Source organism: Aedes albopictus, chromosome 3, assembly GCF_035046485.1.
Source record: "Aedes albopictus strain Foshan chromosome 3, AalbF5, whole genome shotgun sequence".
Taxonomy (NCBI): domain Eukaryota; kingdom Metazoa; phylum Arthropoda; class Insecta; order Diptera; family Culicidae; genus Aedes; species Aedes albopictus.
Genome location: NC_085138.1, coordinates 358,114,385 through 358,186,473, shown reverse-complemented (window position 1 = coordinate 358,186,473; position 72,089 = coordinate 358,114,385). Strand labels below are relative to the sequence as shown.

General features: G+C 38.4%; 1 protein-coding gene across 2 annotated transcripts; it reads right to left on the bottom strand.

The window, feature by feature from the left end:
• Positions 1–32,401: 32,401 nt before the first annotated feature.
• On the bottom strand, positions 32,402–52,061 carry LOC109414922 (histidine-rich glycoprotein). Of its 2 annotated transcripts, none has more exons than XM_062859850.1 (4): positions 51,426–52,061; positions 50,962–51,273; positions 50,766–50,900; positions 32,402–33,365 (listed from the first exon to the last, which is right to left on the bottom strand). In XM_062859850.1, exons 1-4 carry the CDS (start codon positions 51,459–51,461, stop codon positions 32,847–32,849), a joined length of 1,002 nt encoding a protein of 333 aa, XP_062715834.1. In that variant the 5' UTR covers positions 51,462–52,061; the 3' UTR covers positions 32,402–32,846. The 2 variants fall into 2 exon arrangements, with proteins under 2 accessions (XP_062715834.1, XP_029731765.2); XM_029875905.2 differs by having other exon boundaries at positions 50,962–51,270; positions 51,426–52,059.
• Between the last annotated feature and the right edge of the window lie 20,028 nt (positions 52,062–72,089).

Genomic DNA, 72,089 nt, shown 5'->3' with positions numbered 1-72,089 from the left:
ATTCTAGGCATCTATTTCGAATTGCAATGCGGTAGTAAATAGCTGCATATAAGCAAATTGTCGATTTACTGACCACTTTATCATGTCTTCAAAATTGTCTACTGTCAATTATACCTTTTGTTCTATTTGACCTTTTGTCCATTCGACCTTTTGTCCATTCGACCTTATGTCCATTCGACCTTTTGTCCATTCGACCTTTTGTCCATTCGACCTTTTGTCCTTCGACCTTTTGTCCTTCGACCTTATGTCTTTCGACCTTTTGTCATAGATTCGTCAATAGCTCCTTAATCGTCTCTATGCTAACGAGGTTCATATCTCACGCTGCTACTTAGTCTTACTTGACAGGACTGTTGGGCGCCCCGTGGTGCACTGGTAGCTCATCGTACTTTATGATTCGATCAATCGTCAAGTTTACCGAACTACAATGGGCAGATTTGCAAAATAGGGGGTTCAGGTATTGCTTGATATAGTTAGTTGAGGAAAATTATATTTCTCAATCCTATAAGTTAAAATACACATTAATAAAAACAAAAAAAAATATATATATTTCTCAATCAATTATATACGACTTAAAATGATGTTTACAGTATTTTTCAACATGAATGCGAAGGAGTCTAAGCACTGCAGTTCTCTGTTAATGTCGATGGTTGATCGACCCTGTTAACCAGCTGATGTTTCGTGGCATTCTACGGAATTCAACTAAGCGAATTTTATTGTTTGGAATTTTATTCCGTTGCTAATATAAAAAATGATTTCATAGGAAAAATGTGAAACTTCATCTGGATAAACTGCTGCAAGGTATTAAATCTCAGGTACTCGACTGAAAATCTTATTTGTTGTGGACATAATTCACTTACTTTTCGACTAAAATATTAACTCGCACTGAAACGGCAAAACTAGCAATAGTCAATATCTCACAGAAAAAAATATTTATTTATTTATTTTTTTGATTAATTCAACTATCAATATAGTGTCTTATTGAATGTATCCTAAACTAAAATTACAATAAGAATACACTGCTCATTAACCGTAGTGTGGCCAGCAAAACAAACACCCGTAGAAGGCCGGCAGGGTACCCGGGTACCCACGCAATGGAAATGATCATATCTCAGCGATTTTTCCACCGATTTCAAAAGTTTTTGCCTCATTCAACTCAGAAACTCATTATCTATCGAGATCGTATTTGGTTAGACCGGTCGATCACCATAGGTACCGGAAAATCCGGATTTCCGGATCCGTGTTTTTATACAATAGAATATACGGGATTTTCGGTAGGTTAGTAGCAATTTCGGTACCAAGCATCGTAAAATTGCTTTGGCATATTGTATCTGACCGGCAGGGAATCATAAAACGTGTTGACTTTGAAACTGTGATTTCGGAACACGCTTCCCGTGAGGCCATGGTTGACCATAAACACTTTAAGGTATCCTAGCCTTAACAATGTGGGTTTCAATATGGTATAAGGACATGCTCCCAAAAATATGGATTTTCCGAAAACCACGGTGATTAGATCGGTTTAACCAAATATTTTCCCGATAGATGATGAGTTTCTGAATTGAATGAGCTAAAAATTTCCAAAATCGATGAAAAATTGACGGAGATATGATCATTTCAATTTCGTGGGTACCCGGGTACCCTGCCGGCCTTCCACGTAATAAAAAAATGCAGGAGCCCCTCCCCCTGCCCCTCCTCACTTTAAAATTTGGTCAACCCCAGTAATAGATGTATATTCACGAGTTCTAAGATCTAACAGAGTTCCAACATCCTAGTCTCAATAACCATTAAAATATCGAGATTTGAAATTGAAAAAGGTACCCGGGTACCCTGCCGGCCACATAAGTGTTAATACACATAGTACAGAAGAACTCCGGATTACAAAGACCCTTTTAAATGTATACTAAACTTTAATCACAATAACAATACACTGCCCAATAATACGCATATTACAGAACAACTACGGATTACATAGATTAGGGCTCCCAGTAGTAGGACTCATGACGAATAAATTCACGGAACAATAATCCAGATGGCCAAGTAGATTCCTTAAGCGCCATTTCCTTGATGCTGCAGTCAACACCGACTTTAAACGAGGCATAGTGGTAATCACGTTCAAATGTATGCGTGCCTTTTTTGTAGATGTAGTTGTGAAACTGCGAGGAAAACATTTGCACTCCTACCGCGGATGTTAGTTTTAGCATTGTTTACCCGTTTTACCCAATTTGATTGGGTAATATTTGCATATGCAATCTGAATAGCCTTTGAATTAGCGTGCATTTTTGTGTGAGGAAAAACTCACGCTAGTGTTCGTGTGTTGAAATGTCACTTATCTCTATAGCGAAGTTCATCGTAGGTGCTCCAGCGTGGCATGATTTTCACAACATCAGGCGGCTCATTCAAATGCAAAGAATTTGACACCATTTCTTTCATTGCATCAACGGACACATGTTTGGCCACTCTGGTAAAGAATATCCAAAATTTTCGTTTATCTTTAACGGATGTGGGTTGAATGCTGGAACCCTTAGGCAACGGTGACATATCGTTTTGGTTCAATGAAACTGTTCTTCTCGAACCACCGGCTTCTTGTGGAGTTGACGAATGTTGCATAATATCATACATTTAGCTGCTGTTTATGAGCCATTTTACGAGACGTTTCGGATCAGCTGATCGCTCATTTCATGAATGAAAATTTGACAGGAGGTTGCGCCCTAGCCCGTGAGTGTTAATATCAATATCAACACTGTTGTCGTTTCGTAAAATAGACTATTGAATGTTTTAAATCAGATAGAGACTGCTTAATTTCTGCAACTTCTAGCTGTAGAGAATGCATCGAAGATTCCATAACTTCTTTATTGTCGATCTCATCATCCTTCTCATTCCTTCTCACATCATCGCTTTGTTTGTTAGTTTCATCACACTTCGGGGCCGAAAATTGCTTGCGAGAAGAATACAAGCGATGGTCACACATCCACAGAAGATTATCATTATCTGTACAGCGGTGTAGGTCGTACACGTTTAACACGTTTGCGGCATCCATCACATCGGATACGTTCTTCCATGCCCCCGATGGGCAATGTACATCTACCACAAACACAACGACTCATAGCGCCAATAGGTAGCAGCAAAAGCAATTTGCAATCGTTTAAGGTGAAGGTTGCTGGAAATCATAACAATACTTTTGTCTCCCGTTCAAATTCTCTCCCAACCACCCACTTGACCAAAACAAACCAGCAGTACACAGTGCGCAACGTACCTTGGTTAATGAAACGAAAAAAAAAACTTCTGTTGAACTAAACCATTGAACGTGAACAGTATATTTTCTTTTAATTTTCACTTTCATTTTATTGATTCAGTCGGTTCATCGTCACAAAATGCTCAAAATCATTCTGAAATCTTTTTCCCAAACAATATTTGCTTAGTATCGCCAACATTTACCACACTGTGCAAAGTTTTATTTACGTTTGTTGACACTTCTCTCCTCTCTTCTCTTGCACCTCTCTCACCGGAGGGTACTACCGTAATGTGGGGTGACATCAAATATACTAATAATAACACATAACTTACAAAAGCATGTTCTTGTCTATCTTAACATTGTTTGGCATGTACTTTTAAAGATGTTTTCATAATATGAAAAAATGTTAGCAAATATATAGTTGTCCTGCGTGATTAACAGTAACAGCGATTGATTCAAATCTATTTTGCACTGAACAAAAACACGCAGTTTTACGGTGCGCGTTTCAGTTTAGCAGACCGCGACTGAAATTGAATCAGTTTTCCGACCAAAAAAGTGGGAAATAAATAAGTTTTCGAGGGCAAACGCCCAACCAAAGGAAAATAGGACCATTTCTCTGTATCGCATCAAATTTTCACAGTGCTGGTATATGTGGAAGTGCCCAAAAAAGTGTTTTGAAAAAGGTGCGAGGCGTGCTCGTCATCGAAGAAAGATGCGGTGTGTGCTATATTTTGGCACGAAATTATGAAACTATCAAAAATATTCAAAAGGAGTTCTTCGCAACTAGTGTGAAATTTTGTTATTCATCACGAGTAGTAATCGCAGTGCAGTTTGAGCAGGTAAGCTAGCCTTATTTAAGATTTTTTTTTACTCATCCTCTGTGCTCGTCGATCATTATGGTGAGGAGAAGGAAGGGTAAAGGTGTGAGCGACTGCCATGCTGGCTGCCATTTTTGGACGCTTGCAACTATGTCCTTAACACTAGAACTGAATGTTTGTTTCGCACTATTTTCACGATCCGGCGTTATAAATGAAATTTGAGTGGAATGTTTCAATTTGTCCCAGCACTATTGAGCGACTAATAAACGAAAAGTTAATTTTACGAAGTTTTTATCAACTTAATTTCACGGAAAACGAAACTGGCGAATGACGGGCTTGGTGGTCTAGTGGCTACCGCTTCTGATTTATATGCAGAAGGTCCTGGGTTCAATCCCTGGCCCGTCCCTTTCCTCTTACTTTGTATCTTTCTATATACTTTCTCTCTGCTCTCTACATATACAACTCATGTATATAAACATGTTCATAGCCGTCGCTAGAACAGAAACGGGTTGAAAAAGCCGTTTCCCTTCCTTCCAAACTTTCACAGCACAGTGTCACAATCCTATTAGAAAACGCCTACAAGTTATGCAATCAAGCGAACTGTGCCGCACATCTTCAAAATAATAAAAAAAAAACACACAATTCTTATCACCTTCCTCTGGTATCCGCATACCAATGTGTGAACCTTCTGCCAACCAATTCCCACCAACACTCCAACATCCGCATGAATTTGTGCTGGCGCAGAGGTATATTCGGCCAGATGTGGATACAAACGATTGCAATCATCACTTCCTTACCCCTTCCCCACATTGACCTGCAACCTGACGTGGCAGGCGCCATTGTCGCCTAAAAATAGAAGATCAGCAACGCTCACACACTGAAGATGCCTGCTAGTCCCCGGCAGTTATCTCATTGGTCCTTGTGTGAGTGTAGCTGGTCTGGCGATACTGGAGTAGCATCCACGGGCGGTCAATCAAGCTCAAGCTCAAGCTGAATTTCACGGAAAACGAAACTGGCGAAATCAACGTGCACGCACGGTCATAAGCGCTCACACCTGCCAATATTTAAAAATATTCAAAGTCTTGAACAACAGAGAGATGTTCCTTCTTTTTAGCAACTGCACAAAAAACTATTGAAAAATATCCATAGAGTTTCCAGTTGTTCAACAAAAACCTGAATTTCTATTGCTTCACCCATACAAAATGTTAGGCGTTTTTGATCGAATTTATTGCTAATTTCTTATTTTTAATTGAGCGATAATATAGCTGCCGTTACTTTTCTCTGAAGCTTTTTTTAGTAGGTATACGACTTTCACTGATGATGCGTCTTCGTATTTCACGGCCCATGTTGTTGTCAGCGCATACTAAAGATCCGGGATATGCGAATTCCTCCACCAGCTTAATGGTATCCCCGTATACCGTAACACTACTGCGTTCTGGCATTCTGAACGGCTGAATATGAAATCCTGTATCGCGTCAGCTATACTTAAGAAGGCAGCCCCTTCAGCGCGATATAGGCAGTGCGGCTCCGGTAAGGTAGCCTGCTGAAAACCTTCGTACACCAAGAAAAGCAATAGTAGAGTAAACGGATTGATTCAACGGCAACAGACCCTGCAACGAATTAAGGACAATGATTGGATAGTCAGATCTTGGAATATGAAAACTTTGAAGAATTGCCCACCAGTTGGTTGGATGGTTTTATATGCTCAATATTCAAGAAAGAGAATATGACACATTCTACGGGCCCCGTATCATCAATACCAATTTTTCAAAGTTGAGTTATGGCATATTTGACATTTTTATCACATTCTACATTACGTTTGTCTTCCAAAAATGTATTCGACATGATATTAGTGTGACAATAAATATAAATTGAACGACGATTAAGATTAACATTAAAATCGCGATTTTAAATCTTTTAGGCACACTTTTCATCCAAACTATCGTATTTTAAACACTAACACACTGATTTTTCAAAAGTCTTCCATCATTTGTAGATAAATGTATGTAGATTTTTTAGCATAAAAAGATTTTTAATCGGAAGACTTTACAACTCTGAAATATGGCTGATCATAGTATGGGTTTTTATTGCGTTGTAACGTCACGAAAAATCAACATTTTTAAAATTTATTCAAATACGAAAAACGTTACAAATATGAAATTTTGTATGCTCTTTGTACTCGAAAAGATCTTTCAAATGAGACTAAAAAAAATAAAATCGGTTCACGGAAGCCTGAGTTTCACCTGGTTGAAGTTTGCGTTGTAACGTCACGAAAAAAAGTTCTGTGGAAAAGACCAAATCTTTCTGGATTGGACGGCTTCTGAATTGGACAAACGTAGTTCTATATTCAAAACAGTTTCATTCTCGTTGTGTATGAGCTCTTTTTTGAGATATCGTTTATAAATTGCGTACCATTGCCGGTTAAATAACTAAGTAGATTACGTACGGGGAAGATGGTGTTTGGCCAAAATCTACGATGTAATTGTACTGCGATATTGTAAAATTTTTTAATCGTAATCTAATACCACTCAAACCGAAAATTTCTGTGATATGAGTGGCCAACGGACGAAACACTGACGAAATTACAAAGTTATTAAGTTGGTCAAAGACTTACAGTTGATGGATAGTTTGATTTAAAGTTCCACCAACAGGCGGCGCTAGAGAACTTACAAATTTTAAATTTCATACATCTCAGGATCCCTTTTACATAGAAATACGATTTCTTCGGCAAAGTTGTTTGGTTACTAAAGGACTTGCAGTTGATTTACCAATAGATGCAAGATTTTGCCACTAGAAGACGTTAATTTCCATTTTGCAAAAGCAGGCAAGGGATTAGAATTTCTTGAAAAGTATTCTACAAGCTGGAACTTTTTTCACTTTGGACATATTGTATTCAAATCAAATTGTAATCAAAGATCAATATATAATTCTTAACTCTCAAAATTTAATTCAATTTTATTCACTTATTCCTTAGATATAAGGGTTAATAGAACACAGTCAAAAATATGATTCTGCTTAAAGCGCTCCATCTTTGTGTAGAGCTAACCAATCAAGTCCAAAATTGTAGAAATTACAGATAACAAGATGAGGAACTATCAGTCAAAATTATTTAAAAAAGTCACGGCTTGTTGAATGTGTTTTGGGTAATTAATAAAATTGGCATGCTTTTTAAAATTTGCAACTACCACCATTGTGTGACAGAAATTAATACCATACGGCTATTAAACTGAAAGTCTAATGATCGACCAAACAACTTTAATAAAGCAACCATCTTTCCAATTAATCACGAACCTGAGATAAGTAAAACCAAAAATGTGTATGCCCTCTAGCGCCTCCTAGTGGAAGGATTTGAAATCATACGGCCCATCAATTGAAAGCTCTTGACCAGCCAAACAATTTTGTCGAGGACACCAACTGTCTAAATAGTTAGGATCTAGAAATATATGGAATGGATATTACGTCAGTGTTACATCTATTTTTGATATAACAAGAATCACCGACAAACAGACGTAACACCTACGAAATTGAAACTCATATATCTCGGGACTCTAATTACTTAGACTTTAGACTTTTAGAATGTTGATGTCTTTGGAAAAGTTGTTTATCTTGTCAAGAATTTTCAGTTCAAAAACCGTTTGGTTCAAGTTTCTAACTGACTAGTGGTAGTTGATATTTTGAAAAATAATGCACTTTATATTTATTCAAAAAATAGTCAACATGTTGTAACTTCTTATAAAGTACCCAAAGATTTTGCCAAGAAATAGTTTCTCAACTAATCAAAATTTGTTGAAATTTTTTGAGAAATTCTAAACTATTGTAAACTTTTAATAAGCGTCACCCGGTGTGTCTGAATCTCACATCTAATAGTAAATCAACTTTGCCAAAGACACTAATTCTCTAAGTAATTATGACTCTGACATATATAGGATGGACTTTTTTGTCAAAATTAGGTCTATTTTTCTCTGGAATCACAGATATTGATGCCCCTAAGTGGTATGCAGATCCTCAGGTATGTCTTTGGTTCAATAACTGCTCGCACATCTTAAAGCATTTTCAATTGAATCAATGACATTGCATAAATTATTGAAAAAATGTTTAATTCGACGGCGTGATAAGTTTTATGCTGCAAAATCTAAATATCTGGCGGTGCGAAGTAATGAATATCCACGGTTTAGTCTTTGGGACAATATTAGATGAATATGGGTGGTACTAGGCCGAATATGGGTACCATTAACCTTCATGAAGGAGTTTTCATATTGCTGATAGCAATAACTTGGCCCTCCGAGCCATTTATTACAAAACGGATTTCCAATAGAATAAAGTTCCCCTTGAAGCAGTGAAGATAATGCAATGATATATTTACAAATTCGGGTAAATTTGGCTGGTTATTCTGATTCTAACATGATGTGCATTTTCGTGACGTTACAACGCGAGCAGAACCCTGTTTGAAACTGAACGGGCGTTGTAACGTCACGAAATGTAAAAGTCGATTATTCAAAAACAAATCCGAAATTTAAATGTTTTATTCCATTGAATTGAAGAACAAACCAATAAATTTCAATGGTGGAAAAAAAATTCAGAATATCATAAAAATCCGAGCAGATTTTTTAAGATGTTGATAGCGCGTTAGAGAGGGTCGGATTCTAGCGCGTTGTAACGTCACGCTACAAATACGCATTTTGAACACGTTTTTCTCATGAAAACTAAATGTTCTCTCTCTCTCTTCTTGGCGTAACGTCCTCACTGGGACAAAGCCTGCTTCTCAGCTTAGTGTTCTATGAGCACTTCCACAGTTATTAACTGAGAGCTTCCTCTGCCAATGACCATTTTGCATGTGTATATCGTGTGGCAGGCACGAAGATACTCTATGCCCAAGGAAGTCAAGGAAATTTCCTTTACGAAAAGATCCTGGACCGACCGGGGATCGAACCCGTCACCATCAGCATGGTCATGCTGAATACCCGTGCGTTTACCGCCTCGGCTATATGGGCCCTAAAACTAAATGTTCAGAAGGTCAAATATATCAGAAATTTTACAAGGAATCCGAATATGAAACAATATTTTGCGGTTTACGCTCGTTTTCATGAGTTAAAGAGGAAAATCTGACTATGAATGCGTTAAAACGTTGTAACGTCATGTGTCATATACTGAAGTGTGGCTATTGCAGAGGGACAAGCCCTTTACATTCGCCGTATAATATACTGTCGTGTGTCCTGTTCAACAGACTGAGACCTTTTGAGAAGTCCTTCGTCGGTGAATACCAAGGTGATTTTCGTAAGGGCCGATCAACGATGGATCAAATGTTTATTTTGCGGATGGTCCTAGATGAATTTTGGGAATAAAACTTGCAGACTCACCATCCGTTCATTGATTTTGAAGCAGTGTACGATTCAGCGAAAAGAAATGAGCTTTGGCAGATAATGTCAGAACATGGTTTTCCGGCAAAACTGATTAGGCTGATATGCGCAACGATGGATTAGTATTAAGAATTTTATCACGAGTTCAGGTACACCAGGGCAAGATGAAACGCGTAGTTTTGAAACAGATTTCAATACATTTTGGAAATTTTTCGTTCTCCATAAGATTGTTTAAATCAATAACTATGTGTTTTGGCATTCAAGCTGTTAACCATTATTGGATAACACCATGTTAACCCGCTGTTTCATCTTGTCCCGGTGTACCTTACTGAATGGCCTACACTCTTCTATCTGCTTGTGTTACACCTGACGAATGTTCCACCAAAGGAAGGTGGACCTATCGGTTGATTCCAGAGGATAGATCGTTGTATTAATAGGCGCTATGGGGAAGTAACATTCCACCTGACACTGGTCCTTTCAGGCCATGGTTGCTTCCGGTTGCTTTCCAAGTCTGCGGTAGGAAAGGGGTCTCCGGTATGGGCCGGAGCAGGTGGAGACCCTACTGTCAGCAACCTTCTGGTGCAGTTATGCCGGTAAGTCAGACTCAGCCAGGCGTTTCAGAAAGCTGGGAATGGTGGGCCTGAAAAGGCTGGCCCTCCTGGATGGAAGGGAACAGGGGGTTCCGATCTTTAGTTGTTATGCCCCTTTGAACGAAAGTTGAGCGGAAGAGGAAGAAGAAAACATCACTAGTTGAGGAGGTTAGGAGCGCCAAACCAAGATGGCGTAAGCGAGCAGTTGCCAAGCGCGAGAAAGGCGTCGCACTCGTCATCAAGACCGAACAGTACTCGGACGACTTGACGGCGATGCGGCGTGCGCAGTCTTATACGTACTCGTACGAGTGAAATGATCCTAGAGCTCAAGAGCGCAAGAGCGCCGCCTACAAAAGTCTGGTGGAAGAGCTCCTTGGCGAAGGGGTCGAGGTGAGGGCTTTTACAGCAGGGGCGACTCTGAAGGTGAAAAACCTAGACGAGATCACTGAAGCGGAAGAGCTCGCCACGGCACTGTGGCAATACAAAAGGGGCCTTCAGGGACACAGATACCTGTGGCGGACGTAGATAAGTCCGTTAAAGTAGGGAAGACAAGGTGGGCTGCTCAGAATGCTATCTGACCTTTCACGAGCCACTTCTTGAGGTTTGCTTCAAATATCTGGTACCAAGACACTAGTCATTGGAATGGAAATGCCTTGAATGGAAAGGCAAACTGTGCAGGAGATGCGGCGTCAAACGCCGTAAGGCACAAGCCTGCACGAGCCGACCCATTGATGAGATTCGGATTTAACGGCTACGCAGTCTTAATACATTAAAACGAGTTGTTATCTAACCCGACGTTAAAACCAACCAGTGTTACAAAAATCGAGTTAAGTTATGTACCAAAACTCCCACCACCCGACAGTTAAAGTTGGAAAAAACTACACAGAACAAAAAACGAAAAACATATCTTTCCCCTGAAGAAGACACCATCCAAAGTGTCGAAACGTCGGGTTAGATAACAACTCGTTTTGATGTATTAAGATTGCGTAGCCGTTCAATCCGATTCGACAAAATACAATCGATTCCCCCATCAATTGATGAGATTTGAACCGGGAAATCCGCGAACAAAAGGCACCCAATGGGTGCTCCAAGGTGCCCATCCTTCAAGAAAGCCACAGTGAATGAATCAGAGTGCAAGTAACGCAACTGAACCTGAACCACTGTGACGCAGCTCAGCAACTGCTTTGTCAGGCGGTTTCTGAGTGGGGGACGCATATCGCCATCATAACGGACCCATACCTAGATGGGTCCAGCCAGAGAAATGGCGGCGATTTGAACGGCGGGTATCGAGCAGTTCACGCAGATGGTGGACTGTATAACGCCTTTGCTACTAGGGCGAAGGCCGGTTGTAATAGCGGGTGACTTTAATGCCTGGGCCATGGAATGGGGAAGCCGTTTCATAAACCAGCGGGGTCAGATCCTGCTAGAGACACTGGTCAAACTAGATGGCGACCTGGTTCATGTTGGTACCAAGAGTACCTTTAGTCGAAACGAAGCGGAATCGATTATTGACGTTACTTTTTGTAGTCCTGGCCTAACAAGTAGTTTGAACTGGAGAGTAGATGATAGCTACACTCACAGTGATTACCTGGCGGTTAGCTACAGTATCGACTATAACAACAGCAGGCAGCGAGTAGAGGAAGAGACGGCTAGGCCAAGGCCTTGAGCGAAACTTACTTGGTTTAGACGGTGACGAGCTGGTAGCGGTGCTCTCACGTGCGTGCGGTGCCACCATGCCTAGGCGAGTCCACGATAGAAATGAAAGAAACGTGACGGCCAAGACGAGAGACGTAATGACTCCTACAGAGCAATCTGCAAAGATGTTGGAGGAGATCATTGAGGGGCGTTTTCCGTAAGGCCCTGCATCTGGGGATACCCGGGTACCTGTACAGGATTTTCGGGAGTTACTTCCAGAATCGAGTTCTACCCAGATACAATGTAACCAATAAGCCCGTTTAGAATAGCAATACGGACAACCCGTACTGAGGGATGAATGGTTGAGGGGGTTTTAAAGATGCTCGATCTTTAACCTTCGAGCAGTCGTGTCTTCGGCTACCTGCAACGCCACTGTGTATCATCAGTGTGCATTTTTCATGGTGCGTACGGTGAAAGATCTGCCATAGTTGATCCTTAGTCCTCACTGCTTCCAACTATTGAACAGCATATTTTAGTAATCAAAGGAAAAGCTTAGGCTCTTATTACATTGCACACCTTGTCAAAAAATATAGGTATTGGTTTGCTTGTGGCCGAAATGGATCTTGAAACAAGGAAAAATGAATTAGTATTTCAAATCTTTTATTCGATGTTCACTGATTTGAGGCAGTAAGAACTAGGGTTCCGATGCATGGTTAATATCGGTATCATTTCTCGATTCTTTGGTTAAGGGATACGATTTTGACTGGAAAAGGAGCGTGTTAAAAGCGGATCCTATCAATCTGAATCCTTTCTTGCGTTCAAGTTGAAAATGATTACTGTAACAAAACCGAATACTTTATAACTTTTCAATAGTGATAAAGTAAAACGACATGTACCATACAAAGGACACGGGATATATTACAATTGATCCAATATTGGTTGCAGAGGTTTTTTTTGTGCTTTTTCGTTTATTTGAAAGGCTCGGGCGCCACATGGGCATAACTGAGCCGAAATCGTTTGTTTTTACATTGATTTTTCATTTTACATTTTATTACTGCCTTAATACTATGTTAGTTTGGGAAGCCGAAGTACTCGCGACTGTTTCGAGGTTAAGGATTGAAAAAAATAAAATAAAATTGGGAAGGAGCTATTTATGGGTTTAAAACTAAATTATTTGCTAACATATACTAAAAACATTGATGGGACAAATTGTCCATATCTGTAACGGAACCAAAAAGAAAGGACTTAATCGGTAGACAACGACAAGAAGAGGACAAACGGAAGGGGGGCGACGACAGACAGGGGCGAACAACAAAACCAAAAGGGGACAACGAAAGCAAGGAACGTACTACATCAAACTCTGACATCAACACGTTTCAAAAACTGATAGATCAGGTTCATGTATTCCAAATCAAGTCCTGCCAACACTTCTCTAACGGGTTTCTGTTGTTTTCCTAGGACCCGGAGAATTTCATGCAGCTCAGATCTGATCTCACGATACGCATTGCATCCCCACACGACATGTTCGATATCCTGGTAAGCCACGCCACAAACACAGAGATTGCTTTCTGAGAGCCCGATACGGAAGGTATGAGCGTTCAACAAATAGTGGTTGGACATCAGCCGACACATCACACGAATGAAATTGCGGCCTAAACCCAACTCTTTGAACCATGGCTTCTTCGACACCTGTGGGATGATGGAGTGCAACCATCTACTCATCTCTCCATCTTTCCATTTGTGTTGCCAGCTGATCAAGGTCTCCTGACGGGCCAATGCAAAAAATTCGTCGAAGGCGATTTTACGCTCGTAAATATCGCCTTCGCTAGCGCCCACCTTAGCCAGTGAGTCCGCTTTCTCATTGCCCGGAATCGAGCAATGTGAAGGGACCCATGCTATGGTGATGGTGTATGAGCGTTTGGTCAACGCACTCAATACTTGGCGTATTCCATTCAGGAAGTACGCTGAGTGCTTCATCCGTTTCATTTACCGAACAGCCTCCAGAGAACTTAGACTGTCGGTAAAAATGAAGTAGTGCTCAGGTGGAAGAGTGTGAATGTACTCAGCTACGTATACAGAACAGGGCTCTTGAAGCATGAAGCATGCCCGAACTTACTTGCAAAAATCTGTGGAATACCTACGGAACGAAAAGATTCCGGAATACCGGTGATCTCATCCTTTATAGAGAGATCAAAATCCACTGAGGAGTTGTCGAAGTCTGAGAAGTTGTCGCGATTGGTGTTAACCGGAGATGCGCTTACCTCCAGCGTCATGTACCAGTAGTACACACTCATAAAACGAGTTTGAGGATTCTGTTCGAGCAGCTTTTCAAAATTTTCACTGACCAACGGATTCACAACCTCGCATCGGATGAGGAACCGGAAACAGCAGTGGTTTATGTCCCGAAAAAAAAAACATCATTGGAGGCTGGCAAATATTCATCTCTACTCTAGCACTTCAGCCCGTTGTGAAACCTTCAGCAGAAAGTCCGTAATTTGCGGACACGCTTGTATCCACCAGCAGCTTAGAGCAGCTCATCTTCCATCCAGTCCACGACCATCGCCACATGATTGGGCGCATAACTCCAATCACCGACTGACTGACTGGCGGGCTGCAGCAGGTGCTCTCGCATCATCGGATTGCTGTAGCTATTCAGCTCAGTCAGTGGGGCGTCTTTCGTTGATCAGCTCTGTCTGGTTGGATCCGCTCTCCACCTCGGCTGGTGCGGCAACTCACTGAAATTCATGCCGGCCGACACCTGATGGGCAGGGTCACTCACTTCGGCAGTCAGCCAGTCGTCGCGTCAGCTCGTCAATGAATGGTGCGCGATTTTTATCAATCAACTTGTCTTTCGGTAATTAGCACTGGCGAACGAACAGCAGCCAGCCAGCCAGCCAGAGCGCCGATCTTTGAAGCCGCGCGCCAGCTGAATGATGGGCATGAATTATTTTCCCACCGTTAATCATCCAGTTTGGTTTGATTGTGGCCGCGAAATTTGACAGGCCTATTTAAAGAGTACCATTGCGAAAAATTGCTGGACGATTGCGCGCCGATGGTGATGATGATGGGTGCTGATTTGGGGCGTAACGTTGACTGATTGTGGCAGCTGCCTGAGGTGTCTCTGACAATCTACACCCGCCTCCGATTTGTAAGTTATGAACTGTAAAGTGTTGGTTAGCAGTTCAGGTAAGAGTTTGCCAAAATTGTTTGCTTGTTGCGAAATATGTAGGTGCAAAACACTACTTCAAGAAAATTAGGCACATGAAAGTGAAATAGTTTCCTCGACTGGGGTATTTCAACATCATACGTCTGCCTCGTCGGCAGTATTCAACGATTTCAATTTTATGAACAAGAGGCAAGGGTGTAGCCAGCTTTTCGGTGCAAGCACCCTTAGCAAATTTGTACCTACTAACTTTTATAACTAAACGCAGCACAATGAAATTGAGTATATTAACATTGTATTCTTAAAGCATTATTTAATCCTTCTGCTCTCACGCTGTGGTATTTTGTTCAATACGTTAAAAAAGCTCGCCTGATGTACACAATTCAACGTGATGCTGGTAGCGGTGACCAATTTCTGGAAGATTAAGGATTTTTATTCACTCGTGCATTATTTTGCTCTGATTTTTATATTGTTAAAGTCTACAAACTATTCATAAGAAATTATAGCTGAAATCATTTAAAAATTACAAACTCTTTTGAAGACTTACCTAGAATTTCCTGGTCCCTCTATGCATCCCTTTTTAATAATCTTCCAATATTATTTGCTGGAGGAATTCCTGCACAAATTCTTGAAATAATTTAGAAAAAAAACATCACGTAATCCTGAAAAAGTCATTACATTCCTGAAAAGATGTTTGAAGGATTTCTGAAATTTTTGAAGGAACTCCTGAATGATTTTTTTGAAGAGAACATGATAGGAATTTCTAAAGAATTCACTTGAGGAATTCCCGGAGAAATCCCTGGAAGACTACCTGGATAAATCCTTGAAGAAAAACCTGGATTCAATTTCTTACAGGAATGCTTGGAGGAAGCCCTGTAGAATCCCTGGAGGAATTCCCGGCGAAATTCCCGTAGGAATCCCTGGAAGAATTTTTGAAAGTATACCTGAAGAAATTCCTATATAAATTATGGGAGGAATACCTAGAGAAATTTCTGAAGAGATCTCATAAGAAAATTCTAGAAGAAATCCTACATAAACTTCTGGAGAATTCCTTGGGGGAATTCTTGGAGAAATCCCAGAAGGGATTCCTGGAGGAATCCTTGTAGCAATTACTGGGAAAATCTTTAGCGAGAATACTAGAGGAACGCCTGAAGAAACTTCTGAACAAATTCCGGGCGTAATTCCTGAAGGAATACTTGGATAAGACCCAACCGGAATTCTTGGAGAAATTTCTTGGAGCAATCCCAGGAAGAATTCCTGAAGAAATTTCCAGAGGAATTTTGGGAGGAAATGCAGGAGAAATTTATAAAAAAAAATCCCTTGATAACTTCCAGGAGAATTTTCTGGAAGAACCCTTGGATGAATTTCTGGATGAATCCCTGGAGGAATCTCTGGGAATATTCCTGGAGATATACGTGGGGGAATCCCTGGAAGAATCTCTGAAGAAAACCCTGGAGAAATGTCTGGAGGAATCCCAGAAAAAAATCCTGAAAATATTCCTGAAGCATTTCCTAGAAGAATCTCCTAAGAAATCCCTAGAGGATTTCCTGGAGAAATTCCTGAAGGAATTGCTGATATAATATCTGAAGGATGTCCAGAAGCAATTCCTGGAGGAAATCCTGAAGAAATTCCTGGGGTATTCCCCGGAGGAATTCCTGGAGAAGTTCCTGGAGAAATTCCTGGAGAAATTCCTGGAGAAATTCCTGGAGAAATTCCTGGATGAAATCCTGGAGGAATTCCTAGAGGTATTCCTGTGGGAATTGCTTGAGGAATCTCTAGAGGAAATTTTGAAAGAAGTACTGGATTATTTTTTTTTAAAGAAATCTCCAGAAGGATTCTGGGAGGTTGCTATTCCTACTATTTTTCTATTTCTGAAAAAAAAATCCCTTGAGAAATCCCCGAAGAAATTCCTGAAAGAATCCCTGGGGGAATCCTTGAAGAAATTTGTGGAGAAATCCCTGGAGGAATCTCTAGAGAAATTTCTGGAGAAATCCCTGAAAAAAAATCCTGAAAGTATTCCTGGAGAATTTCCTTGAAGAATATCTGAAGGTATTCCTAGAGGATTTTCTAGAAGAATCCTTGGAAGAACTTCTGGGGGATTTCCTGGAGGAATCCCTAGAGTAATTGCTGACATAACTTCTGTAAGATGTCCAGGAGCAATTCCGGGAGAAATATTTGAAGGAATTCCCGAAAAAAATCTTGAGGCTATTCCTGGAGGAGTTTCTGAAGAAATTCCTTAATAAAATTCTGAAGGAATTCCTGTGGAAATTGCTGGAGGAATCCATGTGGTAATTCCTGGTGGAATATCTAGAGGAATTTTTGAAAGAACTGCTGGATGAATTTCTAGAGGAATCTCCAGGGGAATTTCCTAAAACAAATCCTGAAGGTATTTCTGGAGAAGTTCTTCAAACATTTTCTGAAGAAATCCCTAGAGGATTTCCTGGAGGAATCTCCGAAGGATTTCCTGGAGGAATGTCTGGAAAAATTCCTGGAAAAATTTGTGAAGAAACCCCTGTATGAATACCGGAAGCAATTAATGAAGGAATCTCAGGAGAAATACCTGGAGAAATGCCTGGAAGAATCCCTTAAAAAATCCTCAGGATATTCTTGTAGAATGTCCTGGAAGAATTTCTAAAAAAATCCAGAGTTTTTTTTTTGAAGAAAATTTTGGATTTGCTGTTTTATTTTCTGAAGGATGTCCAGGAGACGGAGGAGTTCATGGAGAAATTCCTGAATGAAATCTTGGAAATTGCTGGAGGAATCTTTGAAGGAATTCCTGGAGGAATTCTTACAAAAAACACTGAATAAATATCTGGAGGAATCTCTAGAGAACCCTCGGAGAAATTTCTGAAAAAAAATCCCCTGAGAAATTCCTGGCAGAATTTTTAGAGAAATTTTTGGAAGAATTCCAGGAGGAATCCTCAAAGGAATTTCTGAAGCAATCCCTGGGAAATCATTGGAGAAATTCGTAGAGAAATCCCTAAAGAAGTTCCTGGAGGAATTTTTAGCGGAATTCCTGGAGGAATCCTTGCAGCAATTCCTGGAGGAAGATCTGGAAGAGTTCTTGGAGGAATTCCTGGAAAAATTCCAAAAGGTATCCCTAGAAAAAATCTTGGAAGAATTTCTGAAGGATTCCTGGAAAAATTCCTGGATGAACTGACATAATTTATCAGGTAATTCTCTGATTAATTCCTGGAGGAATGCCCACGTGAATTTCTGGAGGAATCCCAAAAAGAATTCCTGAAGCAATCCCAAGAGTCCCTGAAGCAATTCCTGGAGGAATATCTGGTGGAATTCCTGGAGGAATCGCTGAAAAAATCGTTGAGAAATCTCTGCAAGAATCCAAGAAAGAATCCATGGAAGAATGCCTGGAAAATTTCTCGGAAGGAAGCCTAGAAGAATTCCTAATGGAATTCTTGGATGATTCTCTGAAGTCATTCCTGGGGCAATCCTTAGAGTTTTTTTGTACGAGTCTCTGGAAAAATCCTTAAAGAAATCCCTTAAAGAATTCCTGGATAAATTTCTGATGGAATTGGAGGATTTTTCACAGGAATCGCTGAAAAAATGTAGGAATTCTTGGAGGGATCCATGGAGGAATGCCTGTAGAAATTCCTGAAGGAGTCTCCAGAGGAACTCCTGGAGAAATCTCTAGATGAATTCCTGGAGGATTTTTTGAAGAAATCCCTGCAGGAATTCCCAAAGGAATCCCTGGAAAAACTCCGAAGGGAATTCCTAAAAAAATCGTGGATTATTTTCTTCTGAAGAAACTCCAGAAGGAACCAAGAAAACAATTTCAAGAGGAATTAGTAAGGGATCCCTAAACAGTTCCTAGCGGAAGTACTGAATCGACCCCATGGAGAAAATCCTTGTAGAATACAAAGAGGAATTCCTGAAGAAATCTTAAGGAAAGTTCTTGGCAAAATCTTTAGAGGAATTTTTAAAATAAGTTGTTCCAGAGAGAATCACAGAAGCAATTCCCGAGTTAAGCCCTTCAGAAATTCTTGGAGGCATCCCTGGAGGATATCCTAGAGGAATGCCTTTTTTTTTTTATCTGTATTAACGAGATTTTTAGCCCTAGACTAGTTCATCTCGGGACCCACGCTTTACTTCCCTTCCGAAGGAAGAACTCACATTTTGCGAGTTTGTCGGGAGTGGGATTCGATCCCAGGTCCTCGGCGTGATAGTCAAGTGTTCTAACCATCACACCAGGTCCGCTCCACAGAGGAATGCCTGTAGGGATTAACGAAGGAGTCTTTAGAAATACTCCTGGAGAAATATCTAGAAGAATTCCTGGAGGAATCTCTAGAGGCATTTCTGAATGAAATCCTGGATTTTTTTAGGGGAATCCCTGCAGCAATTCTCTTTAGAATCTCTGAAGAAATTCGTGGAAGAATCCCTTGAGAAATTCTTGGAGGAAGCCCAGAAAGAATTATTGAAGAAATTGTAGATGGAATTCTTGGAGAAATCCTGAAGGCATTCAAAGAACAGTTCGCGGAGGAACTCCTTGAGGAATTCCTGTAGCAGTTCCTGAGGGAAGCAGTTCCTGCAAGAGTTCCTGAATCCCGGAAGCAATCTCATGAGGAATTCCTTAGGACATCCCAGGAAAGCTTACTTAACAAATTCCTAAAAGAATTTCTGTGGGAAATAAAAATATGAAGGAATCCAGATCTGCAATAATTTTTGGACGAAATATTGTTGGAATCTTTGGATGGACTCCCAAAAAATGTTTAATACAATGTTTCAAGGAACTCCTTGATTATTTTTTGGCTAATCTCTGGAAAAATTTCCTGTAAGGGTTTCTGAAACATATTGTAACTGAAATACTTCGAATTATTCCAGATTGAATTATTAGAGCAATCTCTAGTCAGGGGTGCCCAACGTACGGCCCGAGGGCCGGATCCGGCCCACGACGACATTTTGTGCGGCCCGCGACACGAATGAAGAAAAATAATAGAATTTAGCTCAAAGAATAAAATTTTTTTATTTTTTTTGCCTTTCACCAGTGAAAAAATATTTCAACAAGAACTTTGAGTAACTTTTGAATTAAATTAAAAAAAAAAATCAATTATAATTCTACGATCATTCAGAAACTTGATTTCTGTCGTAAAATTTCAGCAGATGTCGTTAAGTACCAGAGCGGTACAACATAGAAACATTTTTAGGATTCAAGATGCAGCAAAATCGAAAAAAAAATTCCAATCGGTAATATGTTAATAAATAAATTGTCTTAGTCCTAGGGAGGATGCATACAAAACATCATATTTTACAAATCAGAGAATAAAAAAATAAAAAATAAATCGAAAAAATATTGTAAAAAATCAAAAAGTTTGAGAGTCAGAGAATCAGGTACAAAGAATCAGAGAATCAGAGAATCAGATAATCAGATAATCAGAGAATCAGAGAATTAGAGAATCAAAGAATCAAAGAATCAGAGAATCAGAGTATCAGAAAATCAGAGAATCTAAAAATCAAAAAAATAAAAATCATTGTTAAAAATCATAAAGTCAGAAGATCAGAGAATCAGAGAGATAATCAGTGTTGAAACAAAAGTTTCATTTTCATTTTTAAAATTCTAATTTTTCGGGTTGAAGCCATCATCTTGACTAGCACATTTCAGAAAAATGAAAAAAAAAGTTTATTATCGTTGTATTTTAATTTTTGGCCCATGGACTGATATGGAGTGTCACATGTGGCCCGCTGCCGTAAAAGGTTGGGCAGGCCTGCTCTAGTGAAATTCTTGAAGGAATATATGGAGTAATCGCTGAAGAAATCTCTGAAAGAATACTTGCAGAAATAACTAAAATAACTTCTGTTGACATTCCTTTGGGAATCCCTGGAGGAATTCCCGGAGAAATCCTCTATAAAACCACTGGAAAAATCACTAGAGGAACCTTTAAAGTTATCCCAAGAGAATTTCCTGGAGGAATGACTGGTGAAACCCATCCATAGAGGAATTCTTGAAAAATTCTCTGGAGCAATCCATGATGGAATCACTGAAGGAAACTATGAAAAAAAAAATCCTGGAGAAATTCGTCAATGCATTGTTGCAGAAGTATCTGTAAAAATTTCTGAAGGAATCGTGGGAGGAATTCTTGAAGCATTTCTTGGAACAAACACTAAAACAAGCACTATCGGAACCCTGCAAGATATTCTTGGATGAATTCACGAAAAAGAAACTTCTGGAGAAGTCCCTTGAGGAATTTCTGAAACAATCCCTGGAGAAGTTCTTGAATAAATGCCTAAAGGAATTTCTGAAGGTGTTCTTGAAAGAATTCTTAATGAAATCCCAGTTTCTTTTTGCTCTTGATATGATGTTTGTTTGATTTGAATACTTGTGAAGTTCGTGTAGCAGTAGCACATAACTGCACTCTATAGAGCATACAGCATAGCAGTATATGGTTCTACCAAGAGTTCTACAATGTCCATCTTTTCCCTACCGGAACTGATTCCGGCATATCTGGAACATTTGGCATGCTGTTCTTGTATTCCATGAATAAACATCACAAAATTTAGCCATTCAACCAAGCTTGTTATTTGTTAAAATTCTACGATAAGATTGAAGTGGTTTTCTTGGATAAATACTTGGCGAAATTTCCTATGGTTTTCGAGTAAAAACGGTTTGGAAAGTGTGGATAAAAACCTTAATTATTAGAATAGCTTATTTTTTTAGATATTTTTTAACTATTGATTATTGATTACATTTGAATAGGCTCAAATAAAACAAAATCTGGCGGCACGACCCCCCCCCCCCCCCCCCCCTCTGGCTACGACCATGATAAGGGGTATATCTACAGAGAAAAGAATCGGCTGTTTGCATGAATTACCAAGGGTATAGCTTCAGTTGGCCTAGTGGATAAGGTTTTGGATCACCAATATGGTAATAATTTTCATTTTCCTCCAATAGTTCTCTTCTGGATAAATTGCGCCTAATTTCAGTGTACCAGAACTTGATGTTGAATTACAAACAGTTTGCTTGCTCGGCCTTTTTCATTTCAGTTGACCAATCAACTATGAATAAGTTCGTAGAATATTTGCTCCTATAAACTGTGTTACTATAAATAAGTAGAAAAGGAGCAATTATATATTTGAAGAGGCTGTTGAATTCTCAATGAACACGCAGAGCTAAATACGGCAATATGGTGATGAAGCCCCCACAAAACTTATTTCAGAGTGACCCCTCTCAAAAACCACAAAATATAAATTCGTTCACAATGTAGAAAATTACTGCTTTGTACCAGCTTCTTCAACACACTCACCTGCAACAAACAAGCACTTCACTTACCCTGTGATTAACAATCTCACGCGCATCCGAAAGACACATGCGCGCACATCTGTTTTGCACTGCTGGTTGGAAGTCCAGCGTGACGGGGTTGAACTTGAAAGCTGGCTGGCTGCACGGTTGTCGTCGTCGTAGGTCAATCCGAATAATTATCTGCCGGTCGGTTGAACCTAGACAGAAAGGGCCACCGTCGTCGTCATCGTCGTCAGCTAACCGGATGACGGAGGTTACCCCGGCAGCAAACTAAAATTGAGACTGCACGCTCTCCGATTTCCATTCCAGTTGTATCTCGAATTGTTAGTGGATGTTTGTTGTTTTTGTTTTGTTGTAATTATTGTTACAAGTTGAGTGCCAAGATCAGATCGGATGGATGGGGGTTTATTTGACGGGCGGAGGCTGTGTGGGGGCACGACATGGATCATCAACGCAAAGACGGCTCATCCCATCAGGTGTCATCTCAATGAAGACCGTAAGATACTAATCTCGCGAAGGTTTGTCTCGCAGATCACTGTCACATTATCGGCTGATGGGGTTCGAGTCAGTTTGAGGTTCGTGTGGTTTTTATTGAGCCGAGCAGAACGGTACGTGGGTATTTCTACTGCCAACCGGGGTTCAGTGCCTAAAATCAACTACTTTTAGGTACGGTGATGCTCAATTAGATGGTTATTGAATGTGTACTAGAAATTAAATCAGGTCCGGTGTTAGAATTGGCTGTTCATTGCCTAGGACCCTCTTATCTAAGAGGTCTCCAAAGCATTATACCAGAAGCCCTGACTCTTCCAAGTAAACAAACAAAGTAGTAGGGTAATTTTCCAATTGTTACACGGCTACCCGGGTAGAGGTGAATGGCAAACCAAAAACAAAAGAATAACAAATTTTATTGTCATAACTTATTTTGTCATTCATGAGTTCTTCATGAAGAGCTTAAAACAACATGTGAATAGCATAATATGATATCATATCAAAATATTCCATTCGCTTGTCATTTTAAAATTTGGAAGAATAACTACTGAATGTCTTATTTTGCTATCATAACAAATTTTGCAATTGGTGAGATATTGTTGACCTTTTGCGAGTTTAATAAACTCGCAGTTTTGGCACTTATCAAGAACATCATAATGACAAAATTTGAATTTTGGTTATTGTAATGGTAAACTTTGATATTTGTTTGCAATTACTTTCCATCCAAAAAATTTATAAGTTTTCATTTTGTTATTGGAATAAACAACTTAATATACCCTTCTTTTGGATGACAAGGGAATAACTAATGTTGATATTGTTCTATTTTCAATAACTCAATAATGGTATATTTTGCAATTCTCTATCTTAATTTTTTTGTTCTTGGTTTGTCATTGTAATGTCAAAATTTGACATTCTTTAGTTATTTTATCGAACAATGTCAGTTATTATTTTTGGTCTTTTGTCACTTATTTCAAACAAACCAATGACAAATTTTACCATTCAGTATTTCTTTTTGAATGGTAAAACTTGCAATTGTTTTGTAATTCTTTTCTGCCCGGGTAAAAATTCGGAAATTGTTGCACACCTCATAAGAATAACATGGAGTGTGCAACAATAGGCGAGTTTTTAGCCGTGCAACAGTTGGAAAATTACCCTATGAAGGCAAATTTCGTGTGATCGGAATTCATTTTTTTTTGTGATAAATTCATTTTATTTATTTTTACCTATTTAATTTTTTCATAGTATTCCAAATTAGATAATTATTCTATCTTCCCTACTGAAAATGTGTTCTTTAAAAGGGACGTTAGAAACAATGAACTAGCTAGTTACATATTGTTAAGGGCAAATCTCTCCGTCTCCGATCAATGAAACACCTCTTTTTCAGCCACATTCAATGCAGCTTCAAAGCTAGAATTTTATTTTACGTTTAGTTTAAGTTGGGTATGATAAAGAAGATGAGCACTTACATTTTGGTGATCAAACGGAATCACAATCGGAATTATAGTGGTCTGTCTCAACGTGGTTAACTTGGGATCTTTAGTTGCTTAGTGCAAGCGAATTCAAATTTAGTTAGATTTTCAATAAATGCACCGCTACAACTATCAAATTTTAGTTTTAATTTCAACTTTTCTTCAAATGACTTCTGCTTTATCCAACTTCTAATTCATTTGTCTCCCCTCATATCTCCCTTTTACCCCTAATCCTGCTCCATATTTTTGACAGCTGATAATTCATTTATGCTCTCCTTTTTTCGTACGGGGCGTAACCGGAGCTCACTCTTCGGCCGGCGAAATCGTCGAGGGGTTCGCCAACATTCCCCTCCTCGTGTAGTTACGGTTCGCAAATACGTCCTTTTCCGGTTCTCCATTCGTATGCTGCACATCCAGTACTGCTAGCTTAACCACGGGTCGGCTGACCAATCCCTTATTAGTTTCAACTATGGCCTTGCGTACTTGACCGTCCTTGCCTGGCATCACTTCAACAATTCTGCCCCGCAGCCATTCATTCCGCTTTCCTTCGTCGACTACCACCACCAAATCACCCGGCTTCATAGGCTTAACTGGCCGGAACCATTTGGTACGTCTTGCTAAGGTAGGTAGGTATTCGCGCACGCAGCGTTGCCAGAATATATCCACCAAATATTGCGCTAACTTCCAGCTGTCCCTTAGTGTCGTGTACTCAGCCCCCATGTCTTGGCTAGGTTGGTTAATGCCCTGTTTCCCGTACAGCAGGAAATGGTTGGGCGTTAAAGCCTCCTGTTCTGCGTTGTCCAGTGGTATATATGTGAGTGGCCGGGAGTTCACGATTGACTCAGCTTCGATCGCTATAGTTTCGAGCACTTCATCGCTGGGGTGCCGTGGGTGATCCGCAATAGCTTCCATAGCTGTTTTCACCGACCTAACCATTCGCTCCCACGAACCTCCCATATGGGGCGCTAAGGGTGGGTTGAACAGCCATTTAGTACAAGAGTTTGTGAAGCTTAAAGAGCAGTTCTCGTTAATTGTTCGAAGCTGTTCCTTCAATACGTTGTTGGCACCAACAAAATTCGATCCGTTATCAGAACAAAACGTTGCAGGTGAGACTCTGCGTGCTACAAATCGTCGTATCGCCATGACATAGGATGGAGTGAACAAACTGTGTACTATCTCAAGGATGACTGCACTCAGTTGTATCTTAAAAAATCTGATGCTTTCAAAACTTTTCGTAGGCACGGTACCTCAGATCTTTATCAAGAGTACGCTAAGCTCGAAAGACAGCTGAAGAACCTGCTGAAAGTGAAGAAGAGTAGTTATTGGCAACACTTCATTGAGGTCTCTCAAGAGAAACTTCAATGACAACGCTTTGGAGAGTGGCTCGCAACATGCGAAACCGCTCTTCTTCTAATGAGAGTGACGAATACTCCAACCGTTGGATATTCAGCTTCGCGAAAAAAGTCTGCCCACTCAGTCCCAGCACAACCGATTTCTTGGGAAACCCGACTAGAAAATTATATCAAGATTATATCATATTGTGTTATGATGTTATAATATTTTTCAATAACTTATTGTGTTATAAACTAGATGCAGGATGATGTTAAAATAACTAAAATTGTAACTAAAACCACACTGGTCTTCTCAAGATAATAACCTATTTTGTTATAATCAGATCAAAATTATAACAATGTGATATGAATATTAGCTTCAGGATTATTAGTTTCTATCAAAATGTGATACAATTTTGTAATATTGTTGTCCCAATGTCGAAGAATCAAAACTAAATTATATTACAATGAATTGTCAATCAACATTTATAACATAATGTGTTGAGGGGGCCTCGTGGCCTCGAGGCTGCACGTTCGCTTCATACGCGGATGGTCATGGGTTCGATTCCCAGCCCCCTCAAAAACACCTCGTCCAGCCACCGGATGATACAACACGGAGCGCGATGCACAGGGGACATATCCATCCTCCATCAGTGACAGATGGTGACTGCGGCACTTGACCCTCTTCGAAGGCAATATGCCTCACACGACACCACAACAACACGGTAATGAACCAACGGCATACAACAATGGACTATGAATAACTGGAAATAGATTGGACCATGCGATGATGTATCCACACATCACAACCGAACAACAATAGACGACAGAAAAACATCTCTTCCTACACACTTGTATGCGATAGAGAGCGAGGTAGTAAAGAATAGGGCTAAATATAGATCTTGTAACAGTAAGCTACAGGTACACTATGAAATCGGCACAGTAGCGGTCATGAACACAGAGTGCCTATCAAATAAATGTAAGGAATAAAAAAAAAAACATAATGTGTTATAACTGAGTTATAGTATTTCAAAATCATCAAGTATGTTGAACATGATTATATCACAATGAGTTATAAATATCATGGTTTTTTAAAATTATGTTATATTTTTGTTAGAACTATCTAGTCGGGAACATCCTCAAGAAACGGTTCTCTGGACAGACCCTTCACTATGCAGGAATTTTCTATGGCTCTTTTTTCATCAAACAGTTCCGCTCCGGGACGCGATATGATCAAGTTCAATCTTCTTAAGAATCTCCCAGATATCGCAAAAAGACGATTACTAGACCTGTTCAACTCATTCATGGAGAACAACATTGTTCCGCCAGAATGGAGACAGGTCAAAGTAATAGCTATTCAAAAGCCTGCTAAACCAGCGTCTGATCATAATTCATACCGCCCAATTGCAATGTTATCATGTTTAAGGAAATTGTTAGAAAAAATGATCCTATCGCGACTCACCATTGGGTTGAATCGAATAACTTGCTTTCAAATACTCAGTTCGGGTTTCGCAAGGGTAAAGGAACAAACGATTGTCTAGCGTTGCTTTCATCAGATATTCAACTAGCCTTTGCGGAAAAGGAGCAATTGGCTTCAGTTTTCTTGTACATTAAGGGCGCTTTTGATTCAGTTTCCATAGAAATATTGTCGAAAAAACTGCACAATAGTGGACTACCAGGAACTTTAAGCAATTTCTTGTATAATTTGTTGTCAGAAAAACATATGAGCTTCAATCTCGGACAACTGACAACTTCCAGAATTAGCTACATGGGCCTGCTCATGTTTAAGTCCCTTGCTTTATAATTTTTATGTGAAAGACATTGACAGCTGTCTGGAAGGACAATGCACGCTAAGACAACTTGCAGATGATGCTATGGTTTCTCTAAAAGGCCCACATGCAGAAATGTTGCAGAGACCATTTCAAAGTTCCTTAAACAATCTGTCCATTTGGGCAAGAGATTTGGGGATCGAGTTTGCTCCGCAAAAAACTCAGTTGGTTGTGTTTTCCAGAAAGCGGAACCCAGCCCAACTGAAACTCAATCTTTAGGGAATAGAAATCGACCAATCTTTGACTTCGAAATACCTTGGGGTCTGGTTTGATTCAAAAGGCACATGGGGTACCCAAACTAAGTATTTGGTGCAAAAATGTCAGCAAAGGATCAATTTTCTACGCACAATTACCGGAACATGGTGGGGTGCTCACCCGGAAGACCCTTATAAAACTTTACAAAACTATTCTCTCTGTTCTCGAGTATGGCTCTTTCTGTTTCCACTCAGCAGCAAACTGCCACCTAATAAAATTGGAACGAATTCAATATCGTTGTCTGCGCATTGCCCTCGGCTGCATGCACTCAACGCATAATGCGAGCCTAGAGGTCCTGGCAGGGGTGAAATCTCTCCAGAACCGCTTCTGGGAACTCTCGCTAAGGTTACTTCTTACATGTGGAGTGAGCAACACACTTGTCATTGAAAACTTCGAAGACATGCTCAGACTGAACACTCAGTCAAAATTCATGAGAATCTATCTGTTCTACATGTCATCTGACATAAGCCTCCCAGGTTAAAATCCTCCTCGTGCACACTTCACCAATGACAGTTTCTCTGTTAAATACGATCTGTCCATGAGACAAGCAATTCATGCAATACCAGATCAACTTCGGTGTATATCCATTCCTCGCATTTTTAACGAAAAGTACCAAAATGTCAATTCCTGTAAGAGATTTTTTACTGATGGGTCTCGAATTAATGGATCCACTGGCTTCGGTGTCTTCAACGAAAATTCCAGCGCATTCCGCAAACTTCAGGAACCTTGTTCGGTTTATGTTGCTGAGCTGGCAGCAATCGACTTCGCTTTGGGGATGATTTCCAACATGCCTGCAGACCATTTCTTCATCTTCTCGGATAGCCTTAGTTCGATTGAGGCACTCCGGTCGATGAAACCTGTAAAGCATGCATCTTACTTTCTTACAAAAATAAGAGAGCAGATGTATGCACTGGTCGAAAGATCATACAAGATTACCTTTGTATGGGTCCCCTCACATTGCTCTATTTATTGCAATGAGTAGGCGGACTCTCTCGTAAAGGTGGGCGCACAGGAAGGTGAGATCTATGATAGAAGAATTTCACACGGTGAATTTTTCCATTTAGTTCGTCAGAGTTCTCTTCAAAGTTGGCAACATGATTGGCGAGATGGCCAACTGGGACGGTGGTTACATTCTATTATTCCTAATGTTTCTTTGCGAGCGTGGCATTACGGTTTGGATGAAGGTCGAGACTTCATACGTGTGATGTCAAGACTTACAGGGGATAGACAAAATGATCGGGACAGGCAAAATTTTCACTTTTCAAAAATTTTTCAAGTAACTGTAACTTTTCGAAAAGTGCATCAAATATTCTCAAATTTTTACTGTAAGTTGATCATTTAGTTGTATATTTGTGGTCCAATTTTGGAAAAGATCGGGCTATTCTGCACGGAGTTATAAAGATTCTAAGAAAAATGTATATTTATCCGATAGCCAACTTTGAGCTGTTATATCTCCGGAATCAATGAACCGAATGAAATGAAATTTTGACCAATTATGACTTACATAATGAGCTATGAAAAACTTTTGACTTAACTTAAAATTCTTAACACGAAAGAAAATTATAACGGTTAGATTAATTTTCTAATAAAACTCCAAATTATCTAAAGCTTCAGCATCGTTTCAAAATTCAAGATGCAAATTATAGTTCATTTAAATTCCCTCTAAATGACTTATATATAAATGTGTTTTGAAGGAAAGTAACAACATAGCCGACAATAAATGGAGAAAGTAATGGGTCGCATATTAAAAATAGATCAATTTACTAAAAAATCGTGAAATAAATGAAATCGCTATAACTTTTTCTCTTGTTGAAAATTTCAAGTTAAGTCAAACGTTTTTTAGAGTTCATTATATAAGTCATGAATGGTCAAAAACTCATTGAAATCAGTTCATTGAATACGGAGATATAACAGCTCAAAGTTGACTATCAGATAGTTTTATCTTTTTCAAGAATCTTTATAACTTCGTGGAAAATAGCCCGATCTTTTCCAAATTTGGACCACTGATACCTAACTAGTTGATGAACTTACAGTAAAAATTTGAGAATATTCGATGCACTTTTTGAAAAGTTACAGCTAGTTGAACATTTTTTGAAAAGTGAAAATTTTGCCTGTCCCGATCATTTTGTCTATCCCCTGTATGTCCAACCATTACTCGCTAGGCGCGCATTTGCATAGAATAAATCTTGCGCTCGACAATCTTTGCACTAAGTGCGGTTCCGGTTATGATGACATCGATCACGTAGTTTGGCAATGCCCGGATAATGACGCCTCCAGAGCGCTACTATTGGATACCCTTGAGGCCCGAGGTAGACAACCATTTGTTCCAGTAAGAGATGTATTGGGAACCCGCGATCTAATCTATATGCGGTCCATTTATGAGTTTCTTCGCATGTCTTGTATAAAGGTTTAATCTCCCTGTGTTTTTTCGCTTCAGTTTTTTTCTCTGTGTTTTGTCCTTTTGTGTTTTGTTCCTGGCCATCCGGCAGATGAGAATCCGTGACAAGCCATGCCTACACCAGAGGCGACGCCAAAAGCCATGATACCTCCCGGATGTGCTACATCAAACTCTGAAACCTTATCCTGACCATGCCTTTCCTTAAACATTATGTGACCCGCTAACCTCGAGCAGCCACGAGTACCCTGGCCTTCTCCCAGTACTAACCTTGATATAAGAAAGCAATATCGTTGTGTGTTATTGAATACAAAAAATGAATCTCGGCTCCGTAAAGCGTTGAACGCGATTGAGCCATAAATAAACGAACTAAAAAAACTCTACGATCGAATAAAGTTCGCCGTAACACGAAGTTAACAATCTACCAAATGCTGCGCTGATTAGACCGGTAGACCCCACGTGCAGAGGACAACGCCGCCCTTGCACAATGGTTTATTTTCCCATTTTCACGCTCTTAATTAATAGCTCGTAAGATTGAGGAAATAGAGCAATGGTGTCTTCGGCAACGTTGACGGGAATGACCAGCGCCATCTTTTGACAGTTAGAGTTTTCGGATCAATCCCCCTAAAAGTGAGATACAAAATTATTTTTTTTTTAATTTGTTGAGATAGAGGGTTGACGTCTTCGGCAAAGTTGTAGCATTTTGGATTCCAAACAACTTTCCTGAAGACGTCAATGTTGTATTTTTTACACCAATGGAGATAGAGGCCTGTGTTTGAAAACACAGTTTTTTAAGTAAAAACACACGTTTTTTAAGTAAAACATACATTTGTTGAATTTTTAGGCCCATACAATGTTCTGCAAAATTGTATGTATCAATAAAATTTACAACTTTGCCGAAGACATCGAAGATGTGGGAATTAAATGAGACGAGTTATAGATAAATTTATGATTTTTTTCATCTACTTTTAGGGATAAATATCTTTCTTAGGGGCAAAAAGGTGCACCTGAGGATACCCTTATCAGAAAGCACATCTAAAGAGCTTTCAAATAAGGGTTAGTTTGTCCGTCCACGATCGTCTACTGAGGAGATATGATATGTTCATACTACGATTTAATTGCAATCAAATCTATTTTGACAAAAAAATTCATGGCTACTATGATGAAATATAACTTAAACCCAATTTCGTCGTATCTTAATAAAAGTTCATTGTGTTGACTTTCTTCATATAAAATTTCAAATTGCTTTACAGAAGAACTCGTGAGTTGTTTTACTCTGTAAGAGCGTATGAAACCCCGATAAATCTTAATATTTTATTCAATGAATGAGATTTGTACTAAACAGTAGAAATCATATAAAAAGGCTGTGGAAAACATTTTTAAGAACAAACTTGGTGTTTAAAACAATCAGGACTGTTGCGAAAATTAGCTTAGAGAAGGCTACCTATTATTTGATCATAGTAGCCATGAAATATACTGTCAACGTAAATGCAAGGTAAATGTAATATGGACATTTTTTATTATGGTCATATCTCCTCAGTAGACGATCGTGGACGGGCAAACTAACCCTTATTTGAAAGCTCTTTAGATGTACTTTCTGATAAGGGTATCCTCAGCTGCACCTTTTTGCCCCTAAGAAAGATATTTATCCCTAAAAGTGGATGAAAAAAATCATAAATTTATCTATAACTCATCTCATTTAATTCCCACAGCTTCGATGTTTTCGACAAAGTTGCGTATTTTATTGATACATACAACTTTGCAGAACATTGTATGGGCCTAAAAATTCAATAAATGTATGATTTACTTAAAAAAACGTGTTTTTGGGGCTACTTTTCAAACACAGGCATCTATCTCCATTGGTGTAAAAAATACAACATTGACGTCTTCAGGAAAGTTGTTTGGAATCCAAAATGCTACAACTTTGCCGAAGACGTCAACCCTCTATCTCAACAAATTAAAAAAAAAATAATTTTATATCTCACTTTTAGGGGGATTGATCCGAAAACTCTAACTGTCAAAAGATGGCGCTGGTCATTCCCGTCAACTTTGCCGAAGACACCATTGCTCTATTTTCTCAATCTAACGAGCTATTAATTAAGAGCGTGAAAATGGGAAAATAAACCATTGTGCCTTGGAGTTTACGAACGGAAAGTGTGTTCTATCATCTACAGTGGAGTGCAAATGGAAGACGGGACTTGCAGAAGGCGGATGTACTACGAACTGCATCAGCTGCTAAGAGAACCAAGCATTGTCCACACCGCGAAAATCGGGAGGTTACGGTGGGCGGGTCACGTTATCAAGAGGTTGGCTAGCAACCCGAATAAAATGGTTCTCGAGAGCAATTCGACCGGTACAAGAAGAAGTGGTGCGCATCGAGCTAGGTGGGCCGATCAAGTGAAGGAATATTTGCGGATTCCTCGCAGAGTGCGGAACTGCAGACGCACAGCCATGGGCAGAGTCGAATGGAGACGACTCCTACGTACAGCAGAGGAAACTCAGACTTTAGTCTGACCGGTAAGGTAGGTTATTAAAAATATAATTATGGTCATCAAGAAACAAAAAAGAGATAGTAGATTTTGGTGTTGATATTTTTTCGATTCATCGAATCCTCCAACCGCGTTCGCAGGTTGAAGAGTTTTGCTTCTTCTTCGATGATCGTTTTGCTGAGATAACTTTATTGCGTATTGTGATAAACTTTAGCATTATCGTATCCTATCTACTCTCGATGGACAACAAATTGATGCCACTTATTTATGGTCACTAATTGTCTGTGAGAAGTTAATTGGTAATTGAACTGGCATTATAGCATATTAAATGCAGCGTTGAAAACAATTGTAAAGGAATAAATAATAATTAAACTAATTTGTACTTGGTACTATCATGATTAAATAAATGCTTTTTTCGCAGTATGCATTGTTGAGCCTCCTTTATCCGATACTTCTTCCAATATTGCGCCGTTCGTCGTTTCACTCTAGTTTGGGTCCATTGTACACCAAAAAACTACAAATACTGTTCAAAAATCCCCTAACTCCTAGTGATAACCATTGTTACGATGTCCCCCGTTGTTGCCATTGTGATGTCCGTTTCCGTTCGCACCACGACGATGATGCTTCCCATTGTGCCCATTGTTCCCATTGCCATTGTGTCCGCCATGCTGTCCATGTCCGTTTCCGTTCCCATTTCCGTTTCCGTGCCCGTGGCCGTGGCCGCCGCTATCATCCGAGTTGCGCCGATGATGGTGCCCGTGGTCGTGCCCATTGTGGCTGTGATACTCGTGAGCATTGCTATCGTAACCATGATGACCGCCATGACCATCGTGCACGTTGTGATCCGCTCGGCTGTGCCCGTTATCGTGCTCGTGTTCGTGCTCGAAGTCATGGTGAGACTCCTTCGGATAGCCCAGCTGGTTATGAGGCGACTCGTGCGGGTAGCCGGAGTGGCCGTCGTGGTGGTGCGGATGGGGGTGATCGTGATGGTGGGGATGTTCGTCTCCGCCTTCGTAGGTGATCTTCGGACGGTACCCTTTGTGGTCGGCTTCGTACTCGACTATCTGAGAGATGGGATGTGGGTAAAAACAAACAATATCATATGAGGCGATATCATTTTCATGGGAAAGCTCGCACCTCTCGAGATCCGAATACGGGCTAATGCTTTGAAAGATGCTGAATTGAGATAAATAATTAAAAGCAAAATCTAGATTTTCTTCTTTGGGAAAAAACGTAGCATACTGTGTGCGGATGGTAGCTTTTTTCAAACTGTCTTCTCGATTCGGCCGGTAAAAATTTCACTAAGGCAGCTTCCATTTATTACTCAACGCTAAAATCGACAATTTCCGAACCACCCCACTCCCTCCTCCGTAACGCTTTTTGGTATGAAAACCCGAAATTTTTTACTCGATCATACTCCCCCCTCCCCCTAGGGCATTACGTAATTTGTGGACGGCACCTAAATGGCTGATCCCATGTATAGTGAAAATGTTCAGAAAAGTGATGGTGATTTATTAACAATTGCGTAGTAATGGAAAAGGCAAGGGAAAGATATTTCCAGTATTGCGATTCCCGTAAAGTGCTATTAACCTTCCGTAACTCGCGCAGTTGGTCACCACCGCCAGCACCACTTTAATGCTGAGTATAAAATGCGAGATTTTTTCAACGTGTTGTACAAAATACAACGACGCGATCGCTCGAAGGTTGCAGCTTAAACAGTAATTCTCTTATGGACAGACTTGTTAGAATCCCAAAATGGCCGCCACAATGGCTGACTTTGGCACCTACTCACGATTTCGAGGGCACAAATCTCTTCGTAAGCAAAACCAGTGCACCTGAGCTTTTCATTTTAAGCTAATTACAAGTGAGCAAGAACAGAATAATCAAATACATTGTTGTTTAAAGCTTGCTTCTTGAGATTTGTGCGTCTGAAGTTTCGATGCAATGTTGAAGCGGGATTCTAATAAGTTTGTCCTTAAGCCTGGTTTGATTGAAGTAAGAGGGATGCCAGGGGCTATTCGCTTGGAACAGTGTGCCGGCAAAGATTTCACGCACTCGATGTATTTTTTCAAAACATGGCCTTCATGCCTAATTTCTCCTTCCATAAATTTTCACACTTGTTCGCAAACTAGCATATCCCTTTTGGGACGGACCAAGGGACGGACCATAAAAGACTGAACTTTTTTTTACTTCGGCAACTTTATTCACCTATGCACTTTTTGGGGTCAAATTAGGACCAACAAAATTGGGTATCGATTTTTTTTATACGAAAGAGCACCTTTTTCTGAGCCACTATGATTTTTTTCAGATTTTTAGAACTTTATTTTGGTACCTATAATCAATTTCAAAGAGATTTTTTGAAATCACCTTTTGACAGCTGGGTAACTGTTTGACAGCTTCAGCTCCTGCGACGAGGGGTGATTCGACAAATCGCTCCCATACAAACTTTAAATTGATTTTCAATCCCGGGCACCAACATTAATGAAAATTTGGATTTTGGCTCAGTTTCGCATGTAGATTCAGAATATGGAATTATCTCAACACCGCTAAAGAAGCCAATTGTGTTGTCGATATTTCATAGAAAATGCTGGAATTGCCTACTTTTAGGCGTTTTACAAGGATGGAAATCTAGTGATCATGATCAGATTTCGAATGTGTCGCGGTCGAACGGCATCGCGCGATCATAGCAACAACGATAACATTTTGTCGTCAAGCATTATAACAAACTTTGGTCCGAGAAGAATGATTCGCTCGGCATGTGCGGGCGCGATGCGATCGTTATCATGAAGTCGAAATGATAAATTAGTGATTTCATTCACTTTTTGAGCATTCTTGGTGATTTAACTTCCATATATGCTTATGAACGTGTCATTTCGAATCATGAATGCGGCTTACGGGTGCATAAGTGGCAAGCAATGTGATGAATAAAATTTATCATGACTTGTAACATGATCCGATAACGGGTCATCACGCGATAAAGCGTGCATCAGATGCTTTAATTGTTCTGTGATACGAGCACGGTGTGAGGCGTCGGCATCATGCTACTGCAAGAACAAGGCTATCTTGGATTATTCTCATCCTGTATCATTTATCGCTTGAAGTGATTTTCTGCCATCCTTGGCGTTTTATGATATAGAAGATTGATTGTAATTATTAAATAACTAAAAAAAATTTGTTTATAAAAAATTAGATGTACAATGTACATATTTGAATTCAAGAAACACAAGGTAACGTGTACGGGCATTTTAAATCATGTGAATAAGAAGAAGTGAATAAAATCAGTAAATTCCTGTTTCAATGTAATTCTTGATTATGATAAAATGGAGTAATATCAATCTCCCAAGTATTTAAAGTTTTTTGGAATACCCGTACAAGCTGATATCGTTTTCCTTAAGTTAAAATTATACGTCTAAATATTAATAAACTCACAATTTGTGGGTATTTAATAATTACAATCAGTATTTTATACCATAAAACGCCTAGCCACCTAGAAACCATATTTCTTTGCCATTCTCTAGAACTACATAGTCAAAGCACATGGTCAAAATAACTGTGTTCCATCTTTGGAATAGACGGACGCACGGGCCCATGAGTGACAGTCAATATCTTAGATACGTTACTTCAAACGTTCTGAATTATCAACACATTTGCATAAAACAAGTTAACATAAAGACTATTCGATGAAATTTTGACATAGATAATAATATATAACTTTTGTTAGCGATCACAAAAATGACTAATTTTTTATCACGAATAATATAAAGCCTGTATCCGCAATAATCGGGACACAGGAATATGGCTATAACTCTGCAATAGATACATTAAAATTGCTCAAACTTTGCCTGATAATATCTTAAGATGTGTTAATTTCACCTGCAAAATTTCATGTGAATCGGTGAATTTCCTTTTGTTGTAGCAATGAAACAGTAGAACGTGAGCAATTGAATTTTGTACAGCCCCTGGTTTAGCTTGTCAGCGCTGTAACTTTTGAATTTGATAAAGCAAATGACTGAAATTTTGAACACAAACCTCTCAATCTACTTTACTTACATAGGCAAAATTTCAAAAAAATCGATGCACTATCAACAATTTTATAGTCGAAACATATATGTATTGGGGCTGACCGTGATTCTAGCCCTTCAGACAACAATTAGTGAGCACCCCTTATTGTTTCGATTGTATTGTTGAAAGTGCTACACCAACAATCATCAAATTTTGCAGGCATAATATACACATAATCAACTACCTTCTGTGAAAATTTCATGAAAATTGACAGAGATATTCAAAAGTTATGAATGGGCAAACATCGCACATAAAAAACATGAAATATTTTCACTAACACTATCCCCTATCTACACCAGTAACTTTTAATCCAATTGATAAAAGTTGATGAAATTTTGCAAGAATGTGTCTCTATAAGTATCATAACTGCTCACGAAGTTTCATAATTATCCTCACAGAACTTTGAATTGTAGCGGAAAAGAACCATCTAGTATGCGAATGAAAATTGGTGATGATTGTACAAAATCTTAAAAACGTCGTCTGTTTGTTTCTCATCCACAGTTAAAAGTAATGCATCGATTTTTATGAAATTTTGCACAAATAATAAACATAGACCAAAGAGTTCTCAGTTAATTTTTGGCCAATTTTTATTGATTCAGTACAGAGTTACTGCCGTACTTTTGTATCCCGATTATTGCGGATACAGGCTTTATTATGCTTAGCTAATACCATACTTTTCATCAAAATCGGTTGAGTATTGGCGGAGATATCGTTGAAACAAGGAACTTGCCATTTGAGAATCTTGGGCAAACAAACATTTTGTAAAATATCACTTTCTTTCCGATTCAAGAAAATTTTTATGTACGTAGAAGTATTTTGTAGAAGTATTATGTGGCCGGGGTTCTGCTAAACCGAACTAAGCGCCAAAAATTTTATTCCGAGATAATTAAGTTTAAAGTTCAACAACTCACAAATCAACAGCAGCTAAGATAATTTGAAACTTTTCCGCACACATGTAACTTACAAGCCTTTATTAACCATCAGAGATGAAGAATACATGTAAATTATTTGAAATCACTGATATAATTACATTTAATTTCTCAGTACTTTGCACTCAGTTCACTCTGGCTGAACAAAAACATTGGAATATGGTATATAGTTCAGTTTGGCTGACTGTGTTTCTTTGTTTCAGAGAAAACCAGTCGGATTGTGACAAAAAATCTCGATTTGTTATCGTCTGAAGTTGAAGTCGATATCACTCACAATCCTTAACATGAATCAGAGAGGACGCGTATAGTAAAGTGGCACGGAGGTCTCAAAATAGTTTGAAATATGAACAGCGGAACCCCTCCCAGCTCAGCAATTGCCACCCAGGTTTTTTTTTCATAGACCATGCATTGTGCAGGCACTGAGCAAGAGTGATTATGTCAAATGATGTCCCTGCATGTCCTGAGGTCCCGAGATGTGAAAGTGGAGCAATTTGTGTACTTCAAATTCATGCTGGTCGAAGAAAACCATGGAAATGTTCTGCCAAAGTGAACCAAGACAAAACAAATTTCAAAAATACGCAAGAGATTCGAACTTGGATCATTTGAGTGATAACCAAGCGCGTTTCCTCTAGGTTATTTTACCTAGCTGAAGGTCAGTCGTTAAGTCAGAATCAAGTTCTAAACATTCTTCTCAAGGATGGTTTTCGTGAAAACACTATTTTTCGATCAGCCAAAGCGAACCAAGTGTTTGATTTGTTTCAATCTTTATTATTCTTATTATCCTTTGTTGTTCAATGACGGCTCCTGTGTTAAAGTATCAATATAAGGTGTATCGACATAACGCAGGTATTCAAAACCAGTTGATTTTTGAATTGTTGAGAATAAATTGATTCTAAAATGCAGTAGATTTGGTTCACTCTGGCTGAATGTGATTTGGAAAAACGGCAATCAGGTTCATCGACATATAATTGGATCCTCCAACACCCGTATTTCTAATTACGTGTTCAATTCTCTCTCAGGTTGTTACTATGAGTCGGTTAGAAGTAAGAAATCTGACGGCGATGAGGAAAACTTGAAATGTTCATCATCTAGATCAATACTAAAATATTTCGCTGATTCCATGAAATGGTTTACAGTTCACTCTGGCTGAGTTCAATTTCATTTTCTGTATGTTCTGCCAAACAGAAATTTTGAATTTACTCCACGAAGAACTGTAAGAATTACTGGATTTTTACACTGAAGGTAGATCATCATATTCTTCATCCAATGGTTAAGAAAACTCATTTTTTCAAAAAGTGGTCTTTGGTTCGGTTTAGCAGAACCCCGACCATGTAGAAGTATTTTGTCAAAATTTCATTCAATTTTCATATTATGTCATATTATGTCGCACTATGTCACAATAAGCAGATGTGGTTTTTGGTATAGTGAAATTTAAACTGCTCTGACTTCGAAAGTACTCAACGAAACTGGCTGCAATTTTCACGGAAAACAGTTTAACACAACACTGCCCAAGTTTCATAAACATCGGAACAGTGTTAACAGTTTTAGAGTCAAAATAGTGCACGAGGAACTAAAAATGGTTAAAAAGTACCTAAAATTTACATACAGTCTTTACATCAATTAGAAATCCGGTCGCATCAATTGCTTTTTGTGAATCCCAGATCATCCCTTTCCCGAAAACCCAACTCCTTGACCTTTTTATTTTACACTGACCTCCAATTAAATGACTATTCATTCCCAAATATTTTTCCATGAGTAATTGGACTGAGTGCTTTGAAGATTACAACACGATAGCTTTCAATATGCAATGTATAAAATATTCCCTTACCACGCTATGCAACATAACGAAAATCTAGATTTTCTTTATTAGTTATTATCGCAAAATTCATAGGAATAAATCTAGATTTAGCTTGATTAGGAAAACGATAATACTCTAATGCAACTACTGAAGGCATTTCCGTGAGAAATGGAAACAAAATTGTCAGAAGGATCTCAAAAATCCTGCTTAGCTGTACTCTAAAAATTCCAATAGTTATTTTAATGTTTTAAAAGTTTCAAATTAATTTCTCCAAAATTTCCCCCAACTTTGCTGAAGATTGTTGAACAATTCGCGATGGAAACTTCTTAACAATGTCTAACTTTATTTTCCCAGATGATCACTCAAGAACTTATTTCAAATTACGAACATTTTTCAAAAGATTTCTCCAGAAGTCAGTTCCTAAAAGACCAAACCTATTTGCTAATATTTCCCATAAGTATTTTTTAATCAAATAATCGTGAAGAAGTTTTTCCAGGAGCTCCATTGATTTTTTTTTTCTAAGACATATACACACGATTCTATAAGTTTTTTTTTCGAGATTGAAGCCAACACATTTTCTAGACTACCAAAACATATCCTCAAAGTACACTACTGTACACTGGAAGTTTTTTTTCTGTTATTATCTAAAAAAAATATTTTTTTACGTAATAACTGAAGTTCATAAGCAAAATTTATGTTGAAAAATTGACAAATTTAGTGGAAAAATTTCTTGAAAATTCAAATAGTTCTGCTGGGGTTTGAACCCACGTCTCCCTAATTTCGCTACACAGCGGATACTACCACACCCAAACCTTATTTTACGTCCACTATTGGCTTAGCGAAATAAAATTCTACTGCCAAAATTATAATCAAAATAGACATTTTTATATTTTTGTACACTTCTCCTAATCACGGAGATGTTTTAAAAAATATAAAAATATTGAGTTTGCTCTTTGTCATGGCGGTAATTTTTTTTTGTCGCTTAGCCAAGCATGGACGTAAAAAAAGGACGAGGTGTACTTCAGTACTTCAGGATTTTTTTTTCATTAAATTAGAACAGAGTTTTAAGATTTTTACATGAAACTCTTCTTGAGTTTTTTGGAATTTATTCTAATTTTGATTTCAGGGAGAACTTTCCAAAAATACTGTTCATGATATTCTTAAGGAAACTTTAAATGAAAATCTCAAAAAAATAATAATAATGCGGGGAAAATTCAATAGTACTATTTGAGAAGGAAATCCTGAATAGAAAGAAATAGCAAATACAAATGATAACAGAAGCTTGGCAAAATGGTTGTCATGTTAATTTGTGAAAATGCTGCAACAAAACTTCAGACACAGATTTCTTTAGATTTTTAACAAAGAATTCCTTCCAAAATTGTTTTATAAAATATCTCTGGCGTATCTGGAGATATTTTAACTCGCATCGGCCTGAGGGTCACTGTATTTCTTTATAAAAAGGGTTTGTGATTCGGTACAAAGCATTTTTTTAAATTTTATTTCGCAATTGAATTCATTCGTGTTTGCATTAAAATATACACCTCTACCATCGAACATTGTTTATAAATAGTTCTGGATCGTTTGGGAACCGTTGGATGTGGCAACCGGACATAATCTCCGGAGGAATTTGCTACATACTGTATACTGGGTAAGATACTGAGGTTCACATTCATAATCCATTTTTTTGCGATCTCAAATATTGATTTTACCCACATGGTGTCTTTGAAAAAGTTGTTCTAAATGTTTTACTTTTCATTTTGGAATTTTCACATTATTGAAAAATGTATTTTTGGAAAGTATAGCAAACAAACTATAACCTTATTAGATCAACTTTAAGAGTTATCCGGCATTTTTTGTGAAGGAGATAAAATAAGATGAATTTCACCACAAAGAAGAAACTCACGAAAATTTCCTTAAAACCGCTAGAAAAAAATATAACAGAACAACGATTTTAAGGGATATCGTTGTTCTGTTTTATTTTTTTCTAGCGGTTTTAGAAAATTTTCGTGCGTTTCTTTTTTTGTGATGAAATTTATCTAATTCTAGCTCTTTCATTCTTACTGGAATAATGCTCTAAATGGAACAGATCCCGTATCTCAACTTAAAATAAACTCCAAATAGATTTTCTGGTGGAGTCTGGTGAGTTACTGAAATTTCTTATAAAGTTATGGTTGAGATTCTTACAAAAAATCCGGCAGTGAATCTTCTAGATATTTCCTCCAAATTTCCTGACTGACTTCTATAAGTCCACTTGAGATTTCATCAGAATTTTTTGCATTAAAAGCTCCAGTGATGTTTGGGAATCATTAATGAATTTATGGTGGAATCCATCTGGGAATTGCTAGAAATTTTCCATGAATACTTGGAAGACTCCTAAGAACAATAAACTGAAGAAAACCGAGTTGAAATTGTGAGAGACATCCCAGCATGAATCTCTGAAGAAATCCTATTAGGAATATCTCAAGGAATCCCAGCATGCTTGTATTCCAAACAAAGTCTCAAGGTAATTCTTGATGAAATCACAAGACGAAATCCTATACGAATCTTTGGAGGAATTACTGGAAGATCGGCGCTGCTATCTTGGGAAATAAAACGACAGTGAAGAAGACTCGAAGAAGAATTGAAACGTCGGAACAAATCCAAGACAGTCGTTTTGATTTCCCAGGACTGCAGTGCTGATAAATACTTAAATTGCACGTATCAGTCGAGCTCTCTTAACTTAGTACCGTTACAGAAAGATTAGTACAGAATTTCTCGAAAAATCTCATCAGAAAGAATTCTCAGAAAATTTCTCCGACGATTTCGCAATGGATTCCTTTTGGAATTTCTTCGCAGATTTTTTTCAGGAGTTTCTTCAAGAATTTTCCATAAAATTATCTAGGAATGTTCACTGGGATATCGTAGTTCCTTCTGTGATTTATACAGGGGTCTTACAAAAGAATCCTCCACAAACATCTCTTGGAATTTTCCCAATAGAGCTTGCTTGGTAGGCCGCCCTTATTTTGAAAAATTGAAAATGATAAAAGTTCTACGTTGGGAAATGATTGTTTCAAAATTTAAAGTCTGTATCTCAAGGCTAAGTGGTCCCTCAAGGGGTTTAAACCTAAAAAAAAAAAAAAAATTAGGAGGGCTAAACATGGTTTTTTTCGACGAATAAATACCCAATGCTCATAACACCAGACATATCAAGTTTCAGACTATCGAAAATGTGCTAGAAATGGCGATACCTTTACTCGTTTTCGAGTTATTTTCAAACACTACCGAAAAATGAGCATATTGAACTTTTTTGATTATATGGAAAACCTACTCATTTTAACTATATAACTTACAAACAAGTAAGGGTTTCGCAATTCTGAGCATATTTTTGGTCCTTAGGAGTTCAAAAACCTTCGGTTTTATTAAAATGTTTTTTTTCGTAAAAACACAATTTCAGGTTTTTTAAGCTCCCTTACAATTTTCAGAAGCTTGGACCCCTCGAGGGCCTTAAGATATGGATTTCAAGCTTTGACACGATATTTTTCAGATAAAATTTTAAACTTTTCCAAGTTTGCTTGAGAGGTTTTCCTCCAGTAATTTTTCTTTGAATTAATCCAAGGATTCCTTCGGAATTGCCTTGCTGGGATTCCTCCAATTATTTTTTACGAGATTTATCCTTTTTCTTAATTTACCTGAAACTTTAAGAAAAAAAAACAAAACTAGATCCGATTTCCGTACAAAATGGCAGGTAAACATCTATTGCAAGTTAATACACAACAGAAGGCCTTCAAATTATTGTTAAAGTTTTCAAAACTGTGTTTTTATAAGGGCATGTCTTATGATGTATTTTTCAAAAATGGGTGACACTTGATCCCCCTTTGAGCACATGATTTATTTAAAGGGAAAATAATTCCAGAGTCTTCCTATTCATTTTATTTTCGAGTTTTCTTGTAAGTATTTTCGATGAATATGGAGTGTTTGAAATTGTAAGATTTCCTTAAATTTTTAAGGATATGCCGTATTTTCAAAATGGAGAGACTTGATCCCCCTTTTCTTGGTTTGTACTAAAGTTATAATTATCTGATACATTTTATCGTTGAATAGACTAGAATTTCAAGTAAATAGAGGCTTCCGAATAGAATTTTATTTTTCACATGTATAATGTGTGTGTAATCTTCGAGGGATCAAGTCTGTCCATGTCACTGCTATGTATACTAAGCTGAATTTATTAAAATATGTTAACAACAACCTTTTTTGGATAAAAGTTTGAAAGTATTTTATTTAAACTGTGCACTGTTGAATTTTGACACGATTTGGTTCAATTATCACAAAGTTATTGAGATTTTTTGAAATCGCCTAAAAGATTTCTGAAGGACTGACAACAAACCATCAGCCGTTAAAAAATAATGCAATGTACAATCGAAATCACTTGTAGCCAAAACATAGTCGTTTGTCCAGGAGTAGTTTTGGAAAAATTATGCTAGAAGAAAAATGTTTTTGATTCCGAGCAAATATGAGGGGAACAAGTCTCCCCAGGGATCAAGTCTCCTCAGTCTCCCTACTGGAATGTCCCTTCGTATTCTTAGTAGAAAGCCTCTTCAGATTTCTTTGAGAATTTTCATTGACATTGCTTTTAGAATACTGCTGGGATTTCTCCAGGAGCTCGTGGTGGGGATCCTCCAAGAAATCTTGCTAGGATTCCCCAAGCAATTTCTGCTGAAAATATTCCAGGAATTTTTGAAACACTCTTTTAAAATGCTTGTAAAATTTTTGGTCGGAGTTCGTGAAAAAATCCCGCCAAGAACTTCTGAAGGTATTCCGTAAGGAACTTCTAGATAAATCCTTGCAGAAATCCCTAAAGAAATCATCGAATCATTTTTTGAAGTAAACCATGGAAATATCCATGGAGGAATACCAGTAGAAATTTCCAGCAGAAACTAGTCACGTATTTCTGGAGGACTTCCAAGAAGATTTATCAAAAGATTTTTTTTCCAGAAATTCATCTTGGAGTTCCTCTTGGGATGCCTGTTGGGGCACATTGCTGAGAGTTTTCAAGCATTCCCAGGAATATCTCTAAGTTTTACTCTTGAGAGTTCTCCAAGAATTCCTGGTGTATACTCTGTAGATATTACTTGACGAACCCAGAAAATAATCCTGGATGGTAGAAATGTCCAGAAGAGCCGCAGTAGCAGTCCTGGAGGCATCCCAGGAGTAGCTCCTAAAATAATCTCGAAAGAATTACCAAATTTCTGAGAAAATCCATGAATACATTGCTGCGGGAATTGCTTCAGAAATCCAAACAAAAATCTAGTGATGATGTCAGGAGACTCTTGGATAAATTCTTGCAGAACATTCTTTGTAAAATTCCCATAATATTCTTAGATGATCGATGGAGAAATCCTTCGATCTGAAGGCATTTGCGGGAACTTCTGGATCCCTGGAGGAATTCATGAAGAAATTTTTGGACAAATCCCTAGGTAAATCACAGGCAGAGTTCATAGATAAATTTCATCAGGCATACCTGGTAGCATTCCAACACAAATTTTTAAAGATACCCTCTTGGAATTCCCCCATAAACTTCTGATGCGATCACTCTAAACATTCTTGTTGTGTTAACATATGCTACCTGTGTTTATTCCAAAGATTTATCCAGAGATTTTTCTAGGATACCTATAAAAATTCTCTTGCAGTTCCTCCGGATTTTTTTTTTCAAGGAGTTCTTTGGGAATTTTTTTTAGAGTATCAGCAGATTTCCTCCCTAGAATTTCTCCAGAAATTCTTGCTGGGAATTTACAAGCATTTTCAACTGAGGTTTCTCAAGTACTTACTCTTGGGAGTTCTCAAAGAATTCTAATCTAATCTAATCTAATCTAACAATAACGCAGTCAATACGAGAAAGCATCCTGGAAAATAATCGGGTTAGATTACGCCCAATTATTTTTCTTGTCAGTATTGATGATTGTGGCATATCATAGATATGACGCAAGCATCAAAGCGGCCAGGTCTACTACGTTGTGTTTACCGCAAAGATGATTCTTTGAAATGTTTCGACGTCATGCAAGATTTTTGCCTTTCTCGTACACCAAGTGTACTGGAAAGGCTATATGTTCACTCCAAAAATGACTTTTTGATAGAAGGCCCGGAGATTCGAGCCACATATACCAATCGACTCAGCTCGACGAATTGAGGTGATGTCTGTGTGTGTGTATGTGTGTGTGTGTGAGTATGTGTGTGTGTATGTGTGTGTACAAAAATAAACTCACGTCACTTTTGGCAGTAAACCTCAACCGATTTTAATGACCGACGGTTCATTCGACGCGGAATCTGGTCCCATTGTTTCCTATTGAAAATGATTCAGATCGGTCCAGCCGTTCCGGAGTTATGACCATTTAGGTGTTCCGGACCGGTACCCCTGGAAGGGGTCAAACATGAAAATGCAACAAACCCATGTATGCGACCCATCAAACCACGGCATTTTCGATTATCTGATGAACGGTAAGCAGGAAAATAGTCTCAGACCATATCTGAACCGGTAGTGTTCCGGAACCGGTTCTGGGTGTCCCGCCGGAAGAGGCCAAATATAAAATTGACCATAACCCATTCATGCGACACGTCAAACAGCGGCATTTTCGGGAACTTGATGAACGATTAGCAGGAAAATAGTATCAGACCACTGGTAGTGTTCCGGAACCGGTTCCGGATATACCGCCGGAATTGGCCAAGTATAAAAGAGAACCAAACCCATGCATGCGACACATCAAACAGCGGAATTTTCGATAACCTGATGAACGGTTAGCAGGAAAACAGTTTCAGACCATATCTGAACCGGTAGTGTTCCGGAACCGGTTCCGGGGGTCCGGACGGAAGTGGCCAAATATAAAAGTGAACCAAACCCATGCATATGACACATCAGAGCACCGCTTTTTTGATAACCTAATGAAAGGATGGCAAGAAATTAATCTCCGACCATATCTGAACCGGTAGGGATCCGGAACCGGTTCCGGATGTCTCGCCGGAAGTGTCCAAATATAATAATGAACCAAACCCATGCAAGCGACACATCAAACAGCGGCTTTTTTGATAACCTGATGAACGGTTAGCAAGAAAATAGTCTCAGACAATATCTGAACCAGCCATGTTCCGGAACCGTGTCGCACCGGAAATGGCCTTACATAAAAGAGAACCAATCCCATGCATGCGATACAATAAATAACGGCATTTCCGAGAACCTGATGATTGGTTATCCAGGAAGTAGGCTAAGACCACTTCATGAACTGCCGGTAGTGCCGGAGCCAGTTCCGAAAACGGCCAAATGTAATATTGAACCAAATCTATGCATGCGACACAGCAAAGCGTGACTTTTTTTAGTAATCGAACTTTACGTGTTTTTGATCTTGCTTGCCTCAAACTGACAAACTTGTCGCAGCTTTTTAACCCTCACTTGGAAGATTATAAAATTTCCTACCAAAAAAGATCTTTGAATTTATTGGTTTAGTTAAATAACTTAGTTTTCTAGAGCAAATAATTTTGAAAGGAGTGTTTTTTTTATTCGTTTTCTTTAAATTATCTTTGAAAAATGCGTAATAAATTTGAATTTTTTTTTAGCACTGTTTTGCACACTGGTGCCACTGGAGCTAGCGCACGTTGGTATCACGTTTTGCACCACGCACACAGTCTTTATCAACTGTACGTATGAAATAAAAGGACAACGCCGCCGATACGCGGTGCAAGAAAATAAAGGTTTTCACTCACGAACCTAACACCCTTATTATAAACTATGTGTAGTCTTCCGGAACCAGTTTCGGGTGTCCCGACAAAAGAGGCCAAACCTGAAAGTGAACCAAAATGCATGATACCTCAAATAACGGCATTTTAGGCAACATGATTAACAGTTGACAAGAAAAATAAGTCTCAGACCATATCAGTGTACTACGGAAGCGATTCCGTCTGTCCCGCCGGAAATATTCAAATGTAAAAGAGAATCAATACATGTGACATTTCAAATGATTTATTCAGTAACTTGATGAACGGTTAGCAAGACAATAGTCTCAGACCAAATTTGGGACAACAGGTCCTGTCCGGGAACCGATTTTGGGTGTCTCGTCATAAGTGGTAATATATAAAAGAGAACCTAACCTACGCATGCGACACACCAAATCGCGGCTTTTTCAATAACCTGATTAACAGTTTGTCAGCAAAAAGTCTTAGAGGCATATTTGGGAGAACCGGTAGTGTTGAAGAACAAGTAACGAGTGCCCCGCCAGAAATGGTAAAATATAGAAGCAAACCAAAATCATGCATGAGGCCATCCATTTAGTACGTCATGATCCTAGGGGAGGGGTTATTGAAGTGTGACAAGCAATGTATTAAGTGTAGGAAAAATCCATACACAGGGCTTTGAAAAGTCCCAATGAATGCTCTCCACTCCATGCAACACATCAATTCGCGGCTTTTTAGGTAGCCTGATAACCAGTTGACAAGAAAATAGCCACAGACAATATTTGGGACAACCAATAGGGTCATGGAATCGGTTCCAGATGACCGCCGAAAGTGGTCAAACGTAAAATTGAACCAAACCCATGCATGCGGCTCATCAAATAGTGGAATTATGAAAGTGAACAAAACCAATGTTTTTTTTTTATCTGTATTAACGAAATTTTTAGCCCTTGGCTAATTCATCTCGGGACCCACGCTTTGCTTCCCACCACCTCTGCTGCTGTTTGTGTCAGTGAGATCGGAGAAACGTCAGACTCCCGCCTGCTGATTGGCTGCGACGACCTTGGCGACGGTTTCATCCGCGACGGATTCAAATCGTCGCGTTCGATAAGGGGGGAAACCGTCAATATTCTTCGAGAAAGGCACTACCACCACTAGGTGGATTAATCTGTTTTTTTTTACATCGAATCACTTCTGGAATCTACAGGGGAGGAAGGATGCGTGGACATACCGTACTAAACGATCCGAGTTGTATGAGTTATATACTTATTAGTTATAGCAATGTGTTACCAAAATTTAATCAGAATGTAATGACCTATAAGACATGGAACATGCTCACCAAATTTTGTTTTGAAAATGGTACAGGTGGTCTCCTCTAGTTTAGCATATTTTTGGCTTCATCCTCACCATTCATTTAACAGCATTCAAAATATTAAATGAAAATTCACACTTGAGTGCATCCAACCACTTCGACGTAAAATCTTCTGGTTCCAGATCAGGATACATTTCAACAACTCATCACACGTTATAACTTAATACGCAATATTTACAATGCGAAGTCGTTGGCCTGGTGGCGTAATACGAAACGAATATTCGACGAAAACGCGAAAATAGCCACATTTCAGAAATTTTTCGAGAAAGAAATAGCTGCTTCGTATGATGTACACTTGTTAGGCACTTATTATAATGCGGACTACGATGTAGAACTCCCTGGGTTTTCCGTTTTAGAAAGTTTTCCATACGAGATCTGTTAGTCGGGTGGCATAACTCTAGCCATATCAACGGGCAACACACAACCAAATTCCGGAAGAAACACCTTCTTCCCGCACACAAACTCGAAACGACGACGCGATCTCGGCAGCTGCTGATATCGATTCCATCCTTTGAACTGAACTAACACGATTTGGAAATTTTTGGATGAAAAAACGAAAAAATGACGGGAGCAAAAAAATTGCACATCCGTCAGCAAGCGCGGCACACTACGATCCTCTTACTCTTGGGAGTTCTCAAAGAATTACTGAAAAATTCCCAGCAACTCAAGAAAATTTCCTGCTGGATTCTACCAGAAATTTCAAAATAAATTCCAGTTGAGATACAGGCTCTGTGTACTACATGAAGCGTGGAAAAAGCATAAATAGGTGTATTTCATCATAAAGAAGAACTGAGTAAAACACATGAAAATTCAAAAAATCGCAAGAAAGACATATTGTGAAATGCCACGGAATCAGTCACAAAAAATGAAGCAAAACCAAAGCAAAACTCTTAAAATTTATCAAATAAAATGGAGCTTTAAAAAACTAAAAAAATACACATTCTGCAACTTTGCAGAAGATTCTATTATTAACCCAAAAGGTAAAAATTCCACAATAAAGAGTTTATTACATAAAACAAATCATAAACCAATTTCGCCTAATTCTTAAAAAAATGTTTGAAAAGTTATTGAATTAATTAATGGAATTTTTTCGCTTTTTTGATAAGATATTTAAGAAATAACTTAACTAATAGGTTTGCAAATACTGAATTAACGATTAAATTAACTGCATGCTGAAAAAAAAAACACAAAAATTGCTTCTGCCACAAAATTGCCCTGAAAAATCTTAGAAGAACCTTATGAGATTTTCCTGAAAGAATATCCTTTATCATGCTGTTCTACGCATGATTGTTCCATGTTATATGGGATTCCCATATAACATCGGACAATCGGGCGTAGAACGGCAGTATAGATCCCAGTTTTGTATCCCAGAACTTTCTGCAATAATTAATGAAGAATTCGTTCTAAGATTTCTGAGAGAAACAACTGAAGTAAACTTTCCATCAGAGACCAATGTCAGTAGTAAAGTGAAGGCAGTTATTAAAGTTTTACGGATTCCATTAAATATTTCTGTTGATAATAACGTTTTTTCCATAAATTCCACTGCGGAACATAATTGATTGGCCGATTTCTATATAAAATGGCCAACTTTAAGATGCTGTTACTATGGTTTGCTTTGATGGATGGAGCACAAATGTTGACATGGAACTACAAAAATGCTGGTATGCTGGGCGTTTACGGGTCTGGGCGTGACTAGGTAAAATGTGTCGAACAGCAGTACCCCTATTTATTTACAAAAGTACCGTGATTTCGGGTGAAATTGATCGACGTGAGGACCATTTTTATTTGTTAAAAATAACGCTTTGAAGTTAGAACAATTAAAAAATGTCTAGCATCTGGCTCAAGAGTTATTGAATGATGAGTTTACATGTTTAACAGCCAATGAATCACATAATTTTGCATAAAATTCAGTATTTTCCAAAATTGCGTGTTAGGCGAATTTCAAACACATTTACAAATTCTGTTACCGTAGTTGTATCGCACGAATAATGAATGTTCGACTGAATGTTTATAGCTGCCAAGTATTCAGGTGGAAAAAATATTTTCAGCAGTAATAACTGCATTTCACTGACTGATAACTTTCACCCTGAAATTAAAATTTTTGATTTTCCATTTCAAACTAGCTGTACCCGGCAAACTTTGTCTTGCCTACTGCGTTTTTGACGTTTCAAGTGTTTAGCCAAGTCCAAGTCCCCGTTCAAAACGCACGAAAACCCGATTTTCAAAAAACTCAATTTTTCCATGTTTTATGGCTCGTAAACCTTCCTTGGGTGAAAACCAACAGAACAAAACTCAAACCACCCGAATCAGACCATCCGTTCGCAAGTTATGCGCGTATGCCACTGCATTTTTATATATATATAGATGATTTGCAGTAGAATTTTCAACCTCGTTGACTGATGAAAACCATGGTCGTACTTTTAAAGCATTGACTTCAACCATATCGATAACTGTTCAAAATTTATTCGTCGAAAACTGCGAAAAGTAATCAATTTCACCCGAAATCACGGTACCGCCTAGGGTACCGCTGTCCTTTCACTTTTGCAGTTTTGTATGCATATTTGAAATTGAATTACAAAATGTTCCAAATACAGTTGAAGTTACAGCTTACCTGTCGTCTTCCATCAGGGAGCAGAACGTTGTACTTTCCGGTAGTGTAGTCTCCGTCTCTAGCTTCCTCATGTCCAAACGACAGATCCCGATCTTCATCATCTACCTCATATGTGAATTCATACTTGGCCGGTTCCTGAAACACACGTTCCAGAATCACTTTTAATCGATCATTTTCTAGTCACTTCAAAACTCACATCATCAAACGAGTCATTATTTTCCTCGTGGTGCTCATGATGCTCGTGATGTTCATGATGTTCATCGAACCCCGAATGATGATGGGGCGGTCCATAACTGCTATCCGGCGTCCCGTAGCTCGACGACGGAGGAACTAAATCCGTGTGATGATGATCGTCGCCGCCGTGGTGATGATGATCATCGTGGTGGTGATCGTCGTGGTACCCGTTGTGACCATGTGACGGCGGTAGATACGAATTGACTGGCGCTTCAGGTTTCGCGTTCGTCACGACAATGGCAATGGCTAGCAGGAGAAAACAGCGACAGAGCTGCTGCGGCGTGGTGAATATACAAGTGAAGGGAGCTCGATTAGAGTAGGTATGAGTTGAGCATTGGATTCAGCAGAAGGTATTTCGCCTGCTGTTATGGAGCTTGCTGTTCACGTTATGATAAAATGCTGAATCGATGATCGACTTATGCGTACCTTAAGAAGTTTTATCCTTTTTACGGATCGTTGCATGATTTCTAAAATATATGAACTGCTAAGCAGTTCACAAATGTCCTTGAAATTCACTTTTTTTAGTTACAACACTTGTTTCAGTAAATCACAATAAAAGTCCTTTAACCAAGCAAAACTATGTTGCTTATCCTTCGTTATTCTCTGCAACACAATTTCACTTATCGCACAGCACCCCAATTCAATTCAATACTTATCACTCTCACGATCTCTACTGATAGGGAAGAACAATAGAACTTGTTCTTCCTGCTCCTATCGAGAGAACCGAATCTACTGATGTCCTAGCCCAGCAGATCCCCAGTTTTTATACAGATGAAGACGACAATTCTCTTCTAGAACACCCGCGCCCTCGTACCCATCCTAATCATCTTAATCTCGTTAGATCACATTCGTCGCCTGACAACAGAAACGAAGCGCTCATTATAGCAAATAAAAATGGAACCAGAACGATTTCCTCCAAATCATCACCTCCCACCCTGAAAAGTATCAAACGATCACCTCCCCTTCAGCACACTCAGCTCGCACCCACCGCCCCAACAGCCAATCTGGACCAGGTGACGAAAATTGACTGGTCTGCCACCCGCTATGCACAGGGCACTGCCGTGCCGCGGCGGTGAAAACGATCGTGAAACAAATCAACATGGAAACTCGTTTACTGCCGCAGTTGCCTTCTGCCCTCCATCGATACCAATCGGAAAAAGATTAGCCGGGAAAACGAATAATTTGCATATAGGTAGGTGCACTGCATAGTCGACGATGTTGGTTTATGCTTCAATTGTTCATTCCTACGCCTTCCCATCTTCGATGGTGCGGCACCTGAGCGCGCGACCAAAACGAGCGCATCTTAACGATCGAATCAGTATTCACTAATCGGACAAATTATGGACTAAGTAGAGGAGCATGCCGCTGCTGCTATCGATGATTGTCGTACCACGGTGTTGATCGTGGTCGCGTGTCGCCGCAAAAAGGGGGGCTAGAATGGGATCAGTTGGCCGTTGCGACAGTGACTCTGATCTGAAAAGAGGGTCGAGTCGGGTGGCTTCAAGATCGCAACATATTTTGACCCCTTCGATGTCTCGGGATTTTTCAACGTTTCTCGCAGATTCTATATTATGGATTCAAAATAATTTTTTTGGTCTCTATTATCATAATGAGACAATTATTGGAATATGATTTTTGTTTTTTCGTTCTATTCAATGAGATAGTGGTTAAAGATTTTACTTATTCTATCTGCAAAAAATACATCCAAGGATTCTTCCGAAGAATCTTCTGGGTAGTTCACAAAATATTTATCTAAGGATTTCTTACAAAAACATGAGAATTTTTCCCACAATTATGTACTTCCAAAATATTTGTATGTATTCTTCAAACAATTCCACCAGCACTCCATCACATCCTCCATACATTTCCGATAAATCAATATTCAATATTTCTTTTGAGAAATCTAAGTATTTGCCCGAAGATTCCACTATACATGTTTCTTTCAGAAGTTCATCCAAGAATTCCACGAGAACTTTCTCCGAGTAGGTAACCTCGAACATTATTTTAAGGACTTCTCTTAAGATTCCTGCAAAGATTCTTGAGAATACTTATTTCTAAAAGGGTTTGTTTAGGGATTTCTTTCGAAATTCCAAACTTTCGAAATTTACTTCAGGATTTTTTCCAAGAGTTCCTACTGGAATGACTACGTGGATTCCTCCATGTTTTTTTTTTTCTGGCCAACCGCCCTAACCCTTGGTTCATTTAACCGTTATGTGTCCAAATAAGGGTTAAATATTTCTCAAAAAAATCCTCTGGGAATTCATAATAGTAGTTGCTTTGAAAGTTTCTCCAGAAACTCTTTTGAGCAGTCTTTAAAAATTCTCCAAAGTATTCCATCTGAAATTGGTCTGCTGCCTCCGCTAGAATTTGTTTCGAGGATTCCTTCAAGAATTCCTCCAAAAAATTTCTAAGGGTTTTTCTTGAAGCTTTTCTAGAAAGTTTTTAAGATTCTGTATGAATTCCTTGAAGGATATATCTTGGAATTTCTCAAAGGGTTGCTGCAGGAATTTCTCCGAAGGATCTTCTAGAAATTTATTTATATAATTTATTATTATTATTTATCATTTTTGTCCATCTAACTTCAAGGTCTACATGAACATTTGGAAAACCTTCATTTCTAATAAACATTCGTCTAAGTCTTCTTATAAATCTATCTACAGATACACAAAAATCAAATACGCTGGCGACATTGTTGAAAACGATACACATTGCCCTAATTGGTTCATTTTAGCTATAATCTGTCCGATGAAACTCCAGCCGCAGGAAGTCGTTGTTTCTTAATACCCTAGGAGGAATATTGATGTTTATTTGTCGCAATAGAGTGGGAGAGTCTTTAACGTTCAATAACAGCTTTCCAACAAATGCTGCTTTAGCATTAATTCGTCTGTTTGTAAGCGTTTCCATGTCCAAAAGGCGACAGCGTTCTTCGTGAGGCGGCAAATTGTCCGGATTATTCCAGGGTAAAAATCTGAGGGCATATCTTATAAAACGCTTCTGGACAGCTTCAATCCGTCCAGTGGCGTAGCTAGGAATTTGGGGGCCCGGTGCGGAACAAAATTCGTGGGCCCCCATGAAAATGACAGATGTACATATTTTACAATGATAAATCTCTCGAATGATCGCCTGTTGTATTTTGTACAATACGATGAAAAAATCCAATGAAATCCATCAATGAACGTAAGATTCTATAATTATGTCAAATTTATTTTAACAAATTATTTGGGAATTGTACCAAGTAATCCTTAAGGAATTCAAAGATCAATTCAAAGATTGCTTTACCGTTTTCTTTTAAAAAATCTCTCTTGAAGAACAATTTGTCTTCAAGAATCTTTCAAGTCGTTAATGCAAGGATGTCATTCATTATTTCTATAAGCACTCCTTCAGGAATTCTTACAGTGTTGTTTCCGAGAATGTTTTCAAAAATACTTCAAAGTACTTCAAAAGATTCTTGCAAAGGCTTCATCGAGTATTTCTCGAAACATTTGTTCAGGAAGTCCACCAGGGTTTCTATCAATAATAACTCTGAGGATTCATTTAGAAGATTCCAGAAAAAAATGCTACAAAAAATTCTCCAAAGATTTTTTGGAACCACATATTCTTCCGAAAAAATAAAATCGAAATCTGGTTCTGTAGGAGAATCCAGATTATTTCATAATCGGAATCTCCGTCCAAAAAATAGTCGAAGTCCGAAATTTCATCATTTTTGGTGCCCGGGAACTATTTTTAAAATCTATTTATAGATTGTATGGGGATTTTTTTTGTTCGGGGCGAACTGTCATTTTATCGATTAAATTGTCATCCTATCCACGAAAATTAAAACTGTTTAGTTAATTTAACCGGCAACACAAAGGAATTGGAACGCAATAAAATCACGTTATCCTCAGAAGGATTCCAAGGATTCCTTCAGAAATTCCTAAGTTCCTCTAAGAAAATTCTCAGAGGAGCTTCGTAGGAGTTTTGTAGAAATTCTTTCGAAAAATCCTTCTGGAATTCCTCTAACGAATTCTTTAATATCCATCAACTCAAGGACATTTTCCAAGGATTCCTACAGGAATTTTTGCTAACATTTCTCTGGGAACTATTAAAAAAAATCTATTGTGATTTTTCATAAGACTCCTTCAAAGTTCTTTCGAGACCTTCTTTTACCAGGTTATTAATGTTTCCGCTAGGAAGTCCTCCGAAAAAATCGTTTAAAAATTTCTCTGAGAATTCCTGGTAGGGTCAAGATGCCCTTTATAATCCTACAGTCGCAAATTAATCCTATTCGAAAACAAAACGATAACAGAATTGATGATAACATAATTTTTGTTATCATTCGTGCTCACTTAAAAAAAAAATACAAAAAAAAGAAACAAGACAAAAAGCACTTCATTCATTTGATTTGAGTAGTATGAAAATTGGAGCGTATTTGCTTAAATAGTAAAGGAACAGATGCCCTATCTTATCGGATAAAAAAATATTCTCATGTTACTCCAAGGATTCCTCCTAAGACTGTTTTGCTACTTTCTTCAGGAATTCTTTAAGAATGCCTAGAAGCATATTCTAAGTGATTAATGCAAGATTAAGATTTCATAGAGGATATCCATAGGAAATTATTCAGGAATCGCTTTAAGAGTTCCTACGGGATTTTTTCCAAGGATTTCTTAAATGTGGCTCCAAAACAAAACTTTCGAAAAATATCAAAAAATTCTTTCAGGATTCCTTCAAGGATTTTGTTAGAAACTACTGCAAGGGTTTCATCAATCGGATAAAGCTTTCCTTGTTTAATTTATTTAACAATTTCTCCAAGAATTCTACCGAGGATTACTCTTGGGATTTTTCCAGGACTCGCTTTTGGAATTTTTCCAAGGTTTTATTCAAAATTTTAAAGAAATTCCTTCAAAGAGGCCTGTGGAAATCCCTCCCAAAGTTTCTTCGGGAATTTTTCTAAAGATGTCTTTAGTAGTTCATCCAATAAATGCTCTTACGATTTCTCCAAAGATTCGTTCAAAATTTATTATGTATTCTCTTAGAATTTGCTCAATTGATTTCAATCATTCTTACTTAAACTTTCATAACGCGCACCTGTTCGAGCCTAAAATGCACTGTGCTTGCGCTGTATACGATGAGCGAGGTTTTTTTGGCATTGTTGTACTTTATACAACGGCGCGCGTCCTGAAGGGTTAAACTGATGTCCCCAAGTATTTCACAAATTATTTTTTTTGCAACAAATCTTTCGGGCATTCTTCATGCAAGGATTTCTTCATGTATTTATATAATTACTTCAGCAAGATTTTTTTTGAAGATTATTACACAAATTCCTCCAGAGGATTTGAGTGTTTTTGCTAGAAATGCTTAAGAAATTCCTCCAATAATTTATTCAAGGATTCAAGAACTCCTCATGAGAAATTTTAAAAAACATAGTATTTTTTTCAAGAAATAAAAAAAAACATTTTTAGAAATTGCTTTATGATTTTCTTAGGAAATTGTTTGTAAACTTCTCTGGTAATCACCTTATTTTTTTTTTGAAATTCCTTAGGTAATTCCTTTGCAAATTTCTTCGGTCGTTCCGTTTTCCCTGGCCAAGATCACAGGGTTCGACGGTATTAAAGTGAAGGATGTTAATTGTAATTCTTGTAATGAAAATATCACCTTTAACACTTTAATGCGCCTCCAACGGTTCATTGCGAACCGGCTGCTACAGATGGAGTATGGCTGATTTATCAGAAATGCTCGATAAACAGGAGGGACCTGCTGGGGCCTAGTAGTTTCTATACCCAGAAAACAGTTCTGGTCTATTGAGTCTGGGAAGGTTTCGAGAGTCGTTGTGAATCATAATGCAATTTTTTGTGTTTTGTGACGAGTCTCGGAATCTTTTTTGAGTCAGCAGACTTTGAACTGTTTCCTGGGCTTCCCACTATTCGGTTAATTTTAACAAATACACTATACAAATACAAATTTAATTCAAATATGAAATAATTAGTAGTATCTCGCGTATTCAATTTGCTAATACATAGTTCTCAACATTTGATGTGCTTTCGTGATTCAATTTTCTCTATAATTTTCAATATCAATTTAAAATAACTAAGTAACTAATAGTGGGAAGTGCAGCATTTAACAGTGCTTGCTTATAGATTCGAAGCTAACGTGTGATCAAGACGAAATCGACAAAAACTGACTACTTCGACTTTGACTAACGTAGACTATTTATGACAAATTAGATTTTTCGACTGAGTGTATGAAAGGTTTTCTTTAATATGGACTTATTTGGACCGATGCTGATAGTGCTGATAGGGATGTGGACGAAAGACAACTTTCAAAGATAATAAAAACAATACTAAAATGAGGATCAACGAAAATGGACATAACAAACACATCGACTATCTAACAGATCATAGGCACACCAAAGATAACTGAATTATAGGACACAGCATAAACATGAACAATAACATTCTTTAAAGCTTGACATGACAAAAAAAAAAGCAAATACAAAATTGACCATATGACAAAACCGAAACTTTCACACCTTCTACCGTAACCTTCTGAGTCAGTACGCAACAGTGTCTTACTGGACGACATGTTCCGTGCACGGCTGGTGAACTGCTTCTGAAGGATTACGTACTCTATCCTATCCAAAGGCCTAGTGAACTGTCGTTGTCCGCGCAAACGCGAGACGGTTGTGCGTACAGTGATGGGAGAGTTTTCTACGTCCGTCGGCGTGCCGCTAGGAACCTTTCAAAAAAAAAAAAAAAAAAAAAAAAAATTCTTCGGTCGTTCCGTTTTAAATTCTTGTTTTTTTTAATTCGCAAGAGTGTATCTCATAGAACTGTAAAACCAGACAAAAACCAGCTGCATAACAGACGTAATTCCGTAAAGAATTATGAATAAAAATCCAGAGGAATTACCAAAGGAAAAGAATTACCGGAGTCAGTCAAACGAATTGACTAAGGAATTTTCAAAGTACCTATCGAATGAATTTCTAAAGGAACTATGTATTGAAATAAAAACAAACGTAAATTTCAGGTATATTAGCAAAGGGACTGCCGGTGTAACTTTCAATGAAATTGCTGAAATCCCGTAGGAGTTTCCTGATAAATTTCCAAAGCAATTGTCCAAAGAATATCGAAACTTCAAAAATAATAACTAAAATCAATTTAGAATATTATTGCCGAGAAATTATCAAAAGAGCTACCAAAACAAAATCCAAAGGAATTGCCGAAAAAAATGCCAAATGAATTAACCAATCAATTTCCATATGAATTGGCGAAGAAGTTTCCAAAAGAGTGTTAAAGTTATTCCCAAAGCAATTATCAGATGATTTTTCAAGTGAATAGTAAAAAAAACAGCAAAAGGCTGCTGACAAAATTTTTAAAGAAGTTTTCATAGAAATAAAAATTTGAAGTTCGTGAAGTCATTGCTGAAGCATTGCCGAGAGATCATTAAAGAAGTTTTCAAAGGAATTGCCTAACAATTTCTCAAAAGATTTGTCGCAGAAATTTTCAATGATACTTCTAACAGAGATCCTAAAAAAAAATTGAGAGTTTTTACCAAAGGGATAGCGCATTCAATTTTCGACACAATAGCTAAAACAGTTTCCAAAATAATAGCCACAGAAATTTTCTAGAAAGAATGCAGAACAATCACAAAAAAAAAACCTTAGGGAAATCCCAAAGGAATTTCCGAAGAAATATTTTAGAGTATTTGCTGAAGGGATTAAATTATTCCTTAACGAATTGCTGCACGAATTTCCAAAGTAATTGGTGAAAATAAAAACAAAAAAAAAATCCATCAGAAATTCTAATAAAAAAAAAAATAAATTTTCTTCCAGAATTCTCACAGAAATTCCTCCAGAAAATTCTACTGTGACTCTTTCAATGAATCCTTCAGGTATTCTTACAAGGTTTCCATCAGGAACACCAGTTTCGTCCGGATTCCCTTCACGAAACTTTTAAAAATGATTATTACGATTTCATGAAGCATTTGTTCCAAGTGAGGAACTCCAAGAACTTTTTCTTGAATATATTTTACGACTTATCTAGGAATTACTTCAAGGACTTCTTTACAAATTTCTCTAAGATTTCCTTCGAAAGTTGCTACAAACTCCTCCATGCGTTTCTGAAGCAATTTCTTCAATTATACAGGGTGTTAGGTTCATTAGTGCAAACTTTTAAGGGGCGATAGAGGATCAAAAATGGTGAATAAAATTGTTCTACGCATATGGCAAATCTCAACCGTTACGTAGTTATTGAATTTTACATTTTTTGACTATTATTGCCTTAAACTGTCTATAACTTGAAAATGGTCAAACTTATTGCAATTTTTATACTCTTATTTGAAAGATTATTGAATTTTCTATCAAATCACATCTTTGGATTGATTGGTTTAGTTAAATAACTAAGTTTTCTAGAGCAAATATCTCAAAAGTAGTGTGTTTCAATTTGTTTCTGTCAATTATCTTTGAAAATGCGTAATAATTTTAAATTCTTTCTTAAGCAAAATTGTGGCTCCTGTTCCACTCTACAATTCATACTTTAACATCAAACTTCTATCTCTTATCGTTTTCTTGCAATTTCGATTAAAAGATCGCATTTTAGATCATAAATTTGCAACTGTCAAGGTAAGCTCTTTTTTGCTCACTGTGCCGCACATTTAAATCAAAATTGCAAGAAAACGATAAGAGCTAGAAGTTTGGTGTCAAAACACAAACTGTAGAGTGGAACAAGGGCCACAACTTTGCCTAAGAAAGAATTTAAAATGCTTTTTCATAGATAATTGACAAAAACAAATTGAAACACACTACTTTCGAGCTATTTGCTCTAGAAAACTTATTTATTTAACTAAACCAATCGATCCAAAGATGTGATTTGATAGAAAATTCAATAATGACCATTTTCAAGTTATAGCCAGTTTGAGGCAATAAAAGTAAAAAATGTAAAGTTCAATAACTACGTAACGGTTGAGATTTGCTATATGCGTGGAATAATTTTTTTCACCATTTTTGATCCTCTATCGCCCCTTAAAAAGTTTGCACTCACGAACCTAACACCCTGCATGTAATGCCCATGAATTATAGGGTATCGCGCTACTTGGGCGGTGGCTTCTATATTCGTCTGTTTGCCACTATAACTCAGTCAATTTTGAACCAATTGACTTGAAATGTTGTACACGGGTAGATACTATACCTATCTCACCACATTCCAAAAGTTGTGCTAATTGGTTCAAATTTGACTGAGTTATAGTGGAAAACAGACGAATATAGAACCACCGCCCAAGTGGCGCGATTCCCTATAAAAAGTTTTTTTTTAAGATTTCCACAAATGATTCTTTTGGGGCTACCTCACATAATCACTTCAGCAATTTTTATTTTTATTTTTATTTTTTATTTTATTTTTTATCTGTTTAACGAGATTTTTAGCCCTAGGCTAGTTCATCTCGGGACCCACGCTTTACTTCCCTTCCGAAGGAAGAACTCACATTTTGCGAGTTTGTCGGGAGTGGGATTCGATCCCAGGTCTTCGGCGTGATAGTCAAGTGTTCTAACCACCACGCCAGGTCCGCTCCTCAGCAATTTTGGAGAAGAATCCTTTAGGAATTCTTTTTTTTAAATCTCCAAGAAGTTCTTTTTGCTATGCCTCAAACGGGTTTTCTTGAAGTTCTTCAAAGGATTTCTTAAGAATTTGTTCAAGCATTTCTTTAGTTATACCAGAATTCCTTCAATAATTGCTGTAGGAAATCGACCAAAAATTCCTTATGCGATTTTTGAAGTTCTTTTTCACAATTTGTTTAATAATCCTTTTTGGAAGTTCAGTGAAGATTTAATCTTTTCTCCAAGGATTTTTTTCAATACAAAGATTCGTTCAAGGATTTTTTAAAATTTTCCTTCAGATAATCCTACAAGTATGAACACATTCGTCCCCAAAGGATTTAAATATACAGAATTTCCCCCAAGGCCTCCTGCATAAATTGCTTCAAATATACAGGATCTTTTTTATTTTTCGATTTGCTACAAAGAATTTGAGAGGAATTCATTGAGGTTTCCGCCATTGATTTCTTTGAGAAATAATAGGCATGTCATCATAAGTTCTTCCAAAAATCTCTTTGCTTTCAAAATTTCTTCAGGAACTCTTTACCTAAATTCTTAATGTACTCATTGTACTTCTAGTACTACTACATAGTACTGTAGTAATCCTTCAAGAATGTCATCAAAGATACCTGCAAACTCAACCCAATGATTCTTTCCGAATACGTCTTGCAATTCATCAAGACAAAGATTCCATTAAAAACTCTTCCAAAAATTCTTGCAAACATTTCTACAAGAATTCCTTAGGGAATACCTCCACAATTTCTTTAGAAAATCTTCCAAGGACCATTCAGGTATGGCTCCAAGCGTGATCTCCGAAATTCATGAAAAATAATTCCCATGAGGAACTCCTACAAGATTTGGATAAATATCTAAAGGAATCCTATTAGAAATTCCTTAAGGTTCATCTGAGGGATTCCTTGAAGGACTTCATGATATAATCCTTGTAGGATTTTATGAAGAAATTCGAAGAGGTAGTCCTGAACTAATGATTGAAGAAATTCCGGAAACAATCCTTGAAGGAATTCCTGAAGGATTTCTTGAGAAGTTTCTGTAGGAATGCTGGAGGAGTTCCTGAAAGAATGCATCATTGTTAGTTTTCTAAAATCAATGCTTAGAGGAATTTCTGAAGTAATCCCTGAAAAAAGTTCTGAAGTTAATCTTAGAGGATTTTTGTAGAACTCCAGGAGTTAGATAAATCGTAAAAGATATCCCCAGAGACAATGACCTTAACTGAAGGAATTCCCGCAGAAACCCTTCAAGGAATATGTAGAAAGAAATACTCGATGAAATAGTTGGAACACGTTGATTGCATTTTTTATACGAGAGTAAAACTTATCAACAAACTGTTGTTATTACAGTTTTGACGTGACATGTGTTCAGATCTTAACTTTAATAAATGAGACCCCTGAATTTCAACTGCTACCTTAAGCTAAGTAAACAGCTATGTTTGGTCCTGTAGTTGGGATAAGTATCAGGGACATTTTCATTATGCTCATGAATTTTACTTCCATATCGGTACTGAATTTCGAAAAATTATATTTTGATTTCTAGCACATTTTTTCTTGTATTTTGGGACCCCTATAGGTTCAAAGAGCAATCATCGAATTGTTAATGATAGGACTTCAAATAAGTCATCTGTGTGCCCATTCCAAAATCTCACGAAGGGGCCCCTACATACCTATCAGCAGATCTGCAAGTATTGAACTTATACTTGTAGCAAACTTTCGCTGTTTAAAGAACTTCATTCAAACTAGTGTAAGGAACCTTCACTGATTTGGAGGCCCCTTGAATTCGGGGGCCCGGTGCGGACCGCACCTCCGCACCCCCCTTGCTACGCCACTGAATCCGTCTACCCCAGATGTCAGTGTTGTAAAATCCGCTTTCGTTACACACTGTCGCCCAGCATGCACAACCTGCCGGCACGGTAGTCGGGATGCGAAAGAGGATGATGTGAACTCTCCCGCGCGAAAGACGCCACCGCTTTGCGGTTGGTATTGGTGTGCTACCAATGCTTTGACAGATCAGCCGAATGGTAACGTGTCGTATGGTAGAGATGCTCAATATGTAATTCTCCTCGAAACTTAGCAATTACCATCTCACATCCTCCTTCTTCCCCGGAGAAAATTAAGATATAATTTGGATTAGTCAGACGACTCCAATCCATCCAAGGTATTGTCCTACAAAGGATCATTTGCTTTATATCTGTAACTCACATTATCCATCTGGAACGGCGCAGGCATTTTCTTATTCTTATTCTTCTTCCCGTTCTCCTTCCTCTTCTTCATTATTTGTGGTTGAACGATCCCCATGGAATTTTCCCTGCCTTGACAAAACCTTGTGTACCTTGCGCATTTCCACAGTTATTAATTAATAATCAAAGGGCTTTCTTTGCTTGTCATTGCATGAATTTATACCAATTATATTATGCCCAGGGAAGTTGAGAAAAGTTCCCGATCGGAACGAGAATCGAACCCGCCGACTCCAGATTAGCGATCCAATTCCTTATCCACAAGGCTTACTGGAGACCCCAATCTAATAATATAATAATTGATTACCGAAACAGCAATTACAAAAACTGCATTACATAGCTCTCCGAAATTATCCAATTTTTCGACAGCATCCACAAACTTTTCATAGTACGAGTTTTTTCAAGGCGAACCAGCCATTTGCTGAAAGCCACGTAAATAAAGACAATAATATTAATAGCTTTCAATATCAGCTAATAGCCCAATATTCTGCCACTTTTCACAACTTACGATAATTTTACTTCGACTTTCGCCTATGAGCCTTTGACTTAGTGTTATATCTAATGCCTTGATAAAGTTAGCAAACATTTTTAGTACTCCACATCAAAAGTAGAAAAGCAATTGCATATTTTATTATCAACATTTATGCATTGCAACTTGCAAGCGAAATTGACAAACCTACCGAACTGCAACTGAAATGTTATTCAGCCGTCTTCACCTTGTTCCTTCTTCATATCCTACTCTACAAATGCAGGTTCACTTAAACAACTATTGAACATGAATACATCTCTGTACTTCCCATATTAGTAGGAAATAAAATTGTCAAGCATGGTATATAATGTCTCAAAGAAAGCACACACTATCCTTAGAAAATCAAATAACATACGGAACACTCACGAGATATTGGAGACATTACTTTCGATATCTACCAATAACTCATAACAACGTTAAGTGCGAAATGAGAAGCCCTTTCATAAGCAAATCATATCAAATTCGGACATAAGAAGAAACAGCGGCCTAACGAGATTCAAACATGCATCGAATAGACAACGCACCCTACGGGAAACGAAACCGACTATGTAATGTACGCAATTTGATCCTGACTATTCAGCTTTTATCAGTGAAAACTAGTACATATATTATTGCGTTCAGAAATAAACGAATTTAGCTTAGATTGAAGATAATAATTAAAGTTCGATCTCACAATTCGAAAGAACTCAACAGTGGCAAAATTAAAGGGGAGTTTCTTAGCACTTGATGCAGACGATTTGAAAACAGTGTTTGGACGTGATGACGAAAAATCTACCATAAGCGCACTGCCCACACATTGCAATTTTTGCAAAAAAAAATAATGAAGGTTTATGATGCATCTCTTACTGAAGCTGTGTGGTATATAAATTCTCAAGCCAAACTTCTAAATGTGCGACAAACTAGAAATACAGTGTTTGGCAGCCGAAGAGATAAGTGAACCACTGAGTTTATTTTCCCTATTGTTGGTTCTGTTTCAATTACCAAACGTGTCTATGTTCCCTCGTCGAGTCGCATGGTTCACGAAGGAATAAAAAGAAGATACTCCAATATAAACAAGCTGCAGCGATGAAGTGTAACACTTTCTGATACTCTCTCACCGTTGGCTTGAAACAACGGTCAGTTTACGTTATTTTCGTCATTATTTAATGCATTTTCGCTTTTAATACGTAACACACATTGAAATTTGATTATGTTTATAATGTTTCTGGTTGTGTTGCCATAATAAATCAGAGTTATGACAAAAAATATTCTTGCTGAATGCATCACTTTCATTAGCGTCGCCGAGCATCTCTCTTGAACACGCTCTCGTATTGAACCGGGCAAGAGAATGAATACCACATTTCAGAAAGCGTTTCCGAGCTCGTCGCCTAACGATGTGTGATACTCGTCGAGTATAACACAAGCTGAGCATAGACCACTCAGTGACCCGCGATGCAATTCCATACTCTGAGTGTAATTGGAAATTTCAGACACTATCAAAGCAATCCAACTTCAAATAAAAATGTTGAGTATGGCAACATTAAGACATGGCGTAAACTATTGGGAAACCGAAAATATGGATAATAATTTATATGCATCTAAAAAAAAATCATCAATCAACGCACGAACATTCATAACTAAAAACAAATGAAAAATTAATTCATTAGTAATGTTAGATATAAAAATTCAACTGTGCCACTATTTTGGATCAAATTTCTAAATGTCGATAAGGAAAAAAAATATATGCTAAATCGATTATTTGTAGGAGCCCTTTTTTATAAGGTACGACTTCAACGTAAGCTTTCACCATGTGGAAATCCTTTTCCGCGGATTCCGTAATCTTAAACTGCTATGCTTTTGAAGTTTGCATACACTAACTTCATAATACAAATCACTCCTGATGATCAAGGATCAATGAATGTGACATTCCTCATACCCAACCAGTAAGAATTCTTCAGGAAGCACGATTCTACTATATGAAACCCATTTCGTCGGACCCCGTCATTATCCTGATGATTCCGGACCTTTTTGCTAGCGTAACATATACAGTAGTCCTGATAATCGAGGATCAGTGACTCTGTGGCATTCGTTTGACACAACCAGTAAGCATTCTTCAGGAAACGCGCACAGTTGTCTTAGATAACGGGAGCTTCAACTACGTGAAACCCGTTTCCAAGAGCACCGTGACATTCCTGATGCTTCCGGATTCATATGCCGAGCGAAACATACACAGTAGTCCTGATGGTCTTAGATCAGTGACTCTGTGGCATTCGTCGGACCCAACCAGTAAGCATTGTTCAGGAAACACACACAGTTGTCTTGGATAACGGGAGCTTCACTATGTGAACCCCGTTTCCACAGACACCGTGACATTCCTAATGCTTCCGGATTCATTTGCCGAGCGAAACATACACAGTAGTCCTGATGGTCTTAGATCAGTGACTCTGTGGCATTCGTCAGACCCAACCAGTAAGCATTGTTCAGGAAACACACACAGTTGTCTTGGATAACGGGAGCTTCTACAAAGTGTTTCCCGTTTCCACGGACACCGTGACAATCCTGATGCTTCCGGATTCATTTGCTGAGCAAAACATACACAGTAGTCCTGATGGTCTTAGATCAGTGACTCTGTGGCATTCGTCAGACCCAACCAGTAAGCATCCTTTAGGAAACACACACAGTTGTCTTGGATAACGGGAGCTTCACTATGTGAACGCCGTTTCCACAGACACCGTGACATTCCTAATGCTTCCGGATTCATTGCCGAGCGAAACATACACAGTAGTCCTGATGGTCTTAGATCAGTGACTCTGTGGCATTCGTCAAACCCAACCAGTAAGCATTGTTCAGGAAACACACACAGTTGTCTTGGATAACGGGAGCTTCTACAACGTGATTCCCGTTTCCACGGACACCGTGACAATCCTGATGCTTCCGGAAACTATCACTGTCATATCAACTTTAGCTGCATCTTTCAGGGATAAGCGAAACATTCTGTGATTAATCCCAACTCGTTCGTTACTCTTTTGCCCGCACTCCAACGGATAAAAACGTCAGCACAATCCTGTACAATCTGTCTCGCTAACAAACCATCCACCCAACTGGGTGAACCAACAAAATAATAGGAACTAATTCCCCCAGCAATCACGCACGCACTTCACAAACTGCGAACTTACTCAATTTTAACAGCTACAGCACTCAGGTACACTTCTTTCAATTGCCACTTCGTTTTTATTCACTTTTTTGTGCATGGTGGGCGACAGTCCAAACAGCAAAGCAATATCAAAATTACCAGGTAAAGATTCCACCGAAAAAAAAACGGCTACTGGCAAGATTCGCCATTTGTAAAATCCGCTTTCGTTACACACTGTCGCCCAGCATGCACAACCTGCCGGCACGGTAGTCGGGATGCGAAAGAGGATGATGTGAACTCTCCCGCGCGAAAGACGCCACCGCTTTGCGGTTGGTATTGGTGTGCTACCAATGCAATGCTTTGACAGATCAGCCGAATGGTAACGTGTCGTATGGTAGAGATGCTCAATATGTAATTCTCCTCGAAACTTAGCAATTACCATCTCACAAGTGTAAGGACATCACACAATAGACGCCGATTCTAGTACAGAACGCACCAGTGACATGTACAAAGCGCGCAAGCAGTATGGATCACGAAACTCGTTTGTTGTCCTGAATATAAAGCCGAGGTTCCTGTTAGCTCTAGCGATGATAGAAGAGTAATGTTCCACGAACGATAGCTTAGTGTCAGGTAGCACTCCAAGGTCTTTCACTACAGAGACTCGTTGCAGTTGGATCCCGGGCATCTTGTAATTCCAAATAATAGGAGTTTCCTTTGCGTAAACGAAATTATGGAACCTTTTGAGATGCTTATAGCTTGCATGATTCTTAAGCACCAGTCTTCGAAAAGATCTGACAGTCGCTGTAGCTCCTCGCATCCTTCCTTAGATTTAATCAGCAATAATAATATTTTAAGATCATCTGCGTAGAGTAGTCTGCATCCATCAGGGAGCACTAGACAGATATCGTTGAAAAATATCGAGAAAAGCAACGGACCCAGGTTACTTCCTTGAGGAACTCCAGAACAGGCATGAAAGTAATCACAGATTGCACTTCCATTCTTGACATAGACACAAATGTCCCAAATGGAGGATAACGTGCCTCTGAAGCCGGCCTTCTGATGGTTCACCCGATCGAAAGCAGATTTCAGGTCGGTATATATGGCATCCACTTGACCACCCGGCCTCCATTACTTTTATAGCGTGTGACGTAAATTCAACGAGATTAGTGTTGGTCGACCTTCCAGGAAAGAATCCGTGTTGATCCGTCGAGATATAGTTCTTCACTCCAGATAACAGCACACGACTCACAAGGGTATCCAATAACTTGGACCTGGCGCACAATGATGTAACTCCTCTGCAATTCTGTACGTTTCGTTTATCTCCCTTCTTGAAAGCAGGAAACATTACTGAAAGTTTCCAACTCTCAGGGAACTGTCTCAGTATTACCGACTTGTTGCAAATAATACGTAATGGTGTGCATAGTGAACTTGCACATTGCTTCAGAACAATCAGTGGAATTCCATCTGGTCCAGCATTAGTCGAAGACTTGAACTTGCTGATCGCGAAGAGAATATCATCATCGAAAAATTCGAAGAGGTTTATGGTCACTGCATCAGTAGGAACGCTGTTGAGTGCATTTTGAATGGACTCCGGATTAACTTAACTTTGATGGAAGGCACCCGAGAAATGTTTTGCGAAAAGGTTACAACTATCTTGCAAGGAATTCGCCGTTTCTGATCCCAGAAACATACTACGTCACAGCAAATAATTTTGTAATATCCAGGCGCGTATTTTCTGGTGATGTATTCATTTTCGAACGTAATTTCACTCGGTTACATCGTTTTCCAACAATTATCACTCTCACCATGTGCACCGTAGTTGGCACCGGAAAGTGTCAACAAACCCATTCCAGCAGATACCTAGAAACAGTATCATATTTATCACCCACATTCTAACTCGGTTAAATAGCTGAGAGGCAAGGTATATGCCTCACAATCAACGGATCTGTGTACGAATCCATGCCAATGTTTTACTTATATATGATTCATCTATAGATCCGCTTCTAGCGATTACTAGATCCACTCTCAAGCTGCGGCGGCTAATTTGTTGCATGAAAATGATGTAATTGTTTACATCATTTTTACGACGCGACTGATGTGCAGCGTAAATGATGTAATATTACAAGATTTTTTTTGCTGTGGTGGTAGTCCACTTTCCTTACGCTTGCTGATGACAAAGGAACAAAAGTGTGGAGGATTTCGTCTCAGCCCAAGTAACATTTTAAGTTTTGTTCGGCTCTACAAGAGATCTTCATGACCAATTTTATAAAACTTACAATAAAACTGATTTATACATCAAAACCTCTTGATAACCTCTTTAAGAGCATCTTCCGGCTAAGTGGACCACTCTTGGAGAGGTTTTGCAAACCGCATTACACGCGTACTTATTACTAGCTAGCAAAAATGCTTATTTTGTGAACACATTTCCGTTGTTTGAGAAGCGCTGGAGAGCAGCTGCACGTTTTCGCCTCAAATGTCGAAGCTGACCATTCGACCAAGGTGGACGAGGGCGGGATTGGAAAACGGGAACGTAGTCACGGAAGGTATCGGTGAGGATTCTATTGAAAGTTGTAACTGCAGTGTCTAGATCCGAAATAGTATCCAATCGAGACTAATCCATATTTTGCAAGGCTATGTTCAACGCACGAAAGTTGGTCTTACGAAAATTAAACACTTCAGTGTCATCAAATTCTTCAAATCGGACTGGAGGCGAGCAGTTAAGGAGAGAAATCATCGGAGGATGAAATGAATCCGCCTTTACAAGCGGCTCAGGAGCCGGCACTATTTCACAGGATTTGTGTTTATTCCCACCGATGAACACCAGATCTAGCGTACGACCAAGAGAGTTCTTGATCACATTCAGTTGTTTAAGATCCAATCCGACCATGCCATCCAAAAGGGCTGAGCATGCAACGGTGAAGCGAGATTCAACTGGGTTTAGGTAGGCAAAGCCTGAAGGGGATTCGGTCCAAACTAAATTCGGTTGATTATAATCTCTGAATAGGACGTTGATATTTGAGGCGCAAGTGGCTTCGGAGATAACCCTTACTGAATCAAGATGATCCTCGATTGTAGTTGTGGTAGTGGCCTGATCTGGGCTAAAGTACACAACGCCGATGTACACATTGCACTCGTTCAACTCGGTCCCCAAGTAACAATTTCATTGCTGATTGGTTTTGTTTGATTTTTATTAGGGTTTTATTACAGTTACAATTAAAACTCGCTGTTTTATGACTGCTTTTATGAAAACCATTGATAAAATGTTTTATAGCATACTTGAAGATATCCATAAAGACAGATTTCAAGAGTAAACAGAACTTTCCGATTTGTAAACCTTATGGCAATCATTATTACCACAGTAAAAGTGTTAAAACTCTCAACAGATGGCGATCCGTTTGATTAGTAACGACATCTGTTGGTGGAAAAGCAGAACTACGACATTTCTAGGTTTATTGCGGTCATCATAAAAGTAAACTTGCTTTTGTTTTATTTTCGCTGATTATGGTTGTCGCCATATTGTAGAATTAGATAACGTGAATGGAAAATAGTTAATGTTGCTCAAATTAGCAATGAATTGATAGTTTGCCACCATTTCCATAATATCAGGTATCAGGTATCAGAAGGCCGGCTCCAGAGGCACGTTATCCTCCATTTGGGACATTTGTGCCATCGCCAAAATAACAGCCTATTTCATCATCTACCTGAGGGAAAAGGAAGGAAAAAGGATTTGGATGGGGATAGGGACAGGTAGGGAAATAGGAAAAATACCCTGGAAGAGGGTACTAACGCACAAGCGTACCACAATGGGTTCAAACAGTGCCCTAAAAAGGGCACTGTAATAACGCATAAAGCGAAAGAAAGCCTATAGCTCTTTACCACAGCGGGTTAAGAACAACAGAATATCCTGAAGATTCAGGTTTCTGAAGTCAGTTTCACTTAATAAGTGTTTACCGAATACTCGGAAACGCAGTTGCGCGAAAACTGGACAGTTACATATCAAATGATACGAAGTTCCATAATCGGACTCACAGCTATCACAGGAAAATGAATCAGCTTGCTGAATATTCGCCATGTGATAGCTGAGTCGGCAGTGGCCAGTCAATGCTTTGACCAGAATGCTGCAATTCTGCTTAGACAGATTAGTTAGATACTTCACCACCCGTAGAGATGGCTCAGCACTATACAATTTGGTTTGACGACATGACTCCAAACTATTCCAATATTGTCTGTGTTGAGTGACAGCCCAGGTGTGAGTCTGAAGCTTAATCCAACACTTCGATATCGGAATAGCTGGCTCAGGGCCAATTTCCATTATATGCTCACATAAATAAACTCTTTCTGCTGAGTTTTCTTGTGATTCGAGATAGTTTTACTAAATAAACAAATTGATTCATTTCTTTCCAAGATGATAATATTCACTATTTTTGAAGCGCATTAATTTTATGATTCTGCAACCCCAATATTCACCGTAAATTTGAATGCGCATAAGCCTACCAACACAATAACAACTAAAATATTACTTTGAATTGACCGCTTCTACTTACGAATGATGTATCGTCCTGAACTTTGCGTTCCATCGAAGAAGGTTCTCTGCATCTTGAGCTGTCATAGTTTTTGTTGAAAAAAAAAAACAACAACAACAATCGAGAATGGGAAATTTTTTTACTAGGTTTTCAAACGGTTTTATTGCTACTCTTAATGCGGTATGCAAAACCTCTCCGAGAGTGGTCCACTTAGCCGGAAGATGCTCCTGAAGAGGTTATCAAGAGGTTTTGATGTATAAATCAGTTTTATTGCATGTTTTATAAAATTGGTCATGAAGATCTCTTGTAGAGCCGAACAAAACTTAAAATGTTACTTGGGTCTTGACCCAGATTTGATCCAACTCAGTGAGCGTCTAAACCTGGACTAGACTCGAAGACAAGTAACACTAGTTTACAAAATAAAACGAAAGTCGTGAACTTCTTTCAACGATCAAAATTTTTTATGAATAATTTAGCGCTGATTTCGAACCCGTGCTTCAAAAAATTTAAAGTAGAACAGTTTTTGAGTTTGAGCTCAATATCGAGTTTTACAACTTTTTTAAATTTGGAATTTAACAAAATTCAAATAACTTGCGTTTTGTTCAACCAATTTCAAATCTTTTTCAATAAATTGAAAGCTGAATATAATACCATTCGATCATCTGAATGCAGGTTTTGCGTCAGATTGATGAAATTCAAGATATTGGCGAGTTTTGGGGACGAAATCCTTAAATTTGTAGGCAAGATACAGTAAAAAATTTAGCTCAATCAGAGCATTGAATACGGAGAATTTGATTTGTGAAGCGAGCGATTTGCTTAGTAATAGAACAAAAATCGATTTCAAATCATCAACTTTGTATGGAAAGTCGAAAAAATTTCCGCTTTACTGTAATTTTTTTCCTTAAAGTTTTCGAACTCAGGGCATGATTCTACACCAAAAACGATCATCAGCTTACCGAGCTCAAAAATGCTGTAAACTAGTGTAATTAGCAACAGCAATCAGTACTCCGCCTCCTCTAGATAGTCCAGTGACGACTGCATTGCGGTCGTCCCTGTACACAGCATAACTGCTCCCAAATAACAGCGTAGATAAATGCTGTTCATTCAGTCACGTTT

What these genes read in the sequence shown, in the direction of transcription:
- LOC109414922 (XM_062859850.1), bottom strand. Translation starts at nt 51,461, where the DNA reads ATGCAACGATCCGTAAAAAGGATAAAACTTCTTAAG. An exon ending in AAAGGATAAAACTTCTTAAG is followed by an intron (nt 51,274 to 51,425) that starts GTACGCATAAGT and finishes ACCACGCCGCAG; the next exon opens with CAGCTCTGTCGCTGTTTTCT. An exon ending in TCCCTGATGGAAGACGACAG is followed by an intron (nt 33,366 to 50,765) that starts GTAAGCTGTAAC and finishes CCCATCTCTCAG; the next exon opens with ATAGTCGAGTACGAAGCCGA.